Source organism: Hirsutella rhossiliensis, assembly GCF_020360975.1.
Source record: "Hirsutella rhossiliensis strain HR02 chromosome Unknown scaffold00001, whole genome shotgun sequence".
NCBI classification, from domain to species: domain Eukaryota; kingdom Fungi; phylum Ascomycota; class Sordariomycetes; order Hypocreales; family Ophiocordycipitaceae; genus Hirsutella; species Hirsutella rhossiliensis.
Genome location: NW_025408667.1, coordinates 1,536,998 through 1,609,086, shown reverse-complemented (window position 1 = coordinate 1,609,086; position 72,089 = coordinate 1,536,998). Strand labels below are relative to the sequence as shown.

At 40.6% G+C, this 72,089-nt stretch overlaps 5 protein-coding genes across 5 annotated transcripts; 1 reads left to right on the top strand and 4 right to left on the bottom strand.

The window, feature by feature from the left end:
* Positions 1–30,774: 30,774 nt before the first annotated feature.
* Positions 30,775–31,790, bottom strand: HRG_00214 (kinetochore sim4 complex subunit FTA2 domain-containing protein; the record flags this gene model as incomplete). Its single annotated transcript, XM_044858685.1, has 3 exons — positions 30,775–30,890; positions 30,956–31,529; positions 31,590–31,790. 3 exons carry the CDS (start codon positions 31,788–31,790, stop codon positions 30,775–30,777), a joined length of 891 nt encoding a protein of 296 aa, XP_044725085.1.
* A 3,668-nt stretch (positions 31,791–35,458) lies between these two features.
* HRG_00213 (ankyrin repeats (3 copies) domain-containing protein) lies at positions 35,459–38,382 on the bottom strand (the record flags this gene model as incomplete). The annotated part of the gene is made up of 4 exons (XM_044858684.1): positions 35,459–35,467; positions 35,517–35,630; positions 35,721–37,888; positions 37,941–38,382. 4 exons carry the CDS (start codon positions 38,380–38,382, stop codon positions 35,459–35,461), a joined length of 2,733 nt encoding a protein of 910 aa, XP_044725084.1.
* Positions 38,383–40,192: 1,810 nt separating this feature from the next.
* On the bottom strand, positions 40,193–42,126 carry HRG_00212 (amidase domain-containing protein; the record flags this gene model as incomplete). Its single annotated transcript, XM_044858683.1, has 7 exons — positions 40,193–40,549; positions 40,613–40,662; positions 40,729–41,490; positions 41,557–41,624; positions 41,690–41,814; positions 41,870–41,964; positions 42,042–42,126. 7 exons carry the CDS (start codon positions 42,124–42,126, stop codon positions 40,193–40,195), a joined length of 1,542 nt encoding a protein of 513 aa, XP_044725083.1.
* An 8,560-nt stretch (positions 42,127–50,686) lies between these two features.
* HRG_00211 (DDE superfamily endonuclease domain-containing protein) lies at positions 50,687–51,610 on the top strand (the record flags this gene model as incomplete). Its single annotated transcript, XM_044858682.1, has 3 exons — positions 50,687–50,703; positions 50,783–51,020; positions 51,143–51,610. The coding sequence occupies 3 exons, from the start codon at positions 50,687–50,689 to the stop codon at positions 51,608–51,610; spliced, it is 723 nt and encodes a 240-aa protein (XP_044725082.1).
* A 9,067-nt stretch (positions 51,611–60,677) lies between these two features.
* HRG_00210 (ATP-dependent DNA helicase PIF1) lies at positions 60,678–64,662 on the bottom strand (the record flags this gene model as incomplete). The annotated part of the gene is made up of 15 exons (XM_044858681.1): positions 60,678–60,763; positions 60,816–60,921; positions 61,385–61,474; positions 61,528–61,666; positions 61,737–62,016; positions 62,062–62,424; positions 62,493–62,525; positions 62,615–62,846; positions 62,927–63,197; positions 63,568–63,605; positions 63,882–63,952; positions 64,034–64,246; positions 64,329–64,452; positions 64,543–64,572; positions 64,615–64,662. 15 exons carry the CDS (start codon positions 64,660–64,662, stop codon positions 60,678–60,680), a joined length of 2,124 nt encoding a protein of 707 aa, XP_044725081.1.
* Between the last annotated feature and the right edge of the window lie 7,427 nt (positions 64,663–72,089).

The window sequence follows — 72,089 nt, the reverse complement described above, 5'->3', positions numbered from 1 at the left end:
AAATTAAGCTACGCTTCTTAATATACCCCCTTAGCTATAGCTTACCCTTTTAGTAAGAGTATAGCTAATATAGCTTTAAGCTAGTAAGCGTATAGAGGAGGTTCTTAGCTCTATACTTATCCCTTTACTTAAGGAAAGTAAGGGCCCTTTTAGGTCCTTAGGCTCTTTTAGACCTACTTAAGGAATAGGGGCCTAAAGAGGGGAAAGTCTTATAAGAAAGGGGGCCGTCTTAAAAGGGAGAAACCTAATTAAAATAAAGGGCCCTCTAAAGGGAAAACCTCTTCCTTTTCTTTAGCTATAGACGTTACCTTCTTATACGGGCTATTAGCTCCTCTTATAAACTCTTAAAGCGGGCCTCTAAGGATAGCTTTTTATAAACGTCTTCTAGCTTAATTTACTATAAAAAGATAACTAGCTTTTACTTTAGTAAGGGCTTTATAAGACCGTTTACTTTTATCGATACTATTAAAACTTAATAGATAGAAATAAGTCCCTTTTAGACCTCTTAGCGTAACTAATACTAATAAATATCGATATACTATAGCTAGGTTAATAGCTTTATATTTTCTATTAGAATTCGTATAGTCTATATATTATTATATTCTATAGCTAATAGGGTCGGAATTTATAGTTATAGAGATATTAGTAGCTAGCTAAGGAAAATCGCTTCTTTTAACGCTTTTAAAAGAGCTAGTAGCTCTACCTCTATACTTAAAGTCGTTATAGTAGCTTACTTTAAAGCTTTCTAAGTAATAGTTCCTTTAAAAAGGGATATAATATACCCTTATAAGCTCTTTCTATCTAAGGAATTATCCGTAAAGGACGAATCGCTTAAATAAAGGAAGGTTTCGGTAGCTAGTTTCCTTCCCTACCCTCCTAAGTATAGACTATATAATCTCGTTAAATAAAGATAAAGAATAGCTTAGTCTACTACTTCTTAGTGCTTAGGGCTAGGATTCTAGTTATACTTAGCTAGCTAGGAGACCGTAAAAGAGATATCCGGTCTAGTAGAAATACCTAAAAAAAGCAGGGAGCCTACCTTTTATTAGTATAGGTGTTTCTCTTACTCCCTAGCTTAAAAGGTCGGATTAAGTAAAAGCTCTTTATTTAATATAGGCGTAAAGGGAAGCTTCTTATCGAGTAAATTAAGGAGGAATTTATAAGCGACCTTATCGATATAGGCGTCCTAGGTAAGCTAGATAGTCTATTAAGACTTATTTTAAAGGATTTAAATCCCTAGGAACTACTTTAGCTCCCTTAGCTTAGTTATCTTATACCTTTATTATAGGCCTTTTATAACCTCCTTAGTAATTACTTCTTCCTCTTTTAAGTAGGCCTAGATAATATCGTCGACGTAGAAAAAGACTATAATTTTACCCTTCTATATTATATACGGTTCCTAAGAGACTTTCTTAAAGCTTAGGGCTTTAAGGGAACCTATTAAATACTATTACTAAAGAAAAGGTAATCTTTATAGTTTATATAAAGCTTTTTAAAGCTATGGAACCTTTCCTTACTATTAAAAGCTTAGTAGAAGGCGTATATAGATAACTTCTTCTTCCTTAAGTAGGTAGTTAATAAAGGCGTTAACTATATCTATTTAATTAAGTTTAAGGTCGAATTCTACTACTATAGCTATAAGGGTCCGAAATAATATCCTTACTAAGGTAGTTACCTTAGTAAGAAGATCCCCTTTTTCTTATTAATTCCTATAGATAACTAGCTAGGCCTTATACTTTTAAAGGAAGCTATATTTATTAGTCTTATAGATAAAGACCTACTTATAGCTAAGGACCTATTTTCCTTATACCTTTTCCTTAAGGACCTCTTTAAAGGACCTTATCTCTTTATATAAGGCTAGGTAGTCTTTCTAGGCCTAGAAAAACTAGTCTTTAAAGGGGTGTTTTTCTAGCTGCTTTTAGTTTACTAGTAGGTCTAGGGGGTCTCTTTTATATACCTTCCTTACTAATAGAGGCTTAAAAGGCTAGCCTACTATAAATGCTCTATAGGAACCGTCTTCTATAGGCGTTAGATAAAAGTTAGAAAAACGATCGAAATAAGAAAGAGGTTAGTCTTCTTTAGTAACCGTATTAAGCCCTATACCTTCCTTTGCTTTTCGAAGTAAGGATAAAAAGGCAGCTAGGTAATCCTTTAAGAGAGGTGCCTTTTATACCCCCTTAGGGGTCGAGATAGGAAGACTAATAGAAAAAGCTGCTTTTAGATCTTCTTTTTATTCTATAAGAGGAAGCGTAGGAAGGTAGGCGTATTCTAGCTCTAACGCTTTCCTATAGTTTCCTTCTTTATCTAGATTATCTAATTTAGTAGCTTCCTTTACTTTTTCTTCTTCGAAGTTAGCGTTATCCTTAACTACTTTAACGTTAGTTTCTTCTTCTATTTCCTTATCTAGGACCTCTTCTTAAGACTATTAGGAAGGGGGGATTTAGATCTTTTAAATTAGCTAACGCTATAAGAGTAAGAGGGGCTATTAATCCCTCTTTTTATCGAAGAAGCTAGATTAGTCGAAAATTATATCCTTAGTTAAAATAACCTTCTATAAAAGAGGAATCTAGATCTAAAAGATATTAGTAGAATTATAACTAACGAGGTAACTAATAAAGGCTTTAAGATTAAGCTTTTTTTTCTTCTTCCTTTTTAGCTATATATTAGTAGTTATAGCGTATACCTTATAGTTATAGGTATAAAGGTAAGCTAGCGAGGCCCTTTTCTTTATAAAGAGCTTAAGAGGGGATTTCTAGTCTATTCCTTAGGTAGTCCTTCTAAGGGTCCGGTTCTATAAGTAATAAGCGGTCTTAACGACTTCCTTCTAAAGGTTATAGGGAAGCCTTATAGTAAGTCTTATTATACGGGCCCTTTCTATTATAATACCCCTTAATCTTTCTACCCCTCCGTTCTAGGCCTAGGTATTCGGTACTAATAGGAGGTATAAAATATACCTTTTTTAAAGCTAATTTAAGATATCCTTTATAAATAGCTCTCTATTAAACCGTATCTTCTTTACCTTATAGCCGAAGTAGGATTTTATTTAGTTAATAAAGTCTTAGAGGGTAAACTAGTTATACTTACTTAGGTAAGTCTATAAGAAATAAGGGAAAACTATCCTTAAAAAAGCGTCTATAAAAAATATTACCTTAATAAAGCTTTCTTAGTCCTTAGAGATATCGGTTTAGTTAACTTAAATTTCCTTATATAGCTAGTCCGGCCGTAAAAGGGTTCGTCTAGAAATTCGTCTCCTAGTCTTTCCTTAGCTATAGTATTTATATTCGACGGTCTTTAGGCCCTTTATTCGTATACTTTATTATTAGCTTAGCTTATATAAAGCTAGGGGGCCTAGGTAACTAAGTCGTACGTACTAAAAAAGACCGTCTCCTTAGGCTACTAGAAGAGGGTCCTTTATAGTAGACCTATTCCTCTTAGTAGGGAAAGCTAACTTCTTAAGAGATTCCTTCTTAAGGATAGGTCGGAATTCGAGAATAAATTAACTAAATTTCTCCTCGATAAGCTTAATCGTTTAATTCTTCTAGACTAGCCTCGTAGGCTTAGACGTCGTATCTTAGAAGATTCCTTCCTCTTAAAGAAAGCAGAAGGAAATTAAGCTCGTTAAAAATCAAGGGCTAAAAGCTACCCTTTTTCGCTATAGAATTTATATAGACCTATTAGGTAATTCTATCGTAAAACTTACCCTTCTATATCCCTCTATCTATACGGTTAATTCCCTAGTAATAAGGTATTCCCTCTATGCCTTCTTAAAGGACTAGAATCGTAAGAGGGTATTATAGATATTAAGGGAAGCACCGGAGTTAAGGATAGCTAATTTTCGTAGGGGATAATCGGAGGGCTCTAACGGTTAGTCTTAGCCTTATTAATCTATAGGGAAGATAAAGGCCGGATTTACTATACTAACGATTTTTCCTCGAATTTACGGCTTAAATAAGGGCAGCGGCATTATTAGTTACTATTTCTTAGTAACCTAAATCTCGTCTATCTTCTTCTATAATAAGGGGTCCTCCTTAAGAGACTTTTTAATAATATCTTTTAGTCCCTTAAGAGGCGTAATTCCGGAAGGTCGACTCTCCTTAAAGACCTACTAGTAGTCTTCTAGCCGATAGGGCCTTTTATATGCTTAGTAAGTAGGTCGAATCATCCTCGTTTATTATCTCTTTAAGGAGTCCTTATCTCTTTTTAGAAGGTCTGCTTAAAAACCCCCCCTTTTTATACCTTATTGCTAATTTTAACGAAGAGGTTCGAATTCGACTAGTTTCCTAATTTTTCGACTAACGGACTAAAAGGTCTATTAGGGGACTAGTTAGGCCGGACGGACTAACGGGGCTAGGGCCGGGCCCGGAGTAAGATACGAAGCTAGGGCTAGGGCAGCAGCTATAGTTAAAGATAGCGTTAAGGCTCTTAAGGGAGGAGGAGCTAGAGGGGCAGCAGCTATAGCAGTAGTAGCAGCGGGGGCCATAGTAATAGGGGCTATAGCAGCTATAGGGGCAGCAGGTCGAGCTATCTAGGTTAAGTGCTAGCTATAAAGGAATAAGACTACTTATTATTATACTCTAGTAGCTTCTTTATCTAGTTCTCGGCTAGCTTCTTAAAAGATAGTTAAGTAACCGTTACTAATAGGCTTTATTAGTAGAGATATATCCTATAGCTACTAGCTAGAAAGAGCTTTTATTAGGAAGTATTAGTTAGCTTCCTTAAGGATTTCTTCTTACTTAGCTAGCTATAAAGAAGCTAGTAGCTTCCTAGTAAATAAGGCTCTTAGGTATACCGTATAGGTCTTCCTAATATAGTTAGTTATATAGCCCCTTTAGGGAGCTATTATAGTCTTAAGCTTTAAAAGCTACTACTTAAAAGTCTCTTCCTCTTAAAGAGAGATTAGCTTTATAATACTAATAGATTTTATTATCGCTATATATATAGTAGTTAGTAGCTTCGTCTTATAAAGGTATTCCTTATAGTAACTCTTATAGTTACTTTAACGGGGATAAGGGTATATACCTAAAGTACACGTAGTATATAGCTAAGGATTAGTAGAGCAATTAACTACGTAATTATCTAATTATCGGTCCTATATATAGCTCTAAGGGCCTTAGGTTATAGATATAAGTCTTAGAGATTTCTTTACTCTATACCTCTTTATCTTTACTAGAGTCGCGTAACTAGCGGCCTCTACTTTAAAGGGGAAAAACAAAATTTTAAATTAACTATAATTAAGGAAGATGCCCGATTAAATAATTAAGGTCTTTATAAAGCCTTTAAGTATACTTTAAAGGAGGTAAGAAAGGGGGGGGGGCGCTAGGGGTCTTATCCCTTTAACGGGCTAATATCTATAAGGGTACGATCTTACCTATTAAACTCCTCCCTAGTAACTTTCCGACCTAAGATACTAATAGAAAGGGCGCGATAATAACGGGTAAGGCTCTCTTCTTAAGCACGTAAGTAAGTAAATAAACTATTAATAGAACTTTTCTCCTTTACTATAATCCCTTCCCTTCGCGTTATTTATTCCTCCCTTTACCTATAAGCTACTTATTTAGCTCTTTCTTATCTTTACTCGCATACTTCCTTTTTTAAATAATTATCTACTACCCCTTATATATACTCTTAAGTATTTACGCTTATTATTCCTAAGGGCATTAGGGAAATAAAGTAGTTAGTATCTTTACTAGTCTATAGCTTTAGGTATAGCTAGATTAGATAAGCTATAAAGTCTTATAAACTAGTCGTTATTGCGTTACTAGTAGTCTTATATAAATATATAGAATTATAGTCGTTAATATCTTAGCGGTAGTTTTAATATATTCCTAGGTTTTTAACTCCTTTAACCTAGGAGGGTTTAAAGCCTAGTATAAATATTATAGGGACTATAGCTAGAGAAGCTATTACTATACTTTATTTCTAGGGAGTAATAGGGCGCGCCGTAGGCGTTACTAAAGTCTTTAGCCTTAGGGTAATTAACCGAGCGCCTAGTAATTTCGGAGTCCTAGGGCGAGTTAGCAGCCGCGCTATTTACCTTTCTTCCTTACTAGCTTCTTATCGGGCTATCGGCGGGGGTATAGTTATAAGTCTTTCGCTCCTTTATACGTTTAGAGGGATCGTTAGTAGCGGGCGAGGAGTAAGCCTAATTAGCTATATATTTAAGGGGGAAAATAAAGGCATTGTTTTTATATAGATAAGGGAACTAATAAGGGCGCTTAGCTCTCTCCTTTATAAATTTTAAGGTAAGGATCCTATCTTAAGGTTACTTAAGGAAAGGCTACTTAGTTTAGATAAGGAGCTTAATTTAGTTAACGCTTAAGGTAACGAAGGTCTAGGCCTATTCTTAATCCCTATTAGCGCGATTCGATAGTTAGGGGTCTTTTTAGGGAGGAGTCTCGTAAAGAAACCGCGTATAGCTTAAGCGATCGGGTTAGGTTACTCCGTAAGGGTAGCTAGCGTAGTTAGCTCTTTTCTCGCTCTCCTTACTATATAAGCTAGTTCTATATCTCTTTAAAGCGGTAGTTTCTATTTACCGGGCCTATCTTAGAGGTTAACTACCTCCGGGACCTCCTAGAGGTCTTATTCTTCTTAATCTCCTAAAATAATACGGTTATATCGGTAAATCCGTTTATACCTAGGAATCTTCGTAGGAAAGACTCCGCTAAAAGTCGTTAAACCCTAATTAGATAGTATCTTTTATAGTCGTCTAACCCTACTATTAAACTACTAGGAAACTCCGCTACCCTATAATATCGCTTATATATAATTAAGTTCGTTCGCCGCGATAGCTTAGATTCTATATATTAGCCTATTAATATAGCCTTTTATACTTATCCTCTCGTTTAGCTTAAAGAAATATTAGTCTTAGTATAAGATTTTATCTATCTATAGGGCTTCTTATATTACCTTATACCTTTACTCTAAAATTACTTTAACCTTTAAGTATTACTACTTAATTATCTTAAGGTATAGCCTAACTATACCTTTAACCTAGTATTAGATTATTATTAAGGCTAAGTAGCTATATTCCTACCCTTCCTACTAAGCGGTATAAGAGACTAGCGTATAGGTAAAGTTATAAGGGACTTAGAGGATATAAAGAAACTACCGCTATACTTATAAGAACGTATAGAGTCTAGCGTACCGTCCCTCTTTCTAAGTATCGAAAATAACTAAGTTTCCTTCCCTATAGTCTTAGAAGAACGCTCCCTAGTAAAGTCCCCCTTTATTTAGTCTTACTAAAAAGTTAATAACTTTAGTCGTATACCTTTATTTATACGCGAAGCGACTAAGGTTAAAGGTAGGAGCGGTAAACTTAATTAGATACTCCCTATCGTTTAGGTATTTATAGTACTTTATATATCTATCTTCTATATCTTTAATAGGTTCCCCTTAGTAGTTAGTATAAACTAATAGTAGGTAAGGTAAAGGGTATACCGCGTTCTTAATACCTCTTATTAAGATCTTAATTATCGCGCTAAGGCCGAAGCTTATAGCCTATCGTTTATCGATAGCTCTATAGAGAAAGTTATATACGTTAACGATATACTTTTCTTAGTAGGCCTTATTCTTAGTAAATCCGTTTATCTTTTTAACGCCTTTATATATTATCCGAGCGTCTTTAAGGGTAATATCCCGCCGTCTAATAAGGCCCGTTAGTATTAGGTGCTAACGGTCTTTATAAACGTATTAAGGAGGTTGCTTTTACCTATAAACGTCTCGTTAGTCTTAGTCTATAAACTTTTCCTTATCTTTAGCGTAGAAGCGCCCTTCGCCGCTTTCTACTTTAACTTCGCCGTAGTAAGTAGGTAAAATAGAGCTCCTACTCCTAAATAGTAATATACTAAAGAAGATAGCGGTATTCTTAGGGAGGTCTATAGCTAGGCCTAGGATACTATTTAGGTTCGCCGCTATATCTTAGGAAAGGGTAGAGTAAGCGAAAGAGAGGGAGAAGATAAGATTAAATAGTTAGGGTAAGTAGTTTTAAGTCATAACGCTAAGAGGCTAAGAGGGTATTATATATATATATAAGAGTTATATTAGTAGAGGGGATCGTTATAAGTAGGGAAGTATATAAAGTATATATATATATATATATATAGAAGGAAGAAAAAGGAAGGAAGAAGGAGGGTATAGCGAGAGAAATAAATAGTTATTAAAGCGCGCGGTTATTAGTTACTTTAGCCGGCCTTTATAGTAGTAAGGTCTTAAGCGTATTTAGGGGTTACGCCTAAATAGCTTCTTTTACTAGTTATCGATTAGTAAGCTATTTAATCTCTACCTTTTTTTCTCCTCTTTACTCTTTCTATTCCTCTTTTTCCTTTTTTTTCTTTTATCTTCTTTATTTCTCTAGACCGCTACCTCTTATCTTTTCCTTTTACGACTACCTCTTTTTCCTTATTATATCTTATAAGACCGCTAAGCTTAAAACTAAAGAGCTACTAGATATCGTTAACCTCTTTTTAACTACTCTTCTATAACCTTCCCTCGTTACTACTACTCTTCTTACTTAGAATTATTATACTAAGGTCTTTCCTCTTTATATAGAGTACTTTTAAGTAACGACTATCTAACTTATTTAATCTCGCTTAGCTCGTTCTAACCGTCTTCTTTTATAGATCTATAGTTACTTTAAGACCTAGGTCTATAGTAGAAATAATATCGGTTATTAAGGGTTTCTAATTTATATAGAAATTGCCTTTTAGTTATAGGTTCCGTTAAAAGCTCTTAATATCGTTAAGATTAAAGCGCGTAGTCGCTCTCCTCTCTCTTACTTTCTTAAGAGCACGCTAGGTCGGTATAATTAAATCGTCTTCTATACCCTTTATTATAGACGTCGGCTAGTAACCTATATCCCTATAGAAATCGCTTATTCGCGTAGATACTTCTTTTCTTAGCTTAGTTTAAGGCGGTAAGAATACTCTTAAGTAGTCCTAATTACTTTATATAGAACTTATAATCCTCGCCTTTATTAAAGGTATATTTAAACTTATTAAATAACTATAACTTCCGCTTACGAGTATATTATATTTCCTTTTTATAAGTATATCTCTCTTTTAGGTACTACTAGCGGTTCTTACGCTAACTATGTCTAGGATTTAACTAAGGCGCCCGTTTATAAATAGCAGCACTTCCTTAGATACTATAGGGCTACTTACGACCTTAATAGATTCGCTAACTATATATACGGTTATAATTTCTATACCGACCTTAAGACTAATAAGTTTTATAATAAGTATATTAGTAATAAGACCGCCCTTTATCTTCTTTATAATATCCTTAATCCCTTTAGTCTTACTAAGGATTTAAAGGAAGGGGAGGAAATTAACCTTACGCCCGTTTTACCTAAAAAGAGATTATATAGGTTTAATAAGCTCTCTCTTAAGTAATAATTAGATAGTCTTTAAGTTCGCTTTATAGTAATTTATAATAGGTTTACCGGGAGTAGGTAGCCTTATTTAGTCGCTATCTTTAATAGTAAAAGTTTTTCTCTTAAGGTTATACGCGTTTAATCTAGTAAGTTAAAAATATATTAAAATTTATCTTATAGGCGTATCTATTTTCGCTACGGCGGGTCTCCCCCTTTATAATAAAGAATAAACGTCCCTATCTATAAAGTAAAAAATCCTATTCTTAAGGGAGGTAGGTAGTAAGAATATTCGTTTTTTTACTCTATTATTTAATTATATCTTTATTCGTCTTCTTTAAGGTAGTTAAGGGTAGGTTATTATTAAGGAAGGGTATGAAATATTATCTTTATCTACTTAAGGAGCTTTAAGTAGAAAATTTAAAATAGTAAGGTAGTAGGTAAGGCGCTTATAAATATCTCGGCTACTATAGTCGTCCTTTAATTAGATAGTTAGACGGTGCCCGGGTTACTAGTTAGGTTTTAGCGTACTTCTTATAATAGTTATAGATTTTTATCTTTACCGCCTTTTCCTCTTTAGCTCCTTTTTACCTCCTCCTTTTCTTATTAGATTAGCGTCCTTAGGGCTCCTACGTAGAAATCCTTTTTTACTTTATTAAGTTACGGTAGCTAAACCTTAATCGTATACCTTAGGCCTTTCTTAGGTATTTATAGTTACTCTTCTTCCTCTTCCTAGCTTTAATCCTTCTAAGGTTTATTAAGGAGTCGTTATAACCGTAGTACTATCTAATCTAAGGCTTCTCTACTTAGTAGGAGTAGTAAATTATTTACTTTATCTATTATTTCTTCCTTTCTCCTCTTATCGAGAGTAATCTTATCCTAAAGTAACTAGTTATCCTTAGTAGAGCACTACTAACCTTCCTTATCCTTTTTAAACTTCTTTAAATACTTTCCTAGGATTATCTTATTAAGTACGATTCTATTTAAAGTCTTAATCCTATACGCCCTAGACTACTCTAAGCGCGATACTACTTAAAAGGGGCCGTTCTACCTTATCTAATACTTAGCTTGCCTCCCTAGATTATTTAATTATCTTACGTCGAATAGTAAGATAAGGTCTTTAGGTTATAGGCTTTCTTTCCTTATTATATACTTATTAGCTTTATCCGTCCTCTCTATTAATTAATTCCGATATCTTATTACTCTTTTCTTAGCTTCTTCTATATCTTTTTCTTTCCTTTTTAAAACTTATACTTATACTTTAAATAATTCTTCTCTTATTTTTACTTTATCCTAGTCGATTAGTCGCTAAGTTAGGTATTCTACCTTAAGAGGTAGTACTAGTTCTTATTTATATAGTAGGTAGAAAGCTAATATTCTATAAGACTCTCTAACTACTATTCGGTCTATAAGGATTACTTAGTTAAGGTATTTAATCTACTTACCCTTTTTCTCTACTATTTTTATAAGTACTATTATTAACCTTTAGTACCCTTATTTTACTACTGCGTTCGCTTTTAGATTATATACTAAAGTTTAAATAACTTTAACGCCTATATCCTTTAAGATATACTTAAAGTCTTTTTTTATTTTGGGCCCTTTATCGATTATAGTATATAGTATTACGCTATACTTATAAATAATAAAGAGTATAAATTTAGTTATAGCTCCTACGGTAATTTCCTTAACTAAGGTTACTTCTACCTATTTAGTAAGGTCGTCTTATACTTCTATAAGGTACGAATACCTATAATTAAATAGTATATACTAGCTATCGAAGTAAATCTTACTTATAGGGTAGCTAGGCATAGTCGCGGTTATAACTTCCTAGGGTCTCTTAGTCGTAAAGTATTAGTATTCTTTATAGGAAGAGATTATACTATAAATATTATTCTAAAGGCTAGCCTATTAATACTTATTCTTTACGAACGTATATATAACTTATCGTTCTTTATATCCTATTTACGCGTAGTACTTTACGATAATCCTTTTCCGTTCTTTTAGGTCGTCTACGACTAGTATAGGTCCCCTTTCTTCTTTCTTAGGGAGTCGCTAAAGCTTCTAATCTTTAATATAGAAATTTAGACTCTTTAGACGTAGCTTCCTATAGTCTTATTTAGAAAGGCCCTCTAGCCGTTTTAACGTTTAAAGGAAGTCCGTAATTATCCTCGATTCCTTTAAGTAGTCCCCTTATAGCTTAGTCCCTTATACTACGTTTAAGTAGAAGTCTATAAATTCTTTAATATCGCTTTCTATTTCCTTATCTAATACGTTAGAAGGTCCTTTAGGCTTTCTTAAGAGTCCGTTAGCTATACTATTCTTCTTACCTTTAACGTATCGTATAGTAAAGTTAAAGAGGAAAATATAGCTTATCTAGTAAGTTACTATAGCTCTAGGGACGTCTTTAAGGGCACCTTTTAGTTAATCGACTAGGACCTATACGTTAGTTTCTAAGATAAAATATATACTATATAGGTATATTCTTAGTCTCCTAAGCGCACTTAATATAGCCTTATACTCCCTCTTTATCGTATTATATTTAGCTTCTACTAGTAACTACGTTCTACTTTTAAACCTTATAGGGCGCCTCTTTCTATTAACGATTTATATTAGGACTGCCCCCTAGCCGAGTAGACTAGTATTATATATTAAAATAATATCTCCTCTTCTTAGGCCGACGTTAAGGGATACTAGAAAGACTAGATTAGTAATAGCTTTCTTAAGGGCAGCTATTACTTTTACTTATTCGTCTCCTTATTCCTAATAGACTTCTTTCTTTAGTAGGTTTATAAGGGGTTTTACTAAGATAGCGAACTATTTAATCTAGATTCGATAGTATCCTACGATACTAAGGAAAGCTTTAATATATATTATATTAAGGTATCTTATTTATTCCTTAATTTTAATAACTTTAGCTTCTACGGGGCACCTTTTATTTATTCTATAAATATAACCGATAACTTCGGTTACTTACTAGTAGAATTTCGATTTAGCCCCTATAATCGTATAACTAAAGAGTTCGATGTTAATTAGGACTTTATCGAGGTTAATAAAGTATTTAAAGATAAATCTCCTTACTCTTAGCGCTACCTCTTTATTATTATACGTTATATTAGGCCCCTTAATACTTATATTATTAAGGAAATTCCTATAGATATTCGGTATAAGGTCTTATAGGATTCTTTATATTATCTTTATAAATTAGCTAACTAAGTTTATAGCCCCTTAAGGGAGTATATATATATATAAGAGGCTAATAGGTATCGCGAATATCGTTAAGTTATAGCTTTTAATATTAAGAGGGATCTAATTATAGCCTAAAAAAAGGTCTAGGAGGAAAAGGATCTTATATATCGAGAAGTAGTCGCTAAACTTATTTATATTCGGCGGTAGGTTCGTATCTCTTATTATAACGGCATTTATACGTATAGCGGAATTAATTAGGCGTAGTCCTCTATCTTTCTTTACTACTAGAAAAAAAGGGTTCTTATAAGGCCTATGCCTTTCTTTAAGGACTCCTATTTCTAGTCTAATTTTAAGGATATCGATAACTTTCTACTTTATCGCTTTTAGGATCGGGATTAAGGCTACTTACTATGCCTTATATTCTATTATCCTAATAACCTATAAGGGGGCTATAGCTAGGTCGACTTTACCTCTTTCTATAAAGTCCTAGGATAACGCTACTTCCCTATTAAATAGAATACTATCGAAGATCCGGATTTCTACCTCTATAAGAAAGCCCTTAAATTATTCGTAAATTATTTTAAGTCTTTCTTATATTAGCCGCTTTCCTTTCTATATACTTAAGAATTTTCCTATTAAGTGTTCTAGGTAGGGTCTAAGCTATATCTTATCTTTAACGGTATTCTATTTAGTCTTCTTTTAGTTAGGGTCCCCTTCTAGCATCGAGCCGTTTAATAGAGCATCGTTAATAGGGTTAATCTTATCTACTTTTCTTTTAAAGAGAGTATTAACTCTTAGATTATATAATCTAATAGGTCGTTTCCTCCTTATCTTAACTTTAACCTTCTAGATCTTTTTAAACTTCTTTCTAGCTCTAATAATATTTTTCTTAAATTCTCTTATAGCCTCTATAACTATAACTTTAATAATCTCTTTTACTATCTTAGATCTAATAGCTAGAATCGCCTTATCTCCTTCGTCTATAATTAATTACTATCGTACTAGTACTATTAAGGGCTCGTTTATACTAGCGTAGGCTAGGTTAGGGACTTAGTTAGCGCCCCCTTTATAACTAAGGATCTTACCTCTTAGTAAGAGAATCTCGGCCGTCGGGGTATCTATAAGGGGTTCTCTCTATAATTATTAGGTAGCTCCTAGGTTATCTTCTTTAACTTTTATTACTAAAGCCTAAAAAAAATTTCTTAGGAGCTAGGTAGCTATTTCCTATATAGTCTCCTTAAGCTTTAGTCTTTTATATACGTCTTTATTAACTATTAAGGTCGTAGTCTAAAAGGATTTTACTATATCGACCTCGTCTAAAAGCTCTTATTTAATAGCTCCTACCGCTAGCGTAACTACCTAAATAGTATCGATCTAACATTTAACCTATATATCGCCGTTCCTTAGGGAATAATTAAATAATATACGCGCGGCTCTAATAAATAGTATACCTAGGATAAAGGGGACTAAGACTCCGTCTAGTATAATATAAAGATAGATTAGTATCTAGGCCGTGCTTAGATAGAGATTAGTCTCTACCTCCCTAACTATATCTATAGGGGACCTAGTATACGCTGTTATTAATGCTCTTATTAGTAGGATTTTAAGCTTATATACGTTTACGTATCTTTTAGTAATAAGGTTTCCTTTAGACCTAGTATCGATTAGGGCGCTTAGAACTTTAGCTTTCTAGCTACCGAGCTATACTTAAATATAGGGTAGGTCTTATATATACTTAAGCGAGCGGAAAGGTATAAGGACCGTGTTTATATATATTATAGGAATCGCTATAAGGTCCTCTAGAGTTATCTCCTAGTATCTTATTAAGAGTACTACTTCCTATATAATAAATTCGTCTTTCTTTAGTCTTATTACTTCTAGAGTTTATTAATTAAATAGTCCTTAAGCTAGTTATATTACGCTAATTATATTAGTTATAAACCTAACTTCCTTTAGTGCTTATTAGACTTTAAGATACTTATAATCCGATTCTTTATAAGTAAGGTAAGTAAGCTTAATCGGTTCGACCTAGTATTCTTCGTTTTATTCTTTAACTTATACTAAAGCTACTATAAGTTTTCCTTATAGATATTTAAAGAGGAGTAAACTACTCTCTATATTATCTTTAGCTCTTTTATAACTATTATTATAGCTCTATAAGGTCTTATATTACTCTTTACTTTCTCTAAGGTCTAGAATTTAGTGTTTTCTATACCTTAGGCTATATCTATATATCTCGTACTAAGTCTCTCGCTTAGTTAGGGAATAAAGTCGATTAGGTAATTTAAAGGGATCGGGATTCTTTTATATATAATTTCTCCGACGATTTTATTTATAAGTCTATCGAACTTCTTATCTAGATCTACTCTATATCTATAGTATATAGGGATAATCTTTAAGCTAGTTTTTACTATTCTTATTATCTCGATTTCCTCTATATCCTCTTTAACTCTTTATCTTTTCCCCTTATAGGTATTAATCCCTATTATAGTTATATAGATTATCTAATTATATATATCGCTTTATTATATACTATCTATAATTATAATAACTAATATCCTTCTTACTTCTTTTCTTATATCGCTTACTTTTAGATTCCTTAGCTTTTACTTATACGGGCTTTTATATCTCTAAAACTAGTCTAGGAAACTAGATTCTCTTTTACTAGTAGCTTAATTCGGGTAAGATAGTATAACTATAGCTTTAACCTATTTTATAAGTAGTAATATAAAGGAGTCTAGCTATATATCTACTTAGTATATAATAAGCCTTTAAATATATATACCTATTTAAGAAAACCTATTAGTAAGTACTAAGGGAATTACGCTTTTATTATCTTTTCTTTTAAGGTAAAAAGTCCCGTTTACTACTTTATATATTATAAATCCGATCTTATAGTCCTAAGAGTATACCTTATACTTATTAGGGTAGTATCCTTCTTCGCTATAATAAAAGTATCTCCTAGGCTAGTTAAAAGTATTAACCTAAAACTATATATATTAATTAGATAGGTAGTAAAATCTAATAGTATTTACGCTACCTCCTTATCTATAACTTAAAGAGTAGCCTTTACTACTAACGCGTCTCTATTCCCTATTAAGCTAGTTAAATATCTACTCTTACTAGCGAGTAAGGTTAATCTTTATATCTTTAAAGGCTTTTATTAAGTCTAAGATCTCCTTTATAGGCTATCTAGGTTTCTTATTTATTTTCTTTAACTCTTTAGGAAGTTTTTCTTCGCCCTCGTTAGATTCGGCTTCCTCTATTACTTTATTAATTTCCCTAAAGAGCTAGTCTTTCTTTAGGTTCTTAAGCTTTTAATTATAGACTTTAGATACTATATCTCGTCGCTTAATATCCTAGCGAGGTACTAAGTAGTTATTAATTATATAGATAAGGCTTTTATATAGGAGTTTCGAGATAACTTTAGATATCTTCCTATTTCTCTCTATAACGTTAATAATAAGCTCCTTTAGCATTATATAGTAAATAAAGTATAACTAGACTATAGATTCTTCCTAGCCGTTAGGTTATACCTTATACTATAGGTATAAGTAAAGACTAAGCTATTCTATAACTTCCGTAATAGTCTTAAGCTTTTTAGTATTATAATAGTCTAAGCGGTCGTTAGTAGTTTCTAGTTATTTAATATTATATACGTAGTAGTATTAAAGGAGTCTCTTCTTCGCTTTTTCCTAGGTAAGTCCGTCTATAAGAATTTTAATAGTAAGGGCTTATATAAAGGAGATATAGACTTTAAGCTAGTCTATTTTATCCTTATTATAGATGCGGTTAACGCGTATCTCCTATTTAAACTTCTTAAGGAATTTAGTTACGTTTTTACCGTTAAATTTACTAATAAGTAGGAGTTATAGTTAGCGGAGTCTTCCTATAGGGTTATCTTAGCTTTTAGTAAGTATATCTCTAAGTCTATTAGTAATCTTATTAATATCTACCTTAATTTTCTTTATATCGCTAGTAGTAGGATTAGATAATCCCTCTTAATAGCTAGCGTTTCTAGATATAGTATACCTATAAATTATAAGGTTATAAAATTTAAAGTTAGAGTTTTCGGAGTTAAAGGATATCTTATTATAACTATCTTATTACTTACTTTCTTATCTATTAGCGGGAGGTAGGCGTTCTCTATAGGCTACTACGTAGAGGAGAGCTAAGGTTAAGGTTATTAAGGTATCCCTCGTTAGTACCTATATTAGTATTACGACCACGGCTACTAGGCCGCTAACGATCGACCGCGTTAAGCACGTAACACGGTCTAACGGATAAATAGTCGGCACGACTATCTAATAGATATAGGATCGAGGGGATCGCAGAGATCTAAGTAATCTAGGATTAATAGGATTACTACGCTCTATACGATCTAACGTTAGGGATTACTACGCTCTATACGATCTAACGTTAGGGATTATAGCTAGGCCTATAATCTAAGGATAGTCTCTACGGGTATATATAGCTACTTACTTTTACTCCTTTAGATAGATAGCTCTCTAGCTTTTAATATAGATCTTTATTACGATTCTATCTCTAATTCTAATTACCTAGTTATAGTCTATAGTCTACGACCTCCGACTTATTACTAACGTAATATACTTATTATTACTTAGACCACGCCCTATTATATCTACTAATATAAACCCCTCGATAGGTTTATCCCTTAGGAATAATACTAGTCGTTATACGTTAAAAGCTCTTATTTAGTATAATACCGCGTTACTCTAAGCAATATCGTAACTATTAATATACCTATATAGTAAGCTAGATTAACTAACTCTAGAGCTACTATATTGCCTTAGGATATAATGCGCGAGATTATTACCCTTCGATATAAGGTATAGTTACTTAGGAACGGAGGAGGTAATAGATAAGTTAGGGACCTTAGAGAAGCAGTTAAACTAAAGTAGCTAGGACTATTCGACGGTACTTATAGCACTCTTTAAGACTTTCTTACCTAACTTAAGGCCTACCACCGGTTCTACCCGACGAAACTTTTAAACCTAGTTAAAAAGGTACTCTACGTAGGAAATTATTTATCTAGAACGGCACTCGCCTAGTTTAGACCTATTATAAGGGACTATCTTAATAACTAACTAGTATAACGAAATAGCGAAACGGACGAAGTCTTTACTAGTTTCTAAGGATTCGAAGAAGCTATTACTAAGGTATTCGGAATAACCGATAAAGAACGAGAAGCCGAATAGAAACTTCGAGAACTCCGATAAAGGACCTTAATATCGGACTATACTACTAAATTCCGTTAAGTTACCTTAAAACTTAAATAGGACGACGAACCCCTTATATCGCGATTCTACGACGGACTTAGGGAAGAAGTTAAGGACGAACTCTATAAGGAAGATCGACCCGACGGCCTCTTAAACTATATCGCTATAGTAGTACGAATCGACGATAGATAGTATACGCGACGCTAAGAAAAGAAATAAGGAAGAGGAAACTAGAACCCTTCCTATAAGAATAACTTTAACCGACGCGCTAACTATAAAAAGAAGCGCGAAACTCCTATTACCTACGCCTATATAACTAACCTAGGTAGGATAGACCTAAACGTAATATAAAAAAGTAAAGGAAAGTATTTTAACTATAGGAAACTTAGATATTACTCTAAAGAATATAGATAACCTTATAAGGAGAAGAAAACCTACTAGGCACTAGCCCTAGAAGGTAAGAAACACCTAAACGCTACTAATAGATAGGAACTAAAGCATAAACTCCTTAGTTAGACTATATACTACGACGACGAATATATAGTATACTTAAGCGATAAGAACGGTACTAGATGGTTCCTAAAGCTACTAAAGAAGACCCTTGTAATAATATAACGAAGGGATCCTAAAATATAGAAATAAGTTAAATTCGTAGAACTAGAATACCCCTATCCTAAAGGAGTCTTATAAGACTAGATTAGGAAGAACAGCAAATAATTCTAGGAAGATATATAAAGCAAAAATCGATAATAACGACGGGCAGTCTATAAATAATATAATAAAGAAGATATAGACGTAGCCCTTATACTTACGAAACTCGGATAACTACCTAAAGAGGAATAACGAAGTATCGACGATATAAGCTCTAAAGAATAAGAAATACCTAAAGAAACGGAAGACGAGAACGAACTCGTACTACTACCCTCGCTACTAAGGGAGAATACTACGATTAGAGAACACGCTCTATACTTTAAAGAATTCGAAGAAATACTTAAAATTAGAACCTAATAAACGCCTTAAATTCTCACGGAAAACTAATAAGCTATATTAATTCGATATTAACCGGCACTATATAGAGGAGACTACGCTATAGCTATCGCCGTAGTCGATACCTTTATAGCTCTATAACGAGAATAGTAACTACGAGGAGAATTTAGAGACGATCTATAAATACTACTTACTTATAAGCACTATAAGTATATTTTATAGATATTATACGTCTACCTAGATTATATAATATACTTCTAGATAAAGGCACGATACGACGCCTTCCCGGTTAGGTTCGAGGGATAAGTACTTTCGAAACCCTACCTAAGTATAGAACTAGACTACTAGAAAATCGATTAACGCTACCCGGACGACTAAGTTATATTATTAGAACCCGATTACGGCACGCTACTTAAATACCGCGATAATTACGGTTTATTAATAAGATATCTTTCGGAGATATATAAAATCTATAGACACGCTAAAATAGAGGAATAGTATAACGCTACTCGCTCTAAGGCATCCGAACCCTTAATCTTTTAAAGACTTATGCAACGAGTTAAATACGACGAAGAAGATTATAACGAATATATATACCCGAACTATAGAGTTTATAAACACGAAAAAGCACGAGTATAGTATAAACGATATAACGGTGTACTAAAAGATTATTAGTAATATATACGAAGGCTATAAGCCGTATTCGACTAAGGAAGAATCGATATAGAAATACTACGTAAAAAACAGAAAGACGCTAAATAAAAACTCGACCTTTAGTACGAAAACGAATAGAATTGCGAAGTATAGTACGTAATTAACTACGAAGCTATATAATATAAACGATATAGCGTTAAGAAATAAGAAATCTTCGATTAGCTATAAGAAATCAGTCTCTTAAGCCCCGATATAATACTACGCGACGAAAATATAAAGAAACAATATTAATAATAAATTAAAGAAGAATACCTAAATAAAACGAATAAGGACTAGGCAAAAAATAAGGTACGCTATCTATAAAAGGGCTATAGACTAGCACGATATAATAAGATCTAAGGACCCTATATATAGCAACGGTAAGCTATAGTAACTAAATAGTATTAGATATCTAAATCGCGGGATATTATATATATATACTTTTAGACTACGGCGCGATAGGCAATTACGTTTTACCTAAAGTCGTTAATCGTTACCGACTTATATAGAGATATAAGATAGATCTATATAAACTTATAAATATCGAAGGAGAGGCCTTTAACTATAACAACGGAATTATTAATATAGAGATTAATTACCTCGATATTAATATCTAGGGCTATAATAAACGAGTTAACTTCGATATTATAGATATTAGAGAACACGACCTTATATTAGGACTTTTATAGCTATAGGAGAGTAACCTATTAATTAACTAGAAAACTAGCTAGCTACGTTAGAACGAAGACGTAAGTTTCTAGGACTAGTAGATTTAAGAGAAAGTAAAATTTTGCGATGATTTAGCTACTAAATAGGATAAAAGGGATAACCGTTTAAGTAAATTATTATAGGCTTTAGCGATATAAACGAAAACAGTAACCGAACTAGCGGATATAATAAAATCGACTAATAAGACCTACGTACTAACTAATATAGCTATATAACCTAGCATCCGATATAAATAGAATAAAGGATATAATATAAAGATCTAAAGAGTTATTACTACTCTAAGGAAAGACCTTAAATAAATTAATAAAAAGCTCGAGTTAAGAGAAACTAGCTCTTAAAAGAAAGAATAAAGCCTATAAGATAGAATAAAGAACATCCCCTAAGAATACCGGAAATACGATAAACTCTTTAAGGAAGAACTTAAGATAAGGTTACCTAAATATAGCTAATAAGACCACGAAATTTATCTTAAGGATAGAACAACGCCGACGTTCTATAAGATCTATAACCTAAACGAAAAGCAACTATAAACGCTACGTAACTACCTCGACGAGAATCTACGAAAGGGATATATACGAACGTTAATATCCGAAGTAGGCTACCTAGTTATATTTATTCTAAAGAAAAACGGCAAGCTACGACTAGTTATCGACTATAAACGCTTAAACGATATTATAATAAAGGACCGAATACTATTACCGCTTATATCGGAACTACGAGATCGACTATACGGTAAAAAATAGTTTATAGCCCTCGACCTTAAAGGCGCCTATAACTTAATACGCATAAAAAAGGGATATAAATAGATAATAGCCTTTAGAACGAAATTCGGACTATTCAAATATCTAGTAATACTATTTAGACTTATAAATACACTAGCTACCTTCTAACGGATAATTAATAATATCCTACGCGAATACTTAGATATCTTTATAGTAGTATACCTAGATAATATCTTAATCTTCTCGGATACCCTAGAAGAATATAAGGAATATATTTATAAGGTACTCCGCGTACTTTAGAATACGAAGTTACTAGTTAAACTAGAGAAAAGTAAGTTCTATATATAGGAAGTAGACTTCCTTAGATATACGATCTTACTAGGAGAGATACGAATATAATAAGATAAGATTAACTTAGTTAAAGAATAGCTAACGCTAAAGAACGTTAAGGACGTATAAAGTTTCCTAGGATTTATAAATTACTACCGATGATTTATAAAAATTTTCGGAAAGATTATAGCACTACTATATAACTTAATAAAGAAGGAAAAAGAATTTATATAGGATAATAAGGCTAACAAAGCTTTCGAATATACTAAGACTACGATTATATAAGAACTAGTCTTAACTACCTTTAATCTAGAACGATAAATCGAACTCGAAACCGATATATTAGACTTTGCTCTAGGAGTATAAATCGGATAAAAAGACAATAAAGGAAGACTACGACTAATTGCATTCTACTTAAAGAAGCTATATAGCGTAGAACTTAATTACCCTATCTACGATAAAGAATTCCTTATAATTATTTAAGCTTTTAAGGAATTTCGATACTACCTTCTCGGAAGTAAATATAAAGTTAAGGTCTATATAGACTATAAGAATATGTTATATTTTATAACGACGTAATAGTTAAACGGACGATAGATCTAATAGGCCGAATATTTATCGGAATTCGACTATAAAATAATCTATAGAAAAGGAATAGAAAACGGTCGAGCTAATGCCCTTAGTCGATAAAGTAACTACGATATAGGAGCACCTATAGCGAAAGGACAGCTCTTAGAAATCAACGAAAACAGGAACTACTAACAACGATAGCTAAATATAATATTTAAAGTATAACCCGACGACTTAATATACTAGAAGATCCTAAAATAGATAAAAGAATATAAAGCACTAAACGGATGCGATATAGAATATTTAGAAGTTCTAATATATAAAAATAAAATCTAGATACTACTAGAATTACGAGATAAAGTTATATAAGATATATACGAATATTTAATATATAGATACTAAGGAATCCGAAGAATAATAAAACGGATTAAACGATAATATAACTTCCTATAGCTTAAAGAAGTAATACGATAAGTTATTAAAGAATATAAACTTTACGCACGAAGTAAAGCTAAACGATATAAACTATATAGAGAATTATAACCGCTACTAGTACTAGAAAAACCATAGGATTCGATAGCTTTCGACTATATTATAAAGCTACTACTATTAAAAGAACCTATAACTAACGTTAAGTACGATAGCATATTCGTTATTACCGATAGACTAATAAAGTACGGGTACTTCTTACCGTATAAAGAAGTAAGTAATATAAAAGAGCTAGTATATATATTCCTACGAACTATTATTAGCAATTATAGACTACCGAACGAGATTATCTTTAATAGAGGAAGCACGTTTATAGCTAAGTTTTAGTAAGCTCTTATAGTATAATTAAGAACGAAATATAAGCTTAGTATAGCTTATTACCTATAAATAGATAGATAAACGGAACGACTTAACTAAACGCTTAAATAATATTTACGATACTATATTAGCTACGAATAAAACGATTAAGTTAAATAGCTACTAATAGCGCAACTAGCTTATAATAGCTTAGTTATAGAAATAACTAAGCTCTTACTAGTATACGCTAATTACGGATATAACCTAGAAGCATTTAAGGTTACTCGATAAGGACTATAAGCGGAACGAGCGATACTATAGGCAGATTAGCTATAAAAATTATATAAAGAAATGTAATAAGAACTTTAATTTATTAGAAAACGAATATCTACTTACTATAATCGGAAAAGATTATAGGGACTAATCTTTCGAGAGGGAGATATAGTCTACCTTATATAACGAAATATTAAAATAAAATAACTAAGTAATAAATTAGATTTTAAGAAACTTAGACCGTTTAAGGTTAAGAAAACTATTTTAAAAGTTAACTACGAACTTTCGCTACTAATAATAATACAGATATACCCGATATTTTATATCTTATTATTAAAACTAGCGCTATAAAACGCTAAACTGTAGGAAAAAATCGAAGTTAACGACGATTAAGAATATAAAGTAGAATAAATACTAGATATAAGAAAATAAGGATAGTAATAAGAATACCTTATTAAGTAAAAGGGATACGGACTAGAGGAAAATACCTAGGAACTACTTAAGCACTTAACCTACTACGGCTCTCTACTTTAATAATTTTACTAGAAGGTTTAGGAGGGATTAAAGGACTAAGATCCGTAAACTCCTCGCTAACACCGAACAAGGACTAATTTACCTCGTTAGGAATACCTAACGATTGTAAATTATTTGCTACCTAATACTTATACGCATCGAGCGTAGGCAAAACGCTATCCTCGGTATCTACTTCTTAGATACTACGATAAAATAACTTAGAACTCTTTTCCTTTGCACGATTCTAAATCTTCCGGATACGAGCTAAACGATTAACGGCGATAGATATTTACGACTAAAGGTTCGTAAGCTATGCCTAAAGCTCTAATAAGGCTTCTCTAGCTTCCTCCTCTTCGGAATATAGCCTACGCTGCTCCGCTAATAATTTAGTTACTAGAAGAAATACGTTAGCTACTATACGTAGAAAGAATTAGAAGACACCTATAAGAAGAGGCTACTAAAACACTATTATAATAGGGACGACTACTAGCAATATAATTATTATAGCGCGAAGAATTTTCGGCTATCCGACAATTTATCTTCTTCGCCTTAAAGCATCGAGTGCACGGCATATCGGTAGGATCTCTACTTAAGTCGATATATTCGGTAAGAGTAGCGCGCTCGGAGGCTTTTTGGGAACGATTTTTTAGTACACGACTAGACATACTATTAGCAGCATATCCCGAAAGGATAAAGAAACAAGGAACGATATACTTACGCACGACGCGATAAGGGTATATTTATATACGGCGGCTAAGGCAGCTGTAGTAGGTCTTACGGATAAGACTAAAAGGAGGGGAGACATCGTGTTACGACCACGGCCACTAGGCCGCTAACGGTCGACCGCGTTAAGCACGTAACACGGTCTAACGGATAAATAGTCGGCACGACTATCTAATAGATATAGGATTAAGGGGATCGTAGAGATCTAAGTAATCTAGGATTAATAGGATCACTGCGCTCTATACGATCTAACGTTAGGGATCACTGCGCTCTATACGATCTAACGTTAGGGATTATAGCTAGGCCTATAATCTAAGGATAGTCTCTATAGGTATATATAGCCACCTACTTTTACTCCTTTAGATAGATAGCTCTCTAGCTTTTAATATAGATCTTTATTACGATTCTATCTCTAATTCTAATTACTTAGTTATAGTCTACGGTCTACGACCTCCGACTTATTACTAACGTAATATACTTATTATTGCTTAGACCACGCCCTATTATATCTGCTAATATAAACCCCTCGATAGGTTTATCCCTTAGGAATAACACCGGTCGTTATAATTAGTATTATTAATACGTATATAAGTAAGAGGTCTCGGTAGGGTTCTAGAACGGTTTAGATTACGCTATCGTTATTATTTATATCTTTTAAAGTATTATATAAGGATCGTGGTTTCTTAACCGAGTCGCTAGTATTAGGGGTTATAGGGCTAATAATAAGAGCTCGGGGTTTTTTAGTATTAGCTTATTGCTTTTCCTTTACTACTAGCGAAGGCATTATCTAATTATTTATTTCCTAGTAAGTCTATCGCTTTATTAGGTCCCTAACTCTAGCTATTAAGGTAGTTACTACTTTAATTATTAAATCCCTAGATTTTATTTTTTTCTAAATAGTACCGTCGTCCTCTAGGTGTTCTCGGCTTCGTAAAGCTACTCGTCGCCGTATAAATAGAACGGAACAACGAGTTCACGCCCTAGAGACTAGTTTTAACGGGGATAAGGGCATATACCTAAAGCACGCGTAGCACGTAGCTAAGGATTAGCAGAGCAATTAACTACGTAATTATCTAATCATCGGTCCTATATATAGCTTTAAGGGCCTTAGGTTATAGATATAAGTCTTAGAGATTTCTTTACTCTATGCCTCTTTATCTCTATTAGAGTCGCGTAACTAGCGGCCTCTACTTTAAAGGGGAAAAATAAAAATTTAAATTAACTATAATTAAGGAAGATGCCCGATTAGATAATTAAGGTCTTTATAAAGCCTTTAAGTATACTTTAAAGGAGGTAAGAAAGGGGGGGGGGGCGCTAGGGGTCTTATCCCTTTAATAGGCTGATATCTATAGGGGTGCGATCTTACCCGTTAAATTACCTAAGGTAGTAGAAAAAGCTCTTTACTATATAGAGGTTAGCTTAAAGAAGAGGGAAGCTCCCTCTATAAATTCCGTTACCCTAGGACGAAGAGGGGGCTTAAGAGGGTCCTACTTATTAAAGAAGACTAAATTATAGATAGTTCTATTTATACGAGCCTATAGCTCCTTTACCTACTTATCCTAATCTTAAGGCTCTATAAGAATCGTCCTACGGACTATAGGGGCGGTAAAGGAATCGTTTTTCGATATTATTATAGGAGAGGGGGTAGAAAAGTCGGTTAAAAATCAGCTTTTTTAGTAAGAGGGGTAAAAGGAAGCTATAAGGGATATAAGAAAGGTGCCTTTTATAGTAGCCGGAAGGTATAGGAATTCTATTCCTCCTAGGCTTATAACTCTTATATAGAGAGATATAAGAAGTATATATAAAATATATAAAGGTAAAAGTAAAAGTAAGGGATCGGATAGGTAGGGCAGAGATATTTAATTCTTATAGGGGCAGTAATTATAGTAAGGGAGTAATTATTATATTGCCTTAATTCTCCTTCTTTCCTCTATCTAACGCCCCTCTTTATACCTATCTAGTATCTTAATTAATAAAGAAGATCCTACTTAAAGAAGCTACTAATATCTTCTTAACTACCGAGCTTTTTACTAGTTTTTCCCCTCTATTCTAGCCGTTACCGGTATATCCGTCTTATCTCTTACTACCTCTATAGGAAGCTATCGCTACTTCTACTTCCCCTCTTACCCCTACCCTCCTCTCTATACCTCCTTTTAGCTCCTTCCTTAAAACCTATTTTTTAGCTTCCTTAGTCCCTCTTACTATAGGATATCTCCGAGAACTACGAAATTAGGCTACGCTTCGTAATAATAGTACTATTTCTATTCTTAGTTCTTTTAAGGGTAAAAGTAATATTAGTATATTACCTCTTACTAGTAGTAGTATCTTAATATCGTTAAGCGACTTATATAAGCTCTTCTTATTAGTAAGTATAAATAGGTATTAAATAAAGGTTAATTTAGTCTTAAAGTTATAGCTTTAGCTTAGCGAAAAATATAAGAATACGCGGCTTTTTAATAGGCATTTAAAATATCTCTTTAAGGAGTTAAAGTATAAGCTAAACTCTAAGGGGGACTAGCCTTCTTACTAATAAGCCTCCTTTAATTATATCGCTTAAAGTATACTTAATCTATACTATATTTAGTCCGGTTAATTAGCGTCTATTCTTTAAGGTATTAGCGCTATCTTACTTTATAGTTGCTATATATATAATTTACTATATAAAGGATCTTTATTTCGTTATAATAAAAACGTTTAAGCGCTACCTTAAAGGCGTCCTTTAAATCGTAAGTTTAGTCTAAACGTTTCTATACGTTAGTAGGTTAAATAATTAAGCGATATTTTTAATCTTAACCTTACTACCGCGATTACTATCTAAGTTAAGGGAGTAAGAACGTCGACGCTTCCTTAAATAAGTAGGGATAGTACTAGAACGTTTAATAATTTCCTCTTTTAACTATATAACGCGATCTTATAAGCGTTTTATCTCCTTTAGCTCCTTAATACGCGCTTATAAAGCTATAAGCTTTTCCTTATAAGTCGGTTATCTTACGCCTATAGGTAGCGATATCTTCGATATAATTATAACGCTATCTATAATAAGGGTCTATTCTAAGGATATATCTTCCTATTCTTTATCTCTTAAGTAGATACTTAATATATATAATAAAGAGGCCTTAACTAGTTAACTACTATATCGCGCTATAAGAGCGTTATATAGTCTTCTTTAAGTAGCTATCTCTATTAAGTAACTAAAAAAGAAAGCTTTAGAAATTATAAGGGAATATATATTATAGTATAATTAGTTAGGTAGTAGAGATAGCTAGAGGTACTATACTATATATATTATATTCTCTTATTATAAGACTAAAGCTTATTAAAAGAGGGATTTTTCCTCTTTAGTTAAAGTAGTAAGTTATTTATAACTCGCGAGCGGAGTATATACGATTCCCTACTAATACCCTACCGATATATTAGTAATACGTACCTAAGTGCTTTATTAGCCCGTACCTCCTAGTAGCGCTCTTATATAGCGCTGCGCCTTAATAAGCTATACTACCCTACTTATTTTATATACTCCCTATTTATATATATATACTCTCTAGTTAGGGCCTTTATATAATAAAACTTTTTGCACTTATAATAAGTATCCTGCCCTAGTAATTTTTATATAAAATGTCTAACTACTTAGCTCCCTCTCCGCTAATTAGACTAGCTTATAAGTTAGCGAGGTTAATACCGCGGATACAGCGAATAATCCTTTACACTGAACGTATATCTCGATAAGCGTAGTAGTAACATTATAATCCCCCTGTACGAATGGACACTCGGGCTTTAGCCAGGGATTCCGAAGGACTAAAATATTCCGCTCTAGAACGAGTCACGTAGGCATAGAGGTTTCTAATATAAACGAAATTCAGTGGATACGTAGAGGTAATATAAGCTCGAATATTAAGGTTTCTTATTTAAATACCCTTAGTATAATTGTTATATATTCTAAGAGATATAATATTCTATTTATATAACGCTACTGCCGTTAATTACCCGGTGACCTCTCCGGTTTCCGACTACATTTATATATCGTGTATAAGTAACAGGCAGCCTATAAAAGCTCCTCCGAATATATATAGCTTTACTTCCTCCCTGCTAAGTTATCACGTCAATATTTTCTTTAAGATTATTTATAGGTTACTCTCTTTGTGCACGACCTAACTTTGTCTAATATCATCTCTATATTAGGTCAAGGTAGCCTTTTGTTCTTGCTCACTACCCCTAAGTGCTTTTTATCTTTCAAATTACCTTTATCATCAACATGAAGGCTATAATAGCAATAATCGTGGTCCTCGCCGGAGCGGTTCTGGCGGCGCCACTCGAATCTCGACAAACTGGAATGGTGGTAAGTCAAAGAGTTGAATAATCATAACCTCTGTGATATGCTGATACGACTGGCAAATAAAGGTTGTACGTAGCTTCCTGCAATTGATGAGTACTGCGATTCTTAGCGGCATGTTAATGGGACTGGTGAAAACAGATAGTAAGTGGCTTTCTTGACTAACCTAAATCTGGATTGTATTTCTTAACGGCATGCTAATGAATTTGGCAAACGAAGGTTGTATGTAGTTTTCCCTGCTGAGCCAGGAATTATAATTGCGAGCGGCATACTAATGTAATTCGGTACCAACTATAGAGGGTAAGTAACATCCCCTGACTGACTAGGATTGTCATTGGTGCAGCATGCTGACAACTGTGGACTATAGAAGGTATGTGGTTTCCTTGAACTAGCAATGAGTGTGTTTGCTGATGACAACTGTAGCCGGTAAGTGTCTTCCCCTGTTCATAAGGATTATGATTGCTGATAGCGGCCGTAGACTATAACTTAAGTAGCTTCCTCCAATTAACGAGGGTTGTGGTTGCTGACGGAACGCTGATACGACTGTTAACTATAGCTTGTAAGTGGCTTCCCCTTATTCAAGAATACCGGTATGCTAACACAGCTAACGATTATAGACGGTAAGTGGCTTTCCCTGATTTAACAAGGATTGTTGCTAGCGACATGCTCAAGCTACTGGCGACTATAGCTTGTAAGTATATTTACTTAGTTGAGGAAGAAGACTTTAATTGCTGGCAGCACAACTAACGCAACCGATAGCATGGGGACTAGACCCTTTTTGGGGGGGCCTGATGCGGCGGCCGACGGTGATATTACTTGGCCGGCCGCCAGGAGAGAGCTTTCTGTCGTTGCATGGAGTTCTCCACTGGAGTTTAAGCTCGGCCGACTGTTAGCGGGTTCCTGTCTTCGAAATATATCTAGCCAGGTCAATATAGGTCACAACTATATCAGCGCTGTCCCCTCCAAGCCTTGACGGAGACGGCTTTTCGTTGCACCGGTAGGATCAACTATTGCGTCATGACAATAAATTTATGGTAACAAAGCACTAGCGCGACGTAGGACGGCAGGTCAGCGTCCTTAAAGCTGCGCTCCATGATTTGCGCAGTGCTTCCTCGGTGGAGAGGCTAGAGAATAGACATCTACGTTACATTTGCGGACGCCTGTAAATGATCGTGTGTATATGCGGGTATGCTATTGCTGTCTATACGATACCTTACTGACCGCGGTTAAATGCTCCTATTTTGCGGCGTGGAAGTAGCGACGGCGCGCTACTTCAGGTCTGCACTCGAACGTGCTACATTGAATTGACGCGTTGATCCCTGGGATTACCCTTGAATACCTTTATATAGACCTTACGTACCCGACAGCCCTCTTATGCATGCTGATTCTGGCTGGTCAACTCGTCAACCTTGCTCTGGAGTCATGGTGTCTACCGCGGTTTCGAGGTCCCCGTCTTGCAAGCCCGATACCAGCTCATGCTTGAAGGCTCTCTTTCGCCGCGGAGGCTCGCAGACTGTAGCGAACTTCCGGTTCTGGCTGATCAACTCGTCTATTTTGCGCTATATGGCGGCTCGTTCGCCTCCGCCATTGCTATACTTTTGCTCGGTGTCGAACCGTCAGGATAACAAAGCTACACTCGTCTGGCTGTCAATGATCTTGGCTGAGTTCCGAGTCGAAGAAAGAAGGTGGCAAGGTCTGAAAACTCTGGTAAGGGCTGGCCTGTAGGACCGAGGTGACCGAACTAGCCTTGCTGTCTTGAGCGGCCTCCGTTCCAGGCTCAGGACGAGAGACAATCAGATAATGCAAGGCTGAGTCTTTCAAGGATATATATATGTATTCCGGATGGATCCCGGGGGCCCTGCTCGAGCTGGGAACAGCGACGTAAGCCGCTCGAGTCATACTAAGACTCGCAGAGTCCAAAGTCGTAGACGCCGGCGCTGAAGTCGTAACTGTACATCAACCGCGTTTGTTGCCGAGGACGACAATGGTTGGATGCAGGAAGCAAGCGACTCTACTATTGGAATTTCGGTGATGTCAAAGCCGCTTTGCTACATGCAAGGTCAGGGTGGAGGGAGCGCCGCGGACTGTCCATGAGCTGACGGCGACCCGAGATTGTGGTCAAGTTCATCTTGCGTTAGGGTCCATGGCAACCGGCCAAAGAGGGCGCGGATTTGGAGCGAAGATGGTGCCAAGTTCTCCTGTCCGCCCAGAGTAAACAGCGGTTGTGGGTCCTCGTCTGCGCCAGATGACTCGACAGGCGCTTAAAAACGGCATCAAGTCAACGCCAGACTTCATGCACTTCGATTGCAGTTGGCTAAGTCGATGTCAAATGTTGAAGTGATGCTTTCGCAGCTCTTCCGCTTCACACCAAAACCTGGTGATGGAGGCGGAGGCTTCTTGGAATAGCTTCTGCGAGGATCCTGAGTGCATGGCCATGCGCCCTGCTGCCCAACTAACATCGGCGGTCGCTTCAGCAGTCCCCTGTCAGCCATCCGTTTTATCTCACGCGGGAAACTCTCCTGATCGCGCGCGTAGTAGTCGGAGTTCCATTCCGGCGGGCCCGCGTGAGGGGACACAAGGTCAGAGAAGTCGACGAGCCGTCCACACGATTGCCAATTCGATTCGCGAAAGGGCACGACGTGGAAGCCGATGATGTGAAAGAAGTCGTGTTGGGCGACGATAGTGTCGATATCCAGCTCGTCTTGCGGCACGAACTCGTAGACGATTGCGTAGTAGGATTGTTCGTCGATCATAGCCTCTTGATCGCAAATTCGCGCCCTTTTGAGCTGCTTGTTGATGGCGCGCCCTTGAAACTCGATCCAGCCCAGACAGGCAGTAATCTGCACGTCGGCGGAAATTGGAACGAGTCTGGCCTCGCAAAGCTCGCCCGTATTGGCTTCGTCGGAGAAGGAAAATAGGTTCTTGAAGGCCTCTTCGCGGCTTTTTGGATCGGGAATGACAAGTTTCTTGCGGCCGTCCGCTGCGGCACGTCGGAGACTGGCGTTGATCATGTCCAGGAGCGCCGCATTGACGCATTCTCGCTCAAAGGCCCAGTACCATTCTGGTGTACGTGGTTTGAACTGAGATCAAGAATGTTAGTGAGAATCTCTGCAGAGTTGAAATGTTGATGCCACACGCACAATCTTGACTGCCAGCGTTTCGTTGTGGTAGCCACGAGCCTTGAAGACGAATCCATCTTGACCAGATCCCAGGCGCTTCGTCAACCTCAGACTTTTCGGATGGGGGAATCGTCGAAGGCGCGGGTTTTCGAAATTCATTGCGCTCATGGGAGGATCGCCAACTTTATCGCGCTCTGAGATAAACGGGAAACTGGACGCCATGGTCTTGGTGACGGGCACGTGGTGGAATGAGGGAGGGGGAAAGGGAGACGGAACGTGGGCGGCTGACGACGACTTGCTGGCTGACAAACACGCGCGCGTGTGGCACCAAGAAGCATTGGGGCCGTGCCGCATGCGTTACGCTACGAAGTACTTTGTGCGAAGTTCCTTGCCGCCTCAGTACGGCCCTCATGTGACTGCAACCCTACGTACTCCGTACTGCTCGTTGAAACTTAGCGCTAGCCTAATGCCACTACGCAGAAACGAAATTCAGCGGGAAAACTGTTGTCGTGATAAGCCCAGCTGCTGCCTGGCAGGCAACAGGCGCCCGTTTATGCATTGATTTCTCATTCTAAATTGAGGCGCTTCTACTCATTTCCCTGGTACTGTTGAGACTACTATTTCCAGCTAATTAGTGTTAGTGCCGCCTTGCCGCCTCATCTTGTTGATTGATATTCGGCCCCGCAAAGTAGGTACTCGGGAGGAAACCACTGGGTTGTGCAGGCAAAAGTGAAGTGACACTCCAACAGATGACCTGGCAGTGGACCCTATATGTCATGGAGGTGCTGGCGGCAGCTGACAGTACTGTACCTACTCTCATGCTTCTGAACGGGAATGTGGTCAATCCGCCTATTCGTAGAATCAGCACCTTTGGACAGCGAAGGAGCAGGCAATGTGCATATATATGTTCACTGCAGCAAAAGTCCCTGCCCGTACGGACTCACGGCGTAGAGTATCCCTCTATCCTAATTGGGCACAGCGCCATGCAGCGAGACAACCCGGACCGTCAAAAGGTCTGCATATCAGTCGATACGTGTGCGGGGACAGTGATGTCGAATGAAGCACGTGTGGGAATATATCAGGAGAGCCAATTCCGAGCAATTTTGTCAACCGTACACGCGACAACATGCCCAAGAAAACTACCATCCTCTATGAGCTAATCAGCCATTGCCTCAGTTGTTCAACAAGGCAAAGTCTGGCTCTAATACAACTAACCCATCGTGACCATGCATGAATGGCTGGACCGAGTGGGAAGATTTTGAATATAGTAAGCTTCACTCGTTGCTCGGCCATGTAGTCGAGGCGGACTGGACCCTGTCGGGAGATTTACCGCTGGACTTTCCCGACCAGGCGGCAGAGTTTTTCGATGAAGACCAGTTCGAACACGGAGTCGGCACCTCCTATATTTTTCCTCCGGTCAACAAAGCTCTTGCTCATGCCTGTCGCTATGTGGGACTTAAGGAGGGGCACGATTTCTTCTTGACCCAATCCGGATGCACTTACAATGACCCCGGGGCTGATCGTCGATTCAAGCCCGACTGGGCCATGGTTTCTCGTGGACGCACTTGGAGCTACCAAGATGGCAGCTATCATTATCTCAACCTTCTTCCTGGTGATACCAAGCTTTCAAACAAGTGGCACAGCTCTTCGTCAGAGGCCAATCTCGATCCCATCGAGCAAGCGGTCTGGCAAGATCCAGTACGGCAAATTCTGCAGTATTGCAGCAGGGACAAATGTCGTTATGGCTATCTCTTCACCGATGCCGAACTTGTTGTCATGCGAGTGGCCGTACAGCATACAGGCCCAGGCATCGCCGCTAGCAGACCACGGCGCCAAGTAGGGCAAAGCCATGGCCACTCTCATCAGACATCGACAAGCACAACTATGTCGCAGCTATCTAGTAGTATGCGGGATATCTCGCTAACGAGCGGGTCGTCCTACCGCCCTACGGCAGCCGCAGAGGATGGATACATCGTTGAATATAAATCTATCCCATGGGAAAATTGCGGCGAGGGGAAAATGTCTGTTCAGCTCGCCCTATTTTACCTGGCGTGGATGGCTGGCGTTGGCCGTAATAAGCTTCAGCTTAGCTATCCCAGCTTCGACTCCGCCTGGGCACTCCCAGACGGGACATTTTCACATAACACTACCGGTCTCGCGTCGAAAGAACCGGGAAATCTCGAGCGCCCTGATCCGTCAAGTCCCGGAGGTCCTTGTTGGGTCCAGGTGAGTGGCGGTGTGGCTGTTCTGACTTTTCAGTCGGCGCTTGGTCTCGATATCGCGGAGCATCAAGGACGCCTTTACTACTACTACCTACGTGGCGAAGGGGAGCCAGTGCGCGTGTTTCTCACCAGGGATGTGCTTATTCGGGACGAGGATCGCGATGCCTATGGATATTTTGATGGTTTGAGGTTCAGACATGGTCTACCGTCTTGAGGATCCGGGAGACGCAAGACACAAGTTTGAACATTCCTATGTAGTAGCTGAATTGGCCATATGTGTTGGATTATAAACGCTTGCTAAAAATGTGCCTTGAGGAATAAATTAATCCACAAGCAGTGGCTTGGGAGCACAGTAGGGGTCTCAAAGAGTGCCCAGAGAGAACGCTGTTTGAGTCGCAAGCTTGGCCCCTGGCCATGCTATTACCGCAAGCGAGTCCGAGACCCAATGGCCCCCCCTTCCCCTCTTCTGCTCTCTAGCTCTACTCGAGGGTACTTCAACACTATATCTCGGCCAAAACGCTTGAATCAAGCTGCTGCCTCCAGATGCCCTCTTCGCCTCGGCACATTCAACATTTTGTCCATGCCTGCGTAGCCAGACAAGAACGGACCATGAATTAATTTACTTGTATACTCTAAGCTGTCGGCATCCATGTCACGCGCCTAAGGGCCTAAAATCACCACACCCGGACCCCCGTGGAAATCTTCGGAAAAGAACAGCATATCGTTCACATATCTTCTAGCTACATGTCTTTATTGCAAACGTACGGAGCTCTAATTGAAACCAAAGAGCCAAATACAAGTGGGGATCACGATGCGTTAGCAGGAGCTGTCTCAGCAGTTGGCAGATATAAGATATTAGGGATGACTATAACTTACCGTATGAGTTCTTTCAATATCAATAATTGAATCGTCGGTCCCCGTTCTCCACTCTTTGTTTCGTCGTGCGAGTGCTTTTTACGTCTCACAGCGTCACCATTCTCCTCGCCCAGAGACAGCTCTCAACGTGCGTGGCCCCGTTCCACTTGACCAGTCCACAGCGAGTAGACCTGCATATAACGGCACTCGCTGTTGATGTGGGCATGGCCAGGAGTCTTCGATATCTAGGCCAGCCGAGTTGCCGTATAGCGCAATTGACTCGGCTGAAAATGCCGAAACGGATATCACAATGTCGAGCCCAGTCATGCTGGTATCCGCCTGCCAATGGAAACGCCCAGCACAGTGTCTTGCGGCCCCTGGCAATGAGACTGATCACCCCCACATTCTTGTGTGTATGTTGGTTCAAAGACACAAGTGAATCAAAGGGAGAGAACCAACAAACTGCTGGGTCAATCTAACGGTACATAACAAGACAACATGAAGGCTTAGGGTTTCGATTCTAGTCAAGTGCATCTCGCAGCTTCAACTACAAATATATACTTCCAGATGGAATTCGCCCATGTCCAGCAACAAGCAGTTCCACGACAGCTCGTTGTTGTTTTTTGGCGGCGTACGATAGCGGCGTCAAACCAGTCATATCCCCCGAATGAACGTCAACCTGGCCCGTGTCGAGCAGCAGCTTTACAGCAGCTACGTGCCCTTTCTCGGCGGCCCACGATAGCGGCGTCCTGCCGGAATTATCCCTCGAGTCGACATCAACCTGGCCCGTATCGAGTAGCAGCTTTATAGTAGCTACATGCCCTTTCTCGGCGGCCCATGAGAGCGGCGTCTGGTTAAAACAATCACTTACGTCGACATCGACTAGGCCCGTGCCGAGCAGCAGCCTTATAATAGGCTCATGCCCATTTTTGGCGGCCACCGAGAGCGGCGTCCGGCCGGAATTATCCTTCGAGTCGATATCAACCTGGCCCGTATTAAGTAGCAGCTTGACAACGGCTATATGCCCATTCTCGGCGGCCCACGAGAGCGACGACTGATCAAAATAATCCCTTACGTCGGCATCAACTAGGCCCGTGCCGAGCAGCAGCCTTATAATAGACTCATGCCCATTTGTGGCGGCCACCGAGAGCGGCGTCTGCCCGGAATTATCCCTCGAGTCGATATCGACCTGGCCCGTGTCGAGTAGCAGCTTCACAATAGCCACGTGCCCATTTTCTATGGCCCATGAGAGCGGCGTCCGCCCGGAATTATCCCTCGAGTTGACATTGACCAGGCCCGTGCCGAGCAGCAGCTTCACACCAGCTATGTGCCCAATCTCGGCGGCCCACGAGAGCGGCGTCCGTTTTTTGCAGCCCCCAGAGTCTAGATTGAGCTCCCCTTGCGCAATCAGAAGATGAGCGAGGGCCACATGCCCCTTCTCAAACGCCCAATGCAGTGGTGTCTGGCCCTTGGAAGCCGCGAAAGCCCGCCCATAATCGAGTTGCATAGAGACGTCGTCCGTCTGCGGGAGTGTTGTCTCCTGTTGCAAGAGTGTTTTAACCGCATCTCGATGATTATTAGCCAAGGCGGCGAAGAGAGGGTATTGATGTCGCTCTCCTCGAACGTTGATTCTCGGATGGTGGACAAGTGTTGTCCTCATGAGCCTCGTCAAATTGTTCTCTGCGAGAATGTACAATAGACTTGCGTTTTGCGTGTAGCGTCGAATTTCGTGCTTCTCGAACAGGTTATCCAAGTTGATCCAGGCCTGGAGGGGAAACTCTTCCAGGAAGGCGTCCTGGGAGTCGGTAGCTGCATCAGCATGGTTCAGCATATGGCGCGTTGCATATTCGAGAAAGGGGAACTTTTCTGACGCCATTAGTCGCAACTCCTTTGCCGCATCGGAGAATGCCTTTGGAAGTGGTTTGTCAGGGGGCACATGGTTCGAGATGTCGAGCTTGATGTAGGCAAGACAGCATTGCTGTAGCTGGCCATGGCTCACGCCCGGGAACTCGGCTGCTGTGAGATTGGGCCACAACTCCTGTAGGCCATCTTTGAGGAAGAATTCGCGCACCGACTCGTGTATGAACTGAACGGCTGCATTCTTGGACTTGGTTGCCTCTGCAAGTCCCTTGGATGAGCTCAACACGAACCTGTTCATGTCGTCTCTGGTGACTTCTTCAGGGTCCCATTCGCGCAACACATCAGGACTTAGTCCAGATACGGCTGCAAAGTAGTACTCTTCCAGCTTCAATGGACGCTTCGCAAAAAGAATCCACTGGACACAGAGCTGCAGGTCTCGCGGGTTCCTCTGATCCCTTCCCAGGATTTCCTTGAAGAGGTCGCTCAACTCGGACGGCAGCGCGTCAAGCCGCTTCCTGACATGAAAAATCCGCCCGCCCCTGTATTCTGCGTTGAGAATGTCGACAACAAGGACGACCCACATGAAGATGCCACCTGCCTTGGCCTGCATCTCGGTCTTTATTTCCTCGGCAGTCTTGCTCCTCCCGACCTTGAGCTTGCTTTGTATGTACGTGGCGATGTCCTTTTCGTGCCCCTCTTGATGCTCCAGGCTCAATTTTCGGCCGTGCTCGATTTCAATATGTGGATAGTGGCGACTGGAGAAGCACACGGTAAACCGAATTTCGCTGGAGACCGCGTATTGTCCAAGATCCTCAAAATACTCCACCATTTCTTCCACTTGACCTGTGTCGCACTCGTCAAGAGCGTCGACAAAGAACGTCAAGCATTGGAGACCAAGCCTCGCTATTGCGCTTCGCAGCAAGCCCCGGAGGAGTGCCATTGGCCACTCGGCTTGCCTGCTCTGGCTCACAATATTCTCGTGCAAGCCGTCGAGCTGAACCTTGTGCTCCGGCCCGTCAAAGACATCGAGAAGCCTCGGCAGGGCACTCAGGAGCTGGAACAGGAGAGAGAGATACATGCCAGCAGTCGACCGCTCCAAATCATCGCCTCTTGCATTGAAGAAGAAGGAGATGACGGTATTCGCCTTGTTCTTGGCCACCTGTTTGTAGGCGAAATTCATAATGGTCGACTTGCCAGTGCCGGGCTTTCCCCTTATCCATAGAAAGCCGTTGTGGTCGACAGCTTTTTCGGGATCGAGCCAGTCTAGATAATCGGGGTGTTGCAGCAGCCACTGGCAGGTTGTCGAATGGCTCGATTTGATGTTTGAGCGGCGGGCATCAATCAGGTCAAACTTGAGAGACTCCAAGAGGGTGTTGTGTCGTTCTACATGATGTTTTCAGCGAGCTACAACAAGCAAGCGCCAGATAGTACCAACCAGCATCATCTACAGGAATCGCAATCGTTGGTATCCCTTGAGCCTCATTGGCTGGTATGATGGAGAGGAGCTCAATGGCATATGCCGCCGCTGTTGCTGCTGCATACTCTTGCCATTGCTTGTTCTTGTGAGTATCGCTATAGTCGCAGATGCCGCGGATGACCAGACACGGAAAGCTGTCCATCAAGCCCGCCGCTTCCATCTCGAAGCACAGGACGTCGAGCTCTTGCGCCATCTTGTCCCTGGTACTACCGTCCTTGATGACAGTGTTTCCAGAGGCGATGACTCCGTAATGAATCTTGGGATCGGTGCTATCTCGAGCAGGTCGGTTGACCAACCTGAGTGGGTCGCAATCATCGCAGTTGTTCATCGACGAGACATGGTCGTACGTGCCGTCGAACAAGCGATCCTGGGACGGGCCGCAATGGCTGTATCTGGTCATTTTTGGATATCGGCTGAGCATATCAGATAGGATAGAGGGTAATTTGCTGGGATTCGACTCATGGACCGCCCGTAGCTTGGCGACTGCCGTCATGAGGGCCGGCGGTGGTCTCTTCAACGTACCCGTCCACTGCATACAGCCGCCCCCGACACGCTTTCCGAGATCGTGCTGCTTCACTCCATCACTGACGACTACATCGCCTAGTCGTATGTCGACCTTGCCAGGGACTCCGCCGCCAATACCGACCATCAACCCTATGCGGATGCAAGGGAAGCTTCGACGCATGTCGCCCGCCACCGTTGCCGCGTTGACTGTACCGTATTGTCTTGCTGGAAGACAGGCAAGGACAATGTTGTGCAAGCCAATATTCCCCAACGTATACGTGTTGCTGTCGCTGGGGCACGTGTATAAATCGTCGTGAACGTCGTCCAGCATCGCCCGAGCTGCGGCCAACTCGATGGGAAGGGCGCAGATCCAACCGACAGTGTAGTCGTGGGATGACATTCCCGAGACACCATCTTGAATTTGTCTCTCGTTATCGTTGAACGCCCGGTGCGGCCTCTGTCGCTTCGAGGCACTCGACGTTGGGCCCTGGTGGTCAGCATCTCCTCGACTCCGCTTTCCGTCGATCGAGGATCCTGTCTCGGCAACAGGTACTCGTCGACCAGGGCATCCAGAATCATTGTGGCGTCTTCCCGGCATCATCTTCAGATCGAAGCAATGTGGCGTCTCCATGGAGAAACGCAGCCTTTAGCAGGCTATCCACACCGAGTCGTCAGTGCCTGTCAGGAAAAGCATAAAGGAGGTTCGGGATCAAAGTCTACGGATACAAAGGAGCTGGATAATGCCGTGACTTGCGGGGTCAAGGAGAGCTGAAGTAGCGCAGATTCTGCCTGGCAATCGGGCATGTATTGGGCACAGCCACCGCCACAAACGGCAAGGCAGTTCATGCGTCTGTAAAGGACGAGCTTGAGACGACTATTGGCAGAACAAGCTGTCTCGTCGAAGTTGGTGGCCCTTGTTAGCCCTCATGGCTGATTCGCGGGTAAAGGAACACGGAAACTTGATGTGTTATTGGTGTTTCCACACCGTATGATTGCTCGGCAATCCGTCATTAAGGACCTTCCAACATTCTTTAATTTCAAACCTTACTTCCCTATCCAAGAAACCATAGTACATCCATGGGTTCTTCCCAAACGAGAACCACTGCCTCTCGCTTTCAAATGGGGAACATTACAACAACACTCACGAAGCCCAAACCCAAGAACAAGTTTTTACTCAAGAACTTTCATCAGACGCTTAGAGCTACTATAAGATAATGCTAAGCCCCTTATGGTATATGCTACATCGATGACGTTAGTGCAATTTTGAGAGTTGCTGCGCAGGACTCAGACGCGCGAATGAGCCCTATGGCGCAGACGTGGCTGGAATCACACTCGCTTTGCTTGTTTTATTAGGGCTCGTTTTAGTAATGCCGATCATAGATATACTGTCATATTGGTTCTTACTTCTTAGCCTAATTTAATGGGCTTGGATGATGAGCGACAAACAACTGTCGAAAAGGTTGCAAAAAACCACTCCAAAGGTCTAGAAGGAAATAATAATGAGCCCCCTAACTATAGGAAGCAGCCGTGGACATCCTCCCTAGTAGTTAGGAGAAACAAAGAGTAGATGTGTCATTCCTATACCTGCTGCGCATTCATCCATTGTAACGTCTTGCCCTGATTTAATCGAAAGTGAGGTCTAGCTAGCTGGCTGGCTAGTTGGGCTGATTGATTAACTTGGACATAATGAGCGCTGCGGTCAGGCTTTAGGCGTAACATGAAGAAGAGACAGTGACCTCAGCTTCGGGCATGACAATACGCTTCGCTTGAACCCTTACCCGCGTCTTCTGCTCGAAGCTATATGCCAGCCCAATCAAATCAGCCTCAGACCAGAGCCGTCCCACAAAGGACATGGCAAATGGTATTGACGGGGCTGCCCAGACCAGGGTCCCATTGTTTTGAAGCTTTCGTGACTCTACTGACGTGTTGGCCGGATAGTATCCCAGGGGCACCGTCACGACGGGTGCACCAATGTGATTGGCCATTCCTGGAGCAAAGTTGGTGGGTGTCGCTATAGCTGTAAGGTTGTGCCTCTCCAGGGCGCCGAGCAATCCATCGGGCCCCTGGAGCCGTTGGAGTCTTTGCCAGGCGGGCCAGAAACGTGGATCAGTGTTGTTGTAGCCGACTTTTTCGAGAGCACCATCCCAAAAGTTGGTGCCCCATATATCATTCTCCTCTGCCGGGGCATTGCGCGTTCGCTCCCGTAAGTCGGCAAGAGTGTAGATATTAGATGGGTTCTCACTGAGCTGGGCAAAGTAGCCGGGAATGTCGGTAATCAAGTCCGCCCCGAGCGTGTACAAATTGTCGAGCGAGGTAGAGTTGTCGCTACCTGTCCTTGTGAAGTTGGCCTCAACAATGGTCGCTCCGGCATCTTCCATGATCTTCAATGCATTTCGAAAGGCAACAAACTGGGGGGTGTCATCCTTCTCGAAGCCCCGAGATAGATTAAAGACGTTGTAGGGCACCCCGATACGCGCTCCCTGAAGAGCCTTGTCATCGCAGGCAGCCACGTAATCCGGGAGAGTGCTGAACGGTGCCGCGGACGTATAGTTGTCGGCCGGATCCGGTCCCGCGATGGCATTTAGGACATGCGCCGCGTCTCGTACCGTCCGCGCCATGGGCCCGATTGAGTCCCGATGTTCTGACGCGGGGATAACTAGGTGGCGCGAGACAAGCCCTACAGTCGACTTAATCCCTACAATACCGTTGATCGACGATGGGTATGAAATGGAGCCGCCTGTATCGGTGCCAATTGCCGCGAAGGCTAGACCCAAGTCGGCAGACACGCCGCTGCCGCATGAGCTCCCAGAAGGGGACTGATTCGGATAGTACGCGGCGTATGTCTGGCCTCCGTACGGCGAATAGCCAGTAGGAATATCGCTGCGAAAATCGGCCCATTCATCCATATTTGCTTTGCCGAGGATAATGGCTCCGGCGTCGCGGAGCTTCCTGGCTATTGTAGAATCGTGGGGAACCTTTGCTCCGAGCAGGAGAGTCGATCCGGCTTGAGGCTGCCTTAGTCGTCATGGTTCCCTGCTGAGATTGACTCAGAGGAGCGATAAGTACTAACCGGTGTTATTCATTTTGTCCATCGTGGCCACGTTATCCTTGAGAAGAATGGGTATCCCGTGCAGGGGCCTGTATTTGCAATGAGCAAGCAAGCACCATCAAGCTGGCACAACAAAGTCGTAGTTATCGCTCACCCGAGACGTTTGCCACCGGCTTTCCTCTCCTCATCGAGAGACGCTGCAATGGCAAGCGCATCTGGGTTGATCTCGGTGACAGCACGAACTTTGCTTTGAACTTGCCGGATGCGCTCTTGATATGTCTGCTGTTGGTAAGTAGAGTGGGCATGGCATAAAGTGAAAGTCATTCGGACCTACCTTTACTAAGTCAGAACTACTAAAGCATCCCCTGCTAAGTCCTTGCTGAAGATCCTCGAGCGTTGCATTGATGAGACTAGGAAATGTCCATTCAGCTGGAAAAACACACAAAAGAGGTCAGCATCGAGTCTCGCATCCACAAAGAACTGTTAAAGTGCCGGTAAAACTCAACTATTTGTCGAATCTGCCGAGACAGAAATGACGGCCAGGAACAGGCAAAGGAGCCAGGATATTCCCGTGCGCTTTTCTTTATACATTGTTCGTTAAATTTGGGCGCTTGCGACGAGAACGGCCGAATGCTGGTGATTGATGGATCGAGGAAGAGAAAACAAGAGACGGTCCCACGTTGAAGTTCATCGTTTTGACTGGTAAGGTATGTCTGGCATTTAAATACTCTTTCTTAGAAGAAATAAGGCTATGCTGAAGTCCTCTTCTAGGCGACTTTAGTTTCTGTGGAAAGTGATGCCCTCCTGCAGAGGGACGCAGACCCAATGATGGTCCCCGGCGCGGCTAACTCATGTGGGCTCAGGGCCGATCCTTGCAGGGGGGTAGTTTTTTCTCTCTTCCCGGCCACATATCCAGAACAACTGACGACTAAGAAGCGGTCTACGATAGATACTTGGCTTGAATAGGTAAAATTAATGCGCTCGATTCTCGGTATAGTTCAAAAGGGTACACTGGGTGGTTTGTTTCGGCCTTCGGCATTTCCTCAAAACTGCAAGTCCGGGGCCGCTCAGTCTCACGGGGCCCGGGCTTGCATGAGACCAGCCCATAGCAAAAATAACCGCTCTTTGTAATTGTTTATTGGCAGTACTCGCTATATCCACGTCCCTAAAAGATGCTTACGCGGTTGTGGGCTTGGGGGGTGGGTGGGTTCTTGTTTTCTGAAGGGGTAAGGGGAGACGTTACGGTCTCATTCCTACAATACTAGCCGTACATATATGCTGATAGGATCTTTCTGTATACGCTAAAAGCGGTATGCGCCTAAGGGCCTGAGTCATGATATCTAAGCCCTCATGGCAATCCTTAGAGAAGAATAGCATATCATACAAATAATCTAAGCACTTCGTAGATGGTATACAAGATGAGGATACAGGCGCCGAGTAAAAGTTTCAGGCGCTCGGCTACGCCTGAAGACATGGCGGGATGCAATGGACGAATTTCTATTATTAGTTACGTATAGCTGGAAGTAAGTTGGGGCGTCCTCCATCGTTCCCCAAGGACTCTTCCTAGATATAGCGAGCCCTAGCGGCAGTTCTAAGCGCATTCGCCTTAAATATTAGTAAGAAATATGTTTGGGAATCTGGCTTTAGTATCTAAATGGCGATAAAGGCTTCTATAAGCCCGGCTCGGTACGCGAGCCCTAATCTATAGCGGCGGTCACAGCACCTTGGACACGTTATGAGCGCCGAGAATAGATGGTATCAATTCCTACCCATGGCCCTAAGTCATGACACGCCTGAAGAAATGGCGGGATGCAATGGACGAATTTCTATTATTAGTTACGTATAGCTGGAAGTAAGTTGGGGCGTCCTCCATCGTTCCCTAAGGACTCTTCCTAGATATAGCGAGCCCTAGCGGCAGTTCTAAGCGCATTCGCCTTAAATATTAGTAAGAAATATGTTTGGGAATCTGGCTTTGGTATCTAAATGGCGATAAAGGCTTCTACAAGCCCGGCTCGGTACGCGAGCCCTAATCTGTAGCGGCGGTCACAGCACCTTAGACACGTTATGAGCGCCGAGAATAGATGGTATCAATTCCTACCCATGGCCCTGAGTCATGACAGCAGAGAGAAACTTGATCAGGAACGGCGCAGTTCCCTGTATTCTCTAGCATAGACTTTTCTACCGGGCCGAATGTCATGTGGCAAGCTAGCCCTGCCGTTCGCAGGGCCGCGTCGTATTGCTCTCCCTGGCGCTTGGTTTGATAGAGATGTCAGTTCGATGCTTCCTTGTCGAAGCCTGGCCGAGTAATATGTGCAAATGCTAAAGATAAGACTACCCAGAGGCTTGTTCATGAATCAGGAGATTTAGTTGCGGACTTGCATTAACTTACCGACTGGGGCTTCCCGTGCCTAGCTGTTTTTAAAAGCACCAATCAAACTGTCTGACATGAAGGCAGTGAGGTAATGCTCTAATTTTGGTCCAGCATGAAGCAGTACCGAGTGTGAAGTATATGGTTATGTTATTATTTCTCGATATGAGTTACTCGCCGCACATCAAGTTCCAATTTTACATCATTATGACTCGTCGTATGATCCCTCAATCTATACTTTGTATACTTGCTAACTGTAAGGTGAATTTGCCCACTAAGCCCGATGAGCGTTGAAGACTGGACTATATATAGTTGTCTGCCTCCGACTTATGCAGTCCTGGAGTATCCCACCGGTTGACTCCACGTTGTATCATGTGGCCAGGCCACGGGTTATAGTCCGAGATGGAGACAATGCGGCAGAGAAGTGGGAGATGCTCCACTGTGGAAATAATAAACCCGGTAACATTGGGCCGTGTTCGAAATATGACCACATCGGGATAACCTCTGAGAGTGCCAAGCCTGAAGCGGGAGCCGACATCTTTACAGTACTTAGTGAAGGGAGCGGGCGAATGGCGGCCTACCTGGTTGCCCAAGAAGGCAGGTTAAGCCATGACGACCTACGTGCATCGTGGACGCGTGCCACCAAGGCGTGGTCGCTACTGTGAAGGGGTTTGCCTTGGCAGGCTTTACAGTGGGCCGGCCACGATGGAAGTTACCGCCGCATAAATTTTAAACTGTACGAATGGTTCAGGCTTCTTGCACTGAGTACGAAACTACTACCTATCGAGAGGGCCTTGACGGATTGCTGGTTAAGCATACAACACAAGACTGTATTAATAGGACGAGTAGGGGTAGCCCCAACTTGGGCTTGGCTTTGTGAAATCTCCTCATTTCCCCCCTCACATTGCAGGCTTCCAAGCCCCTTCATCATGCTAAGTCAGTCTTGACTCTTGCATCATCATGCCTAAAGCACTCTCTATCAATCGTCGTGCCCCTAAAAAGACCCATATCCGATCATTGCCCAATTCCCACTGAAAAAACCCAGACCATGCCTGGGAAGACAGCAAACCTACAACCAAACGGCCGACAACAGCGTCAACCTCGTGCCCAAGACGCCGGTCCGGCCAGCTCAGAAGGCCACCGACGACGCCGTGCAAACCGTCCTCAGGGCGCAGCAACGCGAGAGGGAGAATGTGGCTGTTAGGAACCTCGCGCTCTCCACTACATGGGAGAGAGTGGCGGGTAAGAATCCTCATATTCCGATAACGTGAATGAGTATTGACACCATGTCCGCAGCCCTTCTGATGGATATTCCGAGTAAATAGATGTCTATTCGACCATTAAGTCAGACTGCCCTGGCTCATCTTCGCCAGCCCAGAGAAGTCGGGTTCTCAGACGGCCGTCAAACGTCCGTTTCCCGCCCCTGCTGCCGTCGCTGGTCCCAGTGATCACCAATCTGGTCGAGACAATGCGACAGAAATATCAAACAATAGTATCGGCGAGCTCAATGAAGAGAGATCTTCGTCACAGGCTGGATCCTCGTCACCAATCCGGAAAGGCCGACAGCAGAAACGAATCTGACAGCCATACCAGGGCACACATTCCCCAAAAGACCCAACAGGTGTCTGACCAGCCCAGACTGGAACCTGCCGGCTTTTTAGATCTCTCGAGGTGCCTGCTTGATGTCTCCAGCGTCTGGCGTACATTTATGCCGCTGCGTTGGGCAACCTACACCGGTTTTTATGAAGCCATCCCGGATGATTCCGTCTCGCCGCGTCAAGTCCGTGGTATTCACGGCGAAACATCTGTCACCACAACTGCAATACGAGATGATTAACTTGAACTTTTCCCTCGGCTATCGACACTCGACGACGCATTCGACTCCGTCATGATCATCGTGGATCGCTTAGGCGAGGAGTGCTTCCTATAATCCGCCAATAAAGCAAACCCCCCATCGAAAACCGGAGAGGAACTAACCACGCGTCAATTGCAAGGCAACCGGGGGTATCCAAAGTCCGTTGTCTCAGATTGAGACCTGAAGATCTCTCAGTGGTGTGGAGACGGCATAACGCGAAGCTGCTATACTCAGTAGCGTACCACCCACAGCCCGACGACCAGATGGAGCGCTTCGTTCAGACTGTGTAAAGCGTCATTCGCGTATGGAACACATCCCTCGAGACTCTAAACAAATGGTCTCAGGCACTCCCGTTCATACAGGTCGAACTCAACAACGCACCGGCCGCGACGACTGGTCTCGCACCGAACGAGGTTCCCAAAGGCTCCAAGGCCAACACATTGGCTCAGTCGCTCACGGCCCATAAGCCACCGCTACCGGACATTCCTATGGCCCGAATAGCTTCCAAGCACGCAGCCGAGATCGCCTCGATGTGCATAAAGAGCAGAGATGACTGAGGCCAAAGTTTACCTGGGTCATGTATCAATCAACATGAGCGGGCATCTGCACTCACCTCTAATGCGATGAAGGAGAACTGCCACCATGCCAATTCACCTCTCCTAGTCTTATAATCTGAGCTCTCGGCTCATCTTTTAGACCCATTAGTTGATGAAACTCGTATGCTTCTCACAGCCGCGTCCGACCCTGCGAATCAAAACCTCGCCGGTCGGAAGGGGAGCTTGTACCGCTAAAATACTTCAAATTATTCGTTTCTATGAGAGCTCTCATCGTGTCTTCCCGACTCTTTTGTTTCCTTGATGTTATGTACATGAATATGTTGAGCTTCTTAAGGCTCTGTCTGATGCTGCGCAGTACAACCTCACCGTCATCAATAGAAACTTTTCAAGCTGATAGAGTACTGCTCTTTGGCATCCGACCCTCTCGATCGAGAACTGAATAATTGACTCGATTGCGATCTTGAGATCCTACCCGCAGCTGACAGCATCGGGGCACTGCGAGCACTCTCTTACCAGTGTAATCGCCTGCGTCTATGCGGAATGGCAAGTATTTGTTCGCATACTCGCCTTGGTCTTCTTCTGTCTCTATGATGTTGATCTGTAGCACGTCTGGATCGTCATCACCTACAGGGACGCGGTGATCAAATGTGACCCCGTAGTAGTCGATTTTGCTAGGGTCAAGATTTAGTTGCGGCCAGAATCACACGGAGTTAAACATACTGTCCGGCCGAAAGAGGTTGAACCCAGCCCAAGTATTCATCCCGAACAACAACGTCTGCAGACCCGATCATGTCGTCTCCCTTGCCGTCTTGATTATAGAGGACACGATACGTCAACCTAGCGAGTCTTTCGGCTGCCGACTGAAACCTAGTAGGTTCCCACACAGGGTGCTCAAGCCTCCATTTGAGGCCTTGGAGCAATTTTTCGACGGACACCAGCGGGCCCTCAATCGAGATTCGGAGAGGCTTTTCTAAAGGTGGCGGATGAAGGCTGTGGGCGGGATTCATTATGCAGTCTGGTATGTGAAGCTCAAGCGCCATTGAGGGACGATGTGGATGATCGTTTCGTGCAAACTGGCAAGTGCAATGATTCTGGCGTGAGGGGAGAGAGGTTTAGGACGAGGGATGTAGCATGCTATCTCACCAACAAGCACTTGACTACAAGTGCTTATATGCGTGCTCGGACATACCGACCTGCGTTCTTTTCAGCACCGGTTGCCGCGCGCCTGGGAATCGGCTGTTCTAGCTCAAGGTACATGCAGTCACCTTCTTTATTAGTTGTTAAGCAACCAAGTTCTTTGCATCAAGCTAATGCAGTCTGTTATGTCCAGGACTTGTTGGCCTTGTTTACGACCTGCGTATGCATGCACACTTGCTTTTCATCACCTATAAGGGAGGCCAGGAGCCAATTGTTGGTTCCATGCGGGCGGACATACCCCTTGGTTGATGTTCATTTTGCGTGCAACGCGACTCACACAGAGGTCTTTTTGTAGACGCGCGGAAGCCAAAGCCCAAGATGAATATAGTGCAGCACATCTATATCCACCTTTATTGTTGGTTGTAGAACAACGAAGCTCCGAAAGTTCTTCGCATCAACCGAATGCAGCGCATATGCCCGAGACTTGTTGGCCTTGGGTATGACTTGCGTATGCATCCTTCTCAATTATAAGAGCCTAAGAGCCAATGGTTTCGTACGGGCAGGCATGTCCCTTAATTGATGTCCGCTGTACGTGGCGCAAAATCCACACAGAGGCTAGGCGTGCGCAAGATGAGACTGAGGCTCATATGGTCAATACAGTTTGGCGAAGACGGTGCACCTTCCGTATATTGCGGACTTCCAGTATGAAAAGAAACCCAGCCGACTCTTCATGTCCTGTGATTTCTCAATCTCATCCTCTACGTTCACTAGAAGTCAAAGTTCGACTTCTCAAACTTGTTCCTTCTTCATCGGTATGTGATCACTGCCCTGCCAGCCCCAGTGTTCACAATCTTCAGCCCACCGAACTGAATGTCAGTCTGGAATCTTCTAACGAGAGCTAGAAAATGTGCACCTATGTTACCGACTACTACTCTTGCGGCCACATACGGCGGACTAACGAATATCCTTGCGCCAGACCTGGTTCTCGAAACTGTCTACCAACCTACCGAGACGGGCACATCTTTCCTTCAAACTGCGGCGCTCAGGCTTGCAACACGCCTCCCTCGTCGGATCGCAACAGATACCGGCGTTAGTGTATCGTGCTCACACTATATAAAATGAAACGACTTTGGGCTTCTCGAAGGTAGGAGAGGGGTTTCGGGCGAAGTACTTGCGGACTAGTTAGTTAAATACAGCTTACGTTCTCATTGTAGGTCAGTCACGCCTTGTCTACCTTGACGCTCTGCAGAAAGCCATCTAGCTCGGATCGAACTGAGCAGGCTATTCTTATATAAGTGGCGAGTATTAGGATTATCCCTAGCCTTGAAATCCCTGCGTAGGTCAGTTAAGTCAGGGCGTTACGAAATATCCATCCCCAAGAGGACGCACAGTCAAAGGCTGTGACGTCGGCGATGGTGGACCGACAAGGGACCAGACATGGTGCACTCGCGGACGCGCCAGGCTGCTTTGCGATACGAACCGATGCTGAAAAATGATGCCATGGGAGGATATGTGCGCTGAATTTGACTACGGCGTGAGTGAGCCCAAGAATGAGACAAGAGGCTGCAAGACAAAGTCTAACCCACGTCTCTTGCTGTTGCCCCGAATCGATGCCATCGTTGCTTACTGATAAGGTTTTGCGTCTTAGTAGAAAGAAGCAGTCGGTATGAGGTTGGCCGTAGCTGCGACTGCGAAAAGAAGCCCGCCACTTCCCCCTTGTCTCCTGTCCCCTCCCCTCTCTTCTTCTCTTTTTCTCTCTCTCTCAAGGCACAATGTTAACATTACTCTCAATATCGCTCGCTCTCTTGTTTCTACTCGCCTGCCCGCCTGTGCGCTCAGTCGCCGGCCCGCCAGTCTGTTTGCGCGCGCGCCTGCCCCCTCGCGAGCCGTCACCACCGCCGCCCTGGGCCCCTGACCTCCGACAGCAGGCGAGCTACCAGTCTTTCCGGACGAAAGTTTCGGCCTTCTTTCTAGGCGCGTGTGTACTTGTGCTCTTAGTTCGAGGATTACGAAAGGGGCACTGAGGGGTGGAATATATCCATGCACACGGCGTCCATAAAGCGGCGTCCGTAGCAAAGTGGTGCGTCGCGCATATCAATTGCCTTCGTATCTCGCGGCATGACCTGGCAAGTAAATCTCTTGGGGTAGCTCGTCGTCAAAAAGTTTGATGGGAGAGTAATCGCCCAGACCACCCTCTTCTACTGGTGTGTAGCCGTCGTGTCGGTCCTTGGTGCAAAGGCGGTACACATCTACACCCATCTCTCTGCCTTGGCGACTTCCAATGGGAATATACATTCCACTCTCAGGAGTTTGCTTTATGAATCATCTTACGGCTTAGTCTCGACAGACGGTGCTTCCCAGGCCAGGCGGTCTACTCCCAAGGGCCTTGGCGTGGATTGCCGCTGCGTTTCTTGTGGCCTTTGTAACCATCATCACCGGGAAGCGCATGTGGAGAAGAGGTAGTGATCGCTACCTCCTGTTATATTATGGGCGTGCGCCTCGACAGCGACGGAGGGAAAGCTGGGGAAGAGGACAGAAGACGAGATTTGGATTACGCCCCGATGTTGTGGGCCCGGGCACAAGCCTTGAGGGCTGTGCCGGTCTCGAGGGGGCCGACTCAGCTTTGAACAGACGGTATTATAGGTAAACTTAAAGTGCTGGTTATCTATATACAGCATCTTTGCTACCCTAGAAGCGACTCCAAAGTTATTAGGCATAGCCTACCAGATCTTGGGTGGCTCAATGTTGTATCACAAGCTAACATACTTGTTCCCTACTATTAAGGAGAGGGGGCATAAGAGGCCACAGTTATGCCTAGTAGACCTAATAATTATATATAAGGAAGCCTGCCTAACTAATATAACTCCCCTAGCCTAAGGATATTATATACCCGTGCCACGCCCCACTTTATTTGGAATTCGCAAGCTCCCACCTCCTAAAGTTGGTGCTCACCACCAGTATCCCCACACCACCGGAATACCCAGAATTTCGACTCCCCGACTTCAGCATCCCTATATCTTAACCAATTCACGATCTCGTCGATAGCCGAAATGGAAGCACGTGTACAAAACGCTCTTCGATATATTGAAAATTTTCCGGTGCTAAAGTCGCAACCGTAGCGCGAGAATTCGGTGTAACACGTGATCGATTGCGATACCGTCTTCAAGGCCGACCTCCTAAAACTGGCCAGCGAGCTAGAAATACGAGGCTTTCCGAACCAGAAGAGAAGGCCCTATGTCGCTATATCGATCGTTTGGATAATATAAACCTTGCGGTACGCGTCGAGTTCGTTACTGACGCGGCAAACTGTATCTTGCGCGAGCGGTCTAGCCAGCGCGACGCTCCTACCGTGGGGCCAAACTGGACTTCTCGCTTAAAGCGTCACGGCTACTTCAAAAGCGCCAAAAGGCTTCAAGCAGAGCGCCAAGTCTCCGAGAATCTTACACGAGTTAACCAGTATTTCCAGCATCTTCGGCAGGTTATCCAAGACAATGGTATACCTCCTGAGGATATCTGGAATATGGACGAGACTGGTTTTCGCATCGGGGTTGGAAAAGACCAGCTGATTGTGACAAAACGGAGGAGAGCTCATTATTTTGGCATTCCTGAGAATAGGAATCCGCTACTGCGATCGAAGCTATCTCGGCGAATGGGGAGGTTGTTCCGGCTTTTTTGATACTCGCTGGCCAGATGCACATGGCTTCATGGTATCAAATACCTGAGCTAGATCCTGACACAGTTATTCGACCCACGCCTACTGGTTACTCAAACGACGTGATTAGTCTGGAGTGGCTCCAGCATTTTGACAAGCACTCGGAAAAAAGCTCAAGAAGCTCGAAGCGACTTCTAATTCTTGATGGTCATGGCTCTCACCATACCAGGCAGTTCATTGAATACTGCGACAACCACAATATTATTCCCTTCGGCATGCCGCCTAATCTCACGCATGCACTTCAGCCTTTGGACGTTGTCGTTTTCCAGCCCCTAAAGCACTATCACGCCAAGGCTTTAGATGTCATGGTTCGAGATGGCCTCGTCAACATAACCAAGCTTGAGTTCTCTCCTGCATTCAACAAGTACGATTGCATGCTTTCAAGGAGAGTACTATACGCTCCGCATTTCGCAAGACAGGAATCTTCCCATTCAATCCACAAGTAGTACTTCAATGTTTGAAGCTCGTCAAGCCACGACACCCACACCTCCTCCCAATTCAGGACCACACTCCTCACCTTTCGAGACACCATTGACTCTACGACAAATAAACAAGGTAGCGGACAAATTAGATCTCGTCCTTGAAGACGATAAAAGCCTGGATCCCGACTTTTCTCACGATCTCAGTCGATTTATTCGAGGATCGCTATCTCTGGCGACTGAGCTCGTGCAGACTAAAAGGGACTTGGGACGAACCAAAATGGCGGAGCGGATCCAAAAACAACGTAAGGCTATGAAGAATATACAGTTACAATCAGGAGGAGTATTGTCAGTGGCCCAAGGACGGGAAATGGTGCAACAAAGGGAGATGATCAGATTGCTAAAGCAAGGAAGGTAGTAGAAGACGCGGAGAAAAGGCGCATAACGCACGCAAGCGATGGTTTGAGGAAGCAGCAAAAAGGCACGCCAATGGAGGGTTCAGGAAGGTTAGAACGAGTGGAAGTACGCGATTCTGAGCGTGGTACGCGGTGGTTGAAGCGATTCTAGGTCGGGGAGTCGAAATTCTGGGTATTCCGGTGGTGTGGGGATACTGGTGGTGAGCACCAACTTTAGGAGGTGGGAGCTTGCGAATTCCAAATAAAGTGGGGCGTGGCACGGGTAGGCCTAACTTAGGTATAGAAATATCTTAATACCCTCTTTTAGCTAGCTATATATAGTTAGGCCTTGACTACAGAGCCGACCGGTCTGCCTAACGAGCCGACCAAATATGGGGAAAGTGTGGCTAGTCGAGGCGCAGCGACGATACCGCAGAATTAGGTGTGCGCGTTCCCCGCGCCTACTGCGCGCCCTCTATACGTACCTGCCTGCCTTATATAAAGTAAAATAAAGCTATTTGCACCTACGGGCACGAAGGCAGGCATAAGCTGCTTTTTATATATTCGGGCTCGAGGCTTAAAGATACGTTATTTTATCGAATTAAGCCTTGCTCGCCCGCCTACTTGCCTACGACGCTTTATATCTTTATAGGAGGCCCGTATTATATAATTCTCGCTATACCTCGCCTTTTGCTTAGACTTCCCTATCCGCCCTATCCTATCTATCCTCTTACGAGACCTATTATAAGGGCATCGCGATAATAATTTCGTCTTATATCTCCTTAGCTGCCGCCTCTATCTCTATATCGTCTACTATATCGTCTACTATATCGTCTACTATATCGTCTATATTAGTAGCCTAAGGGTCTCTAGTAAGCTTATCGTTAGAGACTAGCGTGCGGCGTATAGCTCGTTAATATACTTATAGTATACGCGTGCCTAGCTTATACGTATCGCTATACTATTAAAGATATTATAAGCTTTATATAGTAACTATTACGGTAGCCCTATTAGTATTAAGAGCTAGCGGTGCTATTAAGGGCGGCGGCCTTATAGCCTCGGCTCGTTCGATGCTTTCTATAATATCGTAAGCTAATAGGTCGCGCTTTATACCGCGTTTCTCGAGGTTAAGAGCGCCTTTAGGCCTGCCTTTACTATATATAATAAGCGGCTTAAAGGGAGCCCTAGGGCCTATAAAAGAGGCTTTTATAATATACTAAAAGACGTTAAAATCTTTAAGCTATAGCGATACGTTATTATTAAGCTATTTAAAGATAAGATACTAGTATAGTAAGCCTATACTAGTATTAAAGCTATAAGGGCAGCGGCTTAATAGCTATATAAGCCTCTTTATCTATATATTCGTTTAAATCGTATAGTATTATTCGGCTATAAGCTTAAGCGCTTAAGATAATACTTTTTCGCGGATAAGGAGATAGAGGTTCTTAAGGGTAAAGGAAGAGATCTTATATATATTATAACGCCGAATAGCTTTAATTTTAAAAGCCTAATACGCCTAGAAGGTAGCGAATTTATAAAAGACCGTTATAAGGTCCCTTATCGACGATTAAAGGAACCGCTTTATTAATAAATAAAGGCCCTTAACGATAAAGGTTATTATATACCTAAAGTAATAATACCGGTTAATAAAGTAAGCGACGATCTTTTCTTTCTATAGTTTAAGCTAGGTCTATAGCGTATAGCGTATAGCGGCAGCTAGGTGCCTAGACGCTTTATAGGCTTATAAGCGTTATTTAAAGTTATTTATTATATTTAAGCTAATAAGAGTCTCCTAGTCTTTAAGGAATAATAAGAAGCTTACGGCACGCTTAACCTAGCCCTTACTATTACGTATAGCCTTAGGAAAGTAAGCTTTATATTTAGTAAGTATATTCTTACTAACGTACTAGCGGTAAAGTAACTAGGCTATCTTCTCGAGCTCTTAGAACGCGTTAAGGGCGTTAATAAGGGCGAGGTCGCGGTCTATAACGATAACCTAAAGGTCTCGCGTAGAGAGATATAAGAAGTGCATGTAAAATGCACGAAGGTGAAATTGGAAGTAAGGGGACAGACAGGTAGGGCTAAGCTGTTTGATTCTTACGGGGGCAGCAATTACGGCAGGGGAGTAATTGTTATATTGCCTTAATTGTCCTTCTTTCCTCTATCTAACGCCCCTCTTTATACCTATCTAGTATCTTAATTAACAAAGAAGATCCTACTCAAAGAAGCTACTAGTGTCCTTTTAACTACCGAGCTTTTTGCCGGGTTTCCCCCTCTTTTTCAGCCGTTGCTAGCATATCCGTCTTATCTTTCGCCACCTCTATAGGAAGCTATCGCTACTTCTACTTCCCCTTATAACCCTACTTTAATAGGGACGAGGGCATATACCTAAAGCACGCGTAGTACGTATCTAAGGATTAGCAGAGCAATTAACTACGTAATTATCTAATTATTTAGCCTATATATAGCTTTAAGGGCCTTAGGTTATAAATATAAGTCTTAGAGATTTCTTTACTCTATGCCTCTTCGTCTCTACTAGAGTCGCGCAACTAGCGGTATCTACTTTAAAGGGGAAAAACAAAAATTTAAATTAACTATAATTTAAGAAGATTCCTAATTAGATAATCGAGGTCTTTATAACGCCTTTAAGTATACTTAGAAGTAAGTTAAAAGGGGAGTGCTAGGGGTCTTATCCCCCCCCTAATAGGCTAATATCTATAGGGGTGCGATCTTACTTATTAAACTCCTCCCTAGTAACTTTCTAACCTAGGATACTAATAGAAAGGGCGCAATAATAACGGGTAAGGTTCTCTTCCTAAGTATATAAGTAAGTAAATAAACCGTTAATAGAACTTTTCTCCTTTACTATAATCCTTTCCCTTCGCGTCCTTTATTCCTCCCTTTACCTACGAGCTACTCGTTTAGCTCTTTCCTATTTTTACTTATATACTTCCTTCTTTAAATAATTATCTACTACCCCCTATATACGCTCCTAAGTATTCGCGCTTATTATTCCTAGAGGCGTTAGGGAAACAAAGTAGTTAGCGTCTTTACTAGTCTATAGCTTTAGGTATAGCTAGATTAAATAAGCTATAGAGTCTTATAGGCTAATTATTATCGCGTTACTAGTAGTCTTACGTAAATATATAGAATTATAGTTATTAATATCCTAGCGGTAGTTCTAATATATTCCTAGGTTTTTAACTCCTTTAACCTAGGAGGGTTTAAAACCTAGTATAAACCTTATAAGGACTATAGCTAGAGAGGCTATTACTATACTTCGTTTCTAGGAAGTAACGGGGCGTGCTATAGGCGTTACTAGAGTCTTCGGCCTTAGGGTAATTAACCGAGCGCCTAGTAATTTCGGAGTCCTAGGGCGAGTTAGTAGTTAGGCTATCTACCTTTCTTTATTACTAGCTCCTTATTAGGTTATTAGCGGGGGTATAGTTATAAGTCTTTCGCTCCTTTATATATTTAAAGGAGTTATTAATAGCGGGCGAGGAGTAGGCCTAATTAGCTATATATTAAAGGGGGAGAATAAAGGCGTCGTTTCTATATAGATAAAGGGACTAATAAGGGCGCTTAGCTCTCTCCTTTATAGGCTCTAGGGTAGGGATCCTATCTTAAGGTTACTTAGGGAAAGGCTACTTAGTTTAAATAAGGAGCTTAATTCGGTTAACGCTTAAGGTAACGAAGGACTAGGTCTATTCTCGATTCCTATTAACGTAATTAGATAATTAAGGGTCTTTTTAAAGAGGAGTTTTATAAAGAAACCGCGCGTAGCTTAAACGATTAAGTTAGGTTGCTCCGTAAGGGTAGCTAGTATAGATAGCTCCTTTCTCGCTTTCCTTACTATATAAGCTAGTTCTATATCTCTTTAGAGCAGTAGTCTTTATCTAGTAGGCCTATCTAAGAGGTTAACTACCTCTAGGACTTCCTAGAGGTCTTATTCTTCTTAGTCTCCTAAGATAATACGGTTATATTAGTAAATCCGCTCGCTCCTAGGAATCCTTATAGGAAAGACTCTACTAAAGGTCGTTAGACCTTAATTAGATAGTATCCTTTATAGTCGTTTAACCCCGCTATTAAACTACTAGGAAACTCTACCGCCCTATAATATCGCTTATATATAATTAAGCTCGTTCGCCGCGATAGCTTAGATTCCGTATATTAGCCTATCGATATAGCCTTTTATACTTATCCTCTCGTCTAGCTTAAAGAAATACTAGTCTTAATATAAGATCTTATCTATTTATAAGGCTTCTTACGTTACCCTATACCTTTACTCTAGAATTACTTTAACTTTTAAGTATTACTATTTAAATATCTTAAGGTATAGCTTAACTATGCCTTTAACCTAGTATTAGATTATTATTAAGGCTAAGTAGCTATATTCCTACCCTTCTTACTAGGCGGTATAAGGGACTAGCGTATAGGTAAAGTTATAAGGAACTTAGAGGATATAAAGAAACTACCGCTATACTTATAGGAATATATAGAGTCTAGCGTATCGTCCCTCTTTCTAAGTATTAAAAACGACTAGGTTTCCTTCTCTATAGTCTTAAAGGAACGCCCCTTAGTAGAGTCCCCCTTTATTTATACCTACCGAAAAGTTAATAACTCTAGTTATATACCTTTATTTATACGCGAAGCGACTAAGGTTAAAGGTAGGAGCGGTAAACTTAATTAAATACTCCTTATTATTTAAGTATTTATAGTACTTCTTATATCTATCTTCTATATCTTTAATAGGTTCCCCTTAGTAGTTAGTATAAACTAATAGTAGGTAAGGTAAGGGGTATACTACGTTCTTAATACCTCTTATTAAGATTTTAATTATCGTGCTAAGGCTAAAGCTTATAGCCTATCGTTTATCGATAGCTCTATAGAGAAAGTTATATACGTCGACGATATACTCTTCTTAGCGGGCCTTATTCCTAGCGAATCCGTTTATCTTTTTAACGCCCTTATATATTATCCGAGCGTCTTTAAAGGTAATATCCCGCTAGTTAATAGGGCCTATTAATATTAAGTATTAACGATCTCTATAGATATACTAAGGAGGTTACTTCTACCTATAAACGTCTTATTAGTCTTAGTCTATAAATTTTTCCTTATCTTTAGCATAGAAGCGCCCTTCGCCGCCTTCTACTTTAACTTTACTATAGTAAGTAGGTAAAATAGAGCTCTTACTCCTAAATAGTAGTGCGCTAAAGAAGATAGCGGTATTCTTAGGGAGGTCTATAGCTAGGCCTAGGATACTATTTAGGTTCGCCGCTATATCTTAGGAAAGGGTAGAGTAAGCGAAAGAGAGGGAGAAAATAAGATTAAATAGTTAGGGTTAGTAGTTCTAAGTTATAACGCTAAGAGGCTAAGTATTATATATATATATAAGAGTTATATTAGTAAAGGGGATTATTATAAGTAGGGAAGTATATAGAGTATATATATATATATATATAAAAGGAAGAAAAAGGAAGAAAGAAGGAGGGTATAGTAAGAGGAATAAATAGTTATTAAAGCGCGTAGTTATTAGTTACTTTAGCTAGCCTCTATAGCGGTAAGGTCTTAGGCGTATTTAAGGGTTACGCTTAAATAGCTTCTTCTACCGGTTATCGATTAGTAAGCTATTTAATCTCTACCCTTTTCTTTTCCTTTTTACTCTTTCCGTTCCTCTTTTTCCTCTTCTCTCTTCTATCTTCTTTATTTCTTTAGACCGCTACCTCTTATCTTCTCTTTTTATAACTACCTCTTCTTCCTTATTATATCTTATAAGACCGCTAAACTTAAAACTAAAGAGCTATTAAATATCGTTAACCTCTCTTTAACTACTCTTTTATAACCTTCTTTTATTACTACTACTCTTCTTACTTAGAATTATCGTACTAAGGTCTTTCCTTTTTATATAAAGTACTTTTAAGTAATAACTATCTAACTTATTTAATCTCGCTTAGCTCGTTCTAACTATCTTCTTCTATAGATCTATAGTTACTTTAAGACCTAGGTCTATAATAAGAATAATATCGGTTACTAAAGGTTTCTAATTTATATAGAAATTACCTTTTAGTTATAGGTTCTATTAAAAGCTCCCGATATTATTAGGATTAAAGCGCGCGGTCGCTCTCCTCTCTCTTACTTTCTTAAAAGCACGCTAGGTTAATATAATTAAATCGTCTTCTATACCCTTTATTATAGACGTTAGCTAGTAACCTATATCCTTATAGAAATCGCTTATCCGCGTAAATACTTCTTTTCTTAGCTTAGTTTAAGGCAGTAAGAATACTCTTAAGTAGTCTTAATTACTTTATATAGAACTTATAATCCTTACTTTTATTAAGGGTATATTTAAACTTATTAAATAACTATAACTTCTGCTTATAAGTATATTATATTTCCTTTTTATAAGTATATCTCTCTTTTAAGTACTACCAGCGGTTCTTACGCTAACTATATCTAGGATTCGACTAAAGCGCTTATTTATAAATAGCGGTACTTCCCTAAATACTATAAGGCTACTTATAACCTTAATAGATTTACTAACTATATATATAGTTATAATTTCTATACTAACCTTAAGACTAATAAATTTTATAATAAGTATATTAGTAATAAGACCGCCCCTTATCTTCTTTATAATATCCTTAATTACTTTAGTCCTACTAAGGATTTAAAGGAAGGGGAGGAAATTAACCTTATACTTATTTTACCTAGAAAGAGATTATATAGGTTTAACGAGCTCTCTCTTAAGTAATAATTAAATAGTCTTTAAGTTTACTTTATAGTAGTCTATAGTAGGTTTACTAGGAGTAGGTAGCCTTATTTAGTTACTATCTTTAGCGGTAAAAGTTTTTCTCTTAAGGTTCTATACGTTTAATCTAGTAAGTCGAAAATATATTAAAATTTATCTTATAAGCGCGTTTATTTTCGCTATAGCGGGTCTCCCCCTTTATAATAAAGAATAAACGTCCCTATCTATAAAGTAAAAACTCTTATTTTTAAGGGAGGTAAGTAGTAAGAATATTCGTTTTCTTACTTTATTATTTAATTATATCTCTATTTATCTTCTTTAGGGTAGTAAAAGGTAGGTTATTATTAAGGAAGGGTAGGAAATATTATCTTTATCTACTTAAGGAGCCTTAGGTAGAAAATATAAAACGATAAGGTAGTAAGTAAGGCGCTTATAAATATCTTAGCTACTATAGTCGTCCTTCGATTAAATAGTTAGATAGTGCCTTAGTTACTAGTTAGGTTCTAGCGTGCTTCTTACGATAGTTATAGATTTTTATCTTTACTGCCTTTTCCTCCCTAGCTCTTTTTTTACCTCCTCCTTTTCTTATTAAATTAGCGTCTTTAAGGCTCCTATATAAAGATCCTTTTTTACTTTACTAAGTTACGGTAGCTAAACCTTAATTATATACCTTAGGCCTTTCTTAGGTATCTATAGTCGCTTTTCTTCCTCTTCCTAGCTTTAATCTTTCTAAGGTTTATTAAGGAGTCGTTATAACTATAGTACTATTTAATCTAAGGCTTCTCTACTTAGTAGGAGTAGTAAATTATCTACTTCGTCTATTATTTCTTCCTTCCTCCTCTTATTAAGAGTAATCTTATCCTAGAGTAACTAGTCGTCCTTAGTAAAGCATTACTAACCTTCCTTATCCTTTTTAAACTTCTTTAAATACTCTCCTAGGATTATCTTATTAAGTATAATTCTATTTAAAGTCTTAATCCTATACGCCCTAGACTACTCTAAGCGCGATACTACTTAAAAGGGACCGTTCTACCTTATCTAATACTTAGCTTACTTCCCTAGATTATTTAATCGTCTTATATTAAATAGTAAGATAAGATCTCTAAGTTATAGGCTTTCTTTCCTTATCGTATACTTATTAGCTTTATCCGTCCTCTCTATTAATTAATTCTAATATCTTATTACTCTTTTCTTAGCTTCTTCTATATTTTTTTCTTTTCTTTCTAAAACTTATACTTATACTTTAAATAATTCTTCTTTTATCTTTACTTTATCCTAGTCGATTAGTCGCTAAGTTAGGTATTCTACCTTAAAAGGTAGTACTAGTTCCTATTTATATAGTAGGTAGAAAGCTAATATTCTATAAGACTCTCTAACTACTATTTAGTTTATAAGGATTACTTAGTTAAGGTATTTAATCTACTTACCTTTTTTCTCTGCTATTTTTATAAGTACTATTATTAACCTCTAGTACCCTTATTTTACTACCGCGTTTGCTTTTAGATTATATACCGAAGTTTAAATAACTTTAACGCTTATATCCTCTAGGATATACTTAAAGTCTTTCTTTATTTCGGGCCCTCTATTAATTATAGCGTATAGTATTACGCCGTACTTATAAATAATAAAGAGTATAAATTTAGTTATAGCTCCCGCGGTAATTTCTTTAACTAGGGTTACTTCTACCTATTTAGTAAGGTCGTCTTATACTTTTAAAATACTTCGAACACCCGTTAAGTTGCCAATGCAAGGGGCTTAACGGCTGAATATCCAGCCCGAAGGGTGAATATCGTATACCTGCACTCGACTTTCTTAAGGGGTACCCACTAGAACCCCCCTTCCGCCTTCAGCGGCTAACCAGCCGTTCGAACTACTTCCTGGCAGGCCCAGTCTAACTATAACCCTATATCGTACCCCCCCCCCTTCCCTGTAGCTTGTAGGAAGACGACGTTTAGTCACGGTAGAGTGGTGGATACAGTGGATCGCTCAGCTGTTGACCCTGACGCCGTTGTTGGTCAGCGAGGCGCATCTTCATCCCTGTCTCATAGTTAGCCGTGAATGCAGTACGTAGGAAACGCAGGCGTATAACCTTCCGTCGGCGTGTGGTTATAGAGGCTCTGACGATCGAACGGCGCCTCAAGGAGTAAGCCTTGGAGCGAGGTAACCCGTGAGACGGCAACATAGCTAATACCGGCCTGGAAGTCGCGTGTAGCGAGATCAGTAACTATTTTATCCTTTGTTAGGCTCTGGCATTTGTGAACAGTAATAGCAAACGCCACGATTAGGAAACTGCGTGCGAGCGCAGGTCTCGTTGCCCACAAGGAAGTCCCGCCTGACTGGCAGGATGGGGTGAGATTTTCCTGCCCTCGTTAGTTGTTAGATACGGCGGTCCGTCGTAGCTATCAAAGTCCACCATAATAACGGCTGGGGGGTCTTCCAATGGATCGGCGCCTGCGCTCCAGGCGATATCGTATACAGTACCCTGAGCACCGTTAACTAGGCCAGCTGATTGCCACAGATTAGTCGTGAGCATCACCCTGGTGCCCTTAGCAACAGGAACTTGTTAGATAGATTGCCAGCATTGTTGCTTGGTGCCTGCCCAGCGCCGTTGCCGTGATTCTTTGCCTCCACTTGTATTGCCGGGGCGTTGAGATGCACCATATGCTCGTGGTTGTATTGGTTGACCCGTGCCTTTGTAGAATACACTCGCAAAGCGGTCCTGAAGCCGTCAAGCTCGCCCGCGGTAGCCTGGCCTGTACCCGATTGCTAAGGAGGTTCCAGGATGGTATAGATAACTTTACATCACGCAGTTCCTGCAACGCCTGACGGAACTGGGCCTGATCATCACCAGCCTGGCGCTGTGCCGTGGTCAGGAAGACGGTGCGGTCAAATAGGCGGTAGGCCACCTGCCCTCTCCTTTCCAACGAAGACAGGCCGGTGCTAGTCGAATACAGGGCTTTTGTCGGACTGGTGGTAACTGGAAGAAATCGCCCACAAGCACAACGCTCACACCACCAAAGAACTCGAGGTTACGCTGTGGAAAGGCTTGTCGCAAACGGGAATCGATCCGCGCGAGCTGCTCAAGCCTAGCATGCTCTTTTCATCGATAACGAGGTATTTGATGTGCCGTAGGCGGGACTGAAGGGCGGCTGCGTCGGCCGGGGGAAGGTCGGTGAAAGTACCGCCTACTGGGAGGCGCAGCAACGAATGAATGGTGCTGCCCTGTATCTGGTTACTCGCAACGCCTGTTGGCGCCACGCGGCATATAGGGCTAGGATTCGGTAGGGCGGCTGCCTGAAGATGGGAAGAAAGCACCTTGATAAGGAACGACTTGCCTGTGCCACCACCACCATCAACGTGGAGAAGGATTTGAGCAGGATTTTGCGCCTGGAAGTGGCCCATGAATGTGTCGTACACGAGCCGTTGTTGCGTATTCAGCGTATTACGCCAGTGAGGGCCAAGGACCTCCACATCGTTGGCCATGGGGTGGCTAGCGATAAGGTCTTTCCAGTAGCCGTCTCGGAGTTCCGGATAAGTACCCACATGCTGTGTCCAGTCGTAATTGATGTCGATATCGCGGCGGCCAAGTAGGTCAAGATCTTCCTGGGTAAGGGAGTTGTCAGGTAAAAGGGCGGCGAGGCGAATCCAGTCTTCGTCATCAAATTCTTCCTCCACAGGCAGAGCCTCGTATTGATCATCTTGAGGCTGTAATCGAGCCTCTTTGGCCGACCGTAATGGTCATCACCATGACTGTGATGCTGCCAACAATAGGAGAAGGCCTCAGCGTGAGAACCAAAAGCTGGCCGTCAACTGTGAGGAGATCATCAACCCGCCGATGTGGGTGGTTTAATGTTAGCTTTACACGACAGTAATCTGACCACTGTTGACCTTCTGGATCAGCCTGATAGCGAGGAAAGTAAACCAGCACTCGAGGCCTGCCGTTAATGTTGCCTGGCTGCCATTGCTTCCACTTGGAAGGGTCCCTAGGGCGGAAATTCCAGCATTTCAGGAAGGAGACGTAGCTTAGGTCCGCTAGGGCTTCCGGGCGTTGAGTGTACTTTTCGTAAACGTTGGGGGCCTCGTCCACCTCATCGCCGTCAATACGGAGGAGCGGGAATGCCTGTCAGGATTACGACAGTCGACGTACAGGCAAGTTCGTGACCCTTCCTGTAACGGCAGGCCGAGGAGCAAGTGGCTGACCTCCTGCTTCGAGTAATCCCGCTCCGCAACCAGCTGATTGAGGAGCTTTGACGTGAAGGAAATCAAGGGGTTGTGGTCCTTGACCCGGGGCATCAGGGCCTTCCCAATCTGGGCAAAAGACTCGCTCTTCTTTTCCGACTTGGAGCAGTATTTGGCCGCGTAATCGATTACCTGCTGTAGACTCGTGCAAGGCGAAACATCTGTATTGGCTAGCCACGCAACGGTAAGCAAGCGGTTGTAGTGGTTAATCTGGCCATCGTTCCGCTCGCCCCTAAAGCTCCAGTGTTTAGAGTGAGGAACCTTGTCAAGGAGGCTAGTAGGCGCTGGCCGTGAGGAAATCCAAAGCGGCACTCCACCTGCTTGGTATGCTTATTGAGCTGCATGCAGTAGTTGTTGCAGCGGTGGCGTTGCACGCGGTTGACTACCATCGATAGGAACTGAACGGTAAGGGATGTTCCAGTAGATTACCGATCAGGGGTTCCCTTCCCAGGAGCCTGTATTCGCTGTGGCTCTGGGTTCACTGCAGATACGTGGTATCCCCAGATGCGAGCGAATTGCCCGGACTGATCGTTGTCAGGATCTAAGTCTGGGTGGCCACTTAGCCAATATAGGCCGTGGTGGTGACTGGAACCCTGCCCTGCCACTCGTAGCGGCCCCAAGAGTCCGTTAGGTTGAACTTCTGCTTCAAGACAATAGCCTAAACAGCGCATAACGCTTATGAAAGTGGTACGCAGCGATGTGGGCGTTGTCTCGCAGTAGTTGCCGGGATAGAGCCATCCGCGCCGCCTCAGGAGCTGTTTGCCACTCGTCAAATCGAGGCATATGGCGGTATAGGGATTCCCAGTGGTAATCGGCTGCACTTGCAGTAGCGAAAGGCCGGGCTTGCCTAGATTATAGGCATATGCTTCCAACTCCTTCCTTTGTTTATACCAATACGGCCGGGTGCCCTAATTACTGCGGCTTGGCGCGTGATCGACTGGATCAGGACCTGAGCCTCCGGCTCGTCAGGCTCAGCCATTGCTTCCTCTAGGTCGGCGCGTGTAAGGGGCTGACGGCGGCTGTCGCGTTGCTTGACGAGGTAGTCACTTCGCTTTCGGACCTGCGCACGTAACAGCGTGTTGAGGGCGACGAAAGGCCACGTCTTATGGCGGGCGAAACGTCCGTCATGCCATCTCATCGCATGGGCAAGGTAGTCCTGGAACGTGATGCTCCGTAAACGAGGCTCCACGAAGTCGGCCTTGCCGTCAGGGTAGAGGGTAGGGAATGCAAGCGTTAGCAGCGGCTGGGAACGGTTGAATTCGTCGATGGGGGTCCTGCGAACTGAAGGCAGCGGCATCTGGTGGTGAGCCTGCGCGTTACACGGTATATGCTCCACATCAGTCATACGCTCAGGTTAGGGTACCATCAAGAAATCGGGACTGCAGAGCGTTCAATTCGGTATCGGTAACCTGCAAATTCGGGATCGCTGATGCATCGGCATCGCTAGGATCCTCTTCCACAGCCTCCTCGACGGGGCCTTTGGGGACCTCGCCGTCAGGTATGTCAGCCACTTGGCTGGCAATGGAATCAACTATGTTGCCATCAAGAGGAAGCCGGTGCAAGCGATTCTGACTCACGACGATATCGCGATAGCCCCGGTGGTGGCGCTGTAGGTAGTGCAGCCACGCCAACAGGCATGAGCGGCGTACCCGCAAATCGCGAGCAAACTGTTGCCGGAAGCGAGGGCTGCCCTCCATATTAGGAGGCCGCAGGAGGACGACATCTAGCTCTTCAGGTAGGACCGGGAGCTCTTCAAATAGCCTGCCAACATTGCGAAGGAAGTGGACAACATGACCGCGATATTTATATTGAGCGCCACGTACCTGCAGGACCTTCACATGTACGTGAACTCTAGCAATGAGCATCTCCTCGACCATCGTTAGATCGGGTAGATCGCTCGGGACTTCCCAAAGTCAAGGTTGTTCGCAGCGCTAAAGAAGTAGGGCTCGTTGGGGCCTTTCTTCCTGTCTCGACTAATGCAGCGGCTGCAGATTTTCAAGCTATTTCGCTTCATATCGAACCAACGCTCCTGGCAGCGAATGCAACTATGCATCTTGTCGTCATTCAGGGCAGTATAGAACTCGCGCACAAGGGCTCGATCCCCTCACAAAGGGCAGGCAAGTCAAGGTCCCCTGTAAAGGCGGATCAACTATCTGATCGAACTGTCGCTCTTCAGGCTGTGGCCGTGGCCGGGGTTAATGTTGACTCGACGTGTATAGCGGCCGCGGCGACGACTCTGTGGCAGTAATGAAGGAGGGTACGAGGCGATTCCTTCGGTATAGGCGTGCCTTGCACAACAGAAGCCGATGGGAGAGTGCCTTGAGGAATTGGCGTTTCTGGAATCGGCGTGCCCAGAACTACTGTTGGCAGGCCAAGGGTAGGAGGGGTGGGGGAAGGTCCCTCTACCGCGCTTGAGGTAGATGGCCCCGGCAGAGGTCTAGGCAGTCCCTGGAGTGCGGGCGCCAGGGCACGGCATAACGTAGATGTGGCAGGGGGTCGTAAGACTTGCACACACGCAGGCGTTGGCGCAGCCCGCCTTGGAGGCGTCAGGTTAGCTAGAGAATCGGTCCGTTTCGTGGCTCTGCGTGGCGATAGCCTCAAGGCGAAATTCCGCATTGCGGCAACGGCGGCTCGAGATTCGGTTACCCGTTCCTTTCGGCGTGCCCTACAGCTAGCACAGTCTCTTGTAAACTTCGTAGGGTCCTTGACGCTTCGAAATTCGACTTCGGGCAGGTCTTGCTTGCAGGTATGGCAATTCCGAACTGCCTGGGGTATGTCGTCCTCCATCTGGCCGTATATGTATCCACCTCTTACCCTTCAGACTGCTAGAAGAGACAGAATAACCGGAGAATCTTGGGAGGTGGGCCGGCTGCCGAGGTAATAGGTGAACCTATAAACCGTTAGTAACATGATTAGTTTGATAGATTGGGCAGAAAGAGAAGCAGCCGCTATGTAGGTTAGTGTAAAGAGTGCCTAGCGACCCAGTAAATTGATGGCATGGATGGAAGAAAGGAAGAACTGGAAGCTCTTGGAGAGCCTGCCAAGCTGGCCAGTTACCTAGTCAACGCTCAGGGTAATTTTGCGGGCCTTCATTTGGTGACGTTATCGGCCGACCAATCCGCGCACGAGTTGAGCACAAGCCAGGCCAATTAGCCAATCAGAGGAGGTTTTATGCTCGAATCTTTCTGACTGAGTAGAACGCCCTTCGGGCTGAATAAGGTATAAATACCTATAATTAAATAGTATATACTAGCTATTAAAGTAAATCTTACTTATAGGGTAGCTAGGCGCGGTCGTAGTTATAACTTCCTAGGGTCTTTTAGTCGTAAAGTATTAGTATTCTTTATAAGAAGAGATTACGCTATAAATATCGTTTTAAAAGCTAGCTTACTAATACCTATCCTTTACGAATATATATATAACTTATTATCCTTTATATCTTATTTATATATAGTACTTTACGATAATCCTTTTCCGTTTTTTTAGGTCGTCTATAACTAGTATAGGTCCCCTTTCTTCCTTCCTATAAAGTCGCTAAAGCTTTTAATCTTTAACGTAGAAATTTAGACTCTTTAAACGTAACTTCCTATAGTTTTATTTAGAAAGGCCCTTTAGCCGTTTTAATATTTAAAGGAAGTCTATAATTATCCTCGATTCCTTTAAGTAGTCCCCTTATAGCTTAGTCCCTTATACTACGTTTAAGTAGAAGTCTATAAATTCTTTAATATCGCCTTCTATTTCCTTATTTAATATATTAAAAGGTCCTTTAGGCTTTCTTAAGAGTCTATTAGCTACGCTATTCTTCTTACCTTCGACGTATTATATAGTAAAGTTAAAGAGGAAAATATAGCTTATTTAGCGAGTTACTATAGCTCTAAGGACGTCTTTAAGGGCACCTTTTAGTTAATTAACTAAGACCTATATATTAGTTTCTAAGATAAAATATACGCTATATAAGTATATTCTTAGTCTCTTAAGCGCACTTAATATAGCCCTATACTCCTTCTTTATTATATTATATTTAGTTTCTATTAGTAACTACGTTCTACTTTCGAACCTTATAAGGCGCTTCTTTCTATCGACGATTTATATTAAGACTACCCCTTAGCCGAGCAAACTAGCATTATATATTAGAATAATATCTCCTCTTCCTAGGCTAACGTCGAGGGATACTAGAAAGACTAGATTAGTAATAGCTTCCTTAAGGGCAGCTATTACTTTTATTTATTTATCTCCTAATTCTTAATAGACTTCTTTCTTTAATAGGTCTATAAGGGGTTTTACTAAGATAGTAAACTATTTAATTTAGATTCGATAGTATCCTATAATATTAAAGAAAGCTTTAATATACGTTATATTAAGGTATCTTATCTATTCCTTAATTTTAATAACTTTAGCTTCTATAGGGCACCTTCTATTTACTCTATAGATATAACTAATAACTTCGGTTACTTACTAGTAGAATTTCGATTTAGCCCCTATAATCGTATAACTAGAGAGTTCGACGTTAACTAAGACTTTATCGAGGTTAATAAGGTATTTAAAGATAAATCTCCTTACTCCTAGCGCTACCTCTTTATTATTATACGTTATATCGGGCCCCTTAATACCTATATTATCGAGGAAATTCCTAGAGATATTCGGTATAAGGTCTTATAGGATTCTTTATATTATCCTTATAAATTAGCCGACTAAGTTTATAGCCCCTTAAGGGAGTATATATATATATAAAAGGCTAATAAGTATCGCGAATATCGTTAAGTTACGGCTTTTAATATTAAGAGGGATCTAATTATAGCCTAAAAAAAGGTCTAAGAGGGAAAGGATCTTATATATCGAGAAGTAGTCGCTAAACTCGTTTATATTCGGCGGTAGGTTTATATCTCTTATTATAATAGTATTTATATACGTAGCGGAATTAATTAGGCGTAGTCCTTTATCTTTCTTTACTACTAGGAAAAAAGGGTTCCTATAAGGCCTATGCCCTTCTTTAAGGACTCTTATTTCTAGTTTAATTTTAAGGATATTAATAACTTTCTACTCTATCGCTTTTAAGATCGGGATTAAGGCTGCTTACTATACCTTATATTCTATTATCTTAATAACCTATAGTAGGGCTATAGCTAGGTCGACTCTACCTCTTTCTATAAAGTCCTAGGATAACGCTACTTCCCTATTAAATAGAATATTATTAAAGATCCGGATTTCTACCTTTATAAGAAAGCCCTTAAATTATTTATAGATTACTTTAAGTCTTTCTTATATTAGCCGCTTTCCTTTCTATATACTTAAGAATTTTCCTATTAAGTGTTCTAGGTAGGGTCTAAGCTATATCTTATCTTTAACGGTATTTTATTTAGTCTTCTTTTAATTAAGGTCCCCTTCTAGCGTCGAGCCGTTTAATAGAGTATTATTAATAAGGTTAATCTTATCTACTTTTCTTTTAAAGAGAGTATTAACTCTTAGATTATATAATCTAATAGGTCGTTTCCTCCCTATCTTAACTTTAACCTTTTAGATCTTTTAGAACTTCTTTTTAGCTTTAATAATGTTTTTCTTAAATTCTCTTATAGCCTTTATAACTATAACTTTAATAATCTCTTTTACTATCTTAGATCTAATAGCTAGAATCGCCTTATCTCCTTTATCTATAATTAATTACTATTATACTAGTACTATTAAGGGCTCGTTTATACTAATATTAGCTAGATTAAGGACTTAGTTAGTACCCCCTTTATAACTAAGGATCTTGCCTCTTAGTAAGAGAATCTCGGCTATTAAGGTATTTATAAGGGTTTCTCTTCGTAATTATTAGGTAGCTCCTAGGTTATCTTCTTCGACTTCTATTACTAAAGCCTAAAATAAATTTCTTAGGAGCTAGGTAGCTATTTCTTATATAGTCTCCTTAAGCTTTAGTCTTTTATATACGTCTTTATTAACTATTAAGGTCGTAGCCTAAAAGGAATTTACTATATCGACCTTGTCTAGAAGCTCTTATTTAATAGCTCCTACCGCTAGCGTAACTACCTAGATAGTACCGATCTAATATTTAACCTATATATCCCTATTTCTTAGGGAATAATTAAATAATATACGCGCGGCTCTAATAAATAGTATACCTAAGATAAAAGGGACTAAGACTCTATTTAGTATAATATAAAGACGGATTAGTATCTAAGCCGTGCCTAGATAGAGATTAGTCTCTACCTTCCTAACTATATCTATAAGGGACCTAGTATACGCTATTATTAATACTCTTATTAATAGGATTTTAAGCCTATATATATTTACGTATCTTTTAATAATAATGTTTCCTTTAGACTTAGTATCGATTAAGGCGCTTAGAACTTTAGCTTTCTAGCTACTAAGTTATACTTAAATATAGGGTAGGTCTTATATATACTTAAGCGAGTAGAAAGGTATAAGGACCGTATTTATATATATTATAGGAATCGTTATAAGGTCTTTTAAAGTTATCTCTTAGTATCTTATCGAGAGTACTACTTTTTATATAATAAATTTATCTTTCTTTAGTCTTATTACCTCTAGAGTTTATTAATTAAATAGTCTTTAAGCTAGTTACGTTACGCTAATCGTATTAATTATAAACCTAACTTCCTTTAATGCTTATTAGACTTTAAGGTACTTATAATCCGATTCTTTATAAGTAGGGTAAGTAAGCTTAATTAGTTTAACCTAGTATTCTTCGTCTTATTCTTTAACTTATACTAAAGCTACCGTAAGTTTTCCTTATAGATATTTAAGGAGGAGTAAACTACTCTTTATATTATCTTTAGCTACTTTTATAACCGTTATTATAGCTCTATAAGGTCTTATATTACTCTCTACTTTCTTTAAAGTCTAGAATTTAGTATTTTCTATACCTTAGGCTATATCTATATATCTTATACTAAGTCTCTAGCTTAGTTAGGGAATAAAGTTAATTAAGTAATTTAAAAGGATCGGGATTCTTTTATATATAATTTCTCTAACGATTTTATCTATAAGTCTATTAAACTTCTTATCTAGATCTTCTATATCTATAGTATATAAGGATAATCTTTAAGCTAGTTTTTACTATTCTCGTTATCTCGATTTCTTTTATATCCTCTTTAACTCTTTATCTTTTCCCTTTATAGGTATTAATCCCTATTATAGTTATATAGATTATCTAATTATATATATCGCTTTATTATAAGTTATCCGTAATTATAATAACCGATATCCTTCCTACTTCTTTTCTTATATCGATTACTTCTAGATTCCTTAGCTTCTACTTATATAGGCTTCTATATCTATAAAACTAGTCTAGGAATCCGGATTCTCTTTTACTAGTAGCCTAATTTAAGTAAGATAGTATAACTATAGCTTTAACTTATTTTATAAGTAGTAATATAAAGGAGTCTAGCTATATATCTACCTAGTATACGATAAGCCTTTAAATATATATACCTATTTAAGAAAACCTATTAGTAAGTACTAAGGGAATTACGCTTTTATTATCTTTTCTTCTAAGGTAAAGAGTCCTATTTACTACTTTATATATTATAAATCCGATCTTATAGTCCTAAGAGTATACCTTATACTTATTAAGGTAGTATCTTTCTTTACCGTAATAAAAGTATCTCCTAGGCCGGTTAAAAGCATTAACTTAAAACTATATATATTAATTAAATAGGTAGTAAAATCTAATAGTATTTACGCTACCTCCTTATCTATAACTTAAAGAGTAGCCTTTACTACTAACGCGTTTTTATTCCCTATTAAGCTAGTTAAATATCTACTTTTAGTAGCGAGTAAGGTTAATCTTTATATCTTTAAAGGCTTTTATTAGGTCTAAGATCTCCTTTATAGGCTATCTAGGTTTCTTATCTATTTTCTTTAGCTCTTTAAGAAGTTTTTCTTTACCCTTATTAGATTTAGCTTCCTTTATTACTTTATTGATTTCCCTAAAGAGCTAGTCTTTCTTTAAGTTCTTAAGCTTCTAATTATAAACTTTAAATACTATATCTCGTCGCTTAATATCCTAGCGAGGTACTAAGTAGTTATTAATTATATAGATAAGACTTTTATATAGGAGTTTTAAGATAACTTTAAATATCTTCCTATTTCTCTCTATAATATTAATAATAAGCTCCTTTAGTATTATATAGTAGATAAAGTATAACTAGACTATAGATTCTTCCTAGCTATTAGGTTATACCTTACGCTATAAGTATAAGTAGAGACTAAGCTATTCTATAACTTCTATAATAGTCTTAAGCTTTTTAGTATTATAATAGTCTAAGCGGTTATTAGTAGTTTCTAGTTATTTAATATTATATATATAGTAGTATTAAAGGAGTCTCTTCTTTGCTTCTTTTTAAGTAAGTCCGTCTATAAGAATTTTAATAGTAAGGGCTTATATAGAGGAGATATAGACTTCGAGCTAGTCTATTTTATCCTTATCGTAGATATAGTTAACGCGTATTTCTTATTCGAACTTCTTAAGGAATTTAGTTACGTTTTTACCGTTAAATTTACTAATAAGTAAGAGTTATAGTTAGCGGAGTCTTCTTATAAGGTTATCTTAGCTTCTAACGAGTATATCTCTAAGTCTATTAGCGATCTTATTAATATCTACCTTAATTTTCTTTATATCGCTAGTAGTAGGATTAAATAATCCCTCTTAATAGTTAGTGTTTCTAGATATAGTATGCTTATAGATTATAAGGTTACGAAATTTAGAGTTAGAGTTTTCGGAGTTAGAGGATATCTTATTATAACTATCTTATTACTTACTTTCTTATCTATTAGTAAGAGGTAAGCGTTCTCTATAAGCTACTATATAGAGGAGAGCTAAGGTTAAGGTTATTAAGGTATCCCTCGTTAGTACCTATATTAGTATTATTAGTACGTATATAAGTAAGAGGTCTTAGTAGGGTTCTAGAATAGTCTAGATTACGCTATTATCGTTATTTATATCTTTTAAAGTATTATATAAGGATTATAGTTTCTTAACTAAGTCGTTAGTATTAAGGGTCGTAGGGTTAATAATAGGAGCTTAAGGTTTTTTAGTATTAGCTTATTACTTTTCCTTTACTATTAGTAAAGGCATTATTTAATTATTTATTTCCTAGTAAGT